The sequence below is a fragment of the Cotesia glomerata genome, linkage group LG7 (assembly GCF_020080835.1).
Source record: "Cotesia glomerata isolate CgM1 linkage group LG7, MPM_Cglom_v2.3, whole genome shotgun sequence".
Taxonomy (NCBI): domain Eukaryota; kingdom Metazoa; phylum Arthropoda; class Insecta; order Hymenoptera; family Braconidae; genus Cotesia; species Cotesia glomerata.
In genome coordinates this window covers 15,725,905-15,797,993 of record NC_058164.1, presented here as the reverse complement: position 1 = coordinate 15,797,993, position 72,089 = coordinate 15,725,905, and the positions used below count along the sequence as shown (strand labels likewise).

Genomic DNA, 72,089 nt, shown 5'->3' with positions numbered 1-72,089 from the left:
TCCACCGTTACAATTCTATTCAACAAAAATTACGATAGTAATAATTCCTACAATTTTTTTACCGTGTATCACGAGGAAAACATTCTACATTTCTCTTGGACTCCAAAAAATTTCCCGTGATTTCATCATTTATATTATAAACTTGATTGTTCTGTCGTTTTACTTGCAATGTTTTTTATTTCTATTTTAATTATTTATCACAATGAATTAGCAATTACATTCGTCTTATTTAATTAAAAAGCGTTAAGTTCATGGACGAAAAGTTTTTTAATAGTTTAGATGAGGCCCAAATTATTTTATGATTAATAATGATTAATATGATTAATAATGATTTTAAAATATACTTCAATGACCGATTTAATGAATATAATAGATTTTGCACATCGTTCGAAGTATCGTAAGAAATCATGACTCGAGATTGTGTAAAAGTAAAGTTATTATTTGAAACTGTAATAGTTCAAGTTTTTAGTAGGAAGCGCCACGTTACCTTTTGAAACTGTAATAGTTTCAGTTTTCTTTTTTCCATGCACTACTACGAAAATCGATCATTGTTGATAATTAGTAATATTATTGTATAAACTAAACTGTAACATTAACGTGAATTCAGTTTTTTTTAGCCTCTTTTAGTGACCAAAATAGTAGTAAATGAAAATTTCATAATTATTTATTCAATCGAAAATATTTTTATTTTCATAATTAATAGATCCATGCCATTCCGTGTATACCTGAAAATTAGTCGTCCCCTGGAAATTTTTAGTATCAGTCCAAGTATTTAATGTGTTTTCTGAACCCCGAAAATTCATTATGTGCAAGGAATAACTAATTACTAGAAAAAATATATGACATTGGAATATTTTTTATGCTACACGGAAAAACCTAAATTATAATATTTATTTTTAACCTTCCTCGGAATTTAATAATTATTAGCAAGTGAAACGCTAAAATTTATGTGAGCGGCCACTAAAATATATTAAGTGAGAACATATAAATATTTCATTTTAAAGGTACAGTTTTCAAAGTTTCAAACAATAAAAATTATCAAGTTTGATATATATAATTTTACATTCTTAACTTTTCTTTTTATAACAGACAATATAGTAAATATTCAACTATAAAAGAAGTAGATTATGAAAAAAAATGTAGAACTTTGATGAAGCACTGATGCTAAATCTGGGTGTTTAATACTTAATTAAGACCTAGTAGATGTTTCTTATAGAAATAAAGTGAAATTCGCAATTATCCTAAAATTCGAACCCAAGCCGTACGCCTGCCAGACCGATACCCAACGCCCTACGCCTAACAGCCGATATATCTTATAAGCTAGTCCAATATAGTGATAGACTGTTGTTTGCGGAAGAGGGGACAGAGAATCACGTTTTGGAGGTGAAAATTTATTAAGTCAAACTATAAAAATTCTCGGGTTAAGGAGGTACTGTGAAAAATCACTTTAACAACTAAAAATTGTATATCTAACATGTATTCTCTATCCTGGTCGTAGTTAGAGCGAACATTTTATTGAATAACAGCCATAATTTTCTTAGGATTTTTTTTAAAAACTGAGAACATTTAATTGAAGTTACAACAAGTATTTCTTTTTTTAAAAAACATGAACGAGCGGTATGAATTTTTTTATAAATAATGTTCAAAGTTCGTTACTTTTAATGATTTTCAAGCTTTCTCTTATAACCTGATAGTGACTTGGCAACGTTGCACTGCGCGGGAAGTTTAAAATACACTAGAAACCCAACAGATTCAAATACCCAAGTGTCACAAAAAAATGACTTTGGCAAGTTATATTCTACAAAAAATTAACTAATAATTATCAACGTTAAATTCAATAAAATGTAAACAAAACGTTTTACGTGACGCTCGGGTATTAAATTTCTATCACACATATCTCAAGGAGTAAATAATTCTGAGGTAGAATGCAACGTGGCCAAGTATAAGAAAAGACGCTATGGGATCATTTTTCGACTTCTGCGCATGTAAGAGGAGGCGCAAGAGTGTACTGCATCTCAAACTACTTCATATTGTAGTTATAATGTTTTACACTGGGGCACATGGGGGCAAATTTTTCTGAAAGTTGAGAACTGTTGTAGCGTGGTACCTCCTTAATGTATACTTTTTCAAGTTTTAAATGATAAACATTCAAGTTTTAGCTAATAATAGTTATAGTTTGACTTCGTTAACATTTAATTGCCGATTTTAAAAGTTTGTAATGTGACTTTCTCGCATATAAACATTAAAAATTAATATTAAAATAATAATTATTATGAATTAACTGTTAAAGCAGCAACGATATTATTGTTTAAAATTGTACTTATTTGTGATCATATTAATATTTTTTAGACTTCAATCGTCATTTATTATAATTTAGTTTTTCCCGTGTAGTAATCATAGATAGGGAAAAATAATAATATATATATATATATATATATTAGGGTGCTTTTTTTTTTTGCGACTATTTTTTTTTTTTCGCTTCCATCCCGAAATTTTGTTGGAAATACACCCAAAAAAATTCCCTGAAAGTTTGAGCCCTTAATATTAATATTAAGTACTCCTACACAGCGTGTGAAGATTTCCCATTTGAATTATACGAGAACTTTCATTTTTTTTTTTTAAATTTCTATAGCTCAGTGGCATTTCATAGCATCGCTTTGACCATGGACGGGTTTTTTTTAGAATTAAATGCTCTACAAAAGTGTCCATTGTCGCGAAGTCGTAACACATACTGGCGGGGTAGTACGGACCGCCAAACCGAATTTTTTATAGAATTCTTGTTTTTTCACTCATTATCTCATAAACAACAAGACATACAGAAAAAATGTAAATGATAATTTTGTAGGAAATTCAATTTTCTACAAAAAAGGTCCTCAGCACCAAATCACTAAGATCGATATTTTCTGAGATATTAATCATTGAAGTTTACCTAGCATTGAATTTCCACAAAATGTTGAATCAAATCTTAAAAAATATTGATTTTTTTCTTTTTAGGAGGTACAGGGAGTTCATCCTCAAAATCAGAATATGTTCGTTTCAACCCACTGGAATTTGATGATAGACTACAAAAACTTGCTGGTATCGAATGTTGCGATAATTTCATGCCTAAAACAATTTTTTCAGAATTAAATAAATAAACCCAATCGATTCAAATATTTTTCAAATTTTATATTCAGCTTCTGTTATCCAGAAGCAAAGATATTCTTTGAATTGAGTTTCCGTCAATTTTGCCCAATAAAAATAAGACAAAATGATATATATGTGTTTTAAATTTATTGGTTACAGAGACTTTAATTTTTTAATAGCGTGGGAATTTTCGACTGCAAAAAAATCGAAAACAAATTTTTTTTTTATTCAAGTCAAAATTTTTGTCAAAATTGAATAAATTTTGATTTATCTCACTTATTCAGATTTACTTGATAGAAATTTTACCAAAAATGATAGACTAATAATTAGAAAAAAAGTTATGAATCTAGAAACAAATTTTAAAATATTGAAAAATTATATAGAATTCAATTTTCAGAAAATGAGGTTAAGAAAATTAGAATTTTAATGCGAATTAAATTTTACAAGTAAGTAGAAAAAATATGAGTCTAAATTATAAGAAATTGTTTTCGATTATTAAAAAATGATTGATTGTTGAGCTTGATAATTTATAGTTGTATGTGAGAAGAAACTAACCAATTTCGTCTGTATTATTCTCATTATCTTCATTTTTTATCTCCTGTTCAGTGTCAGATTTATTCTGAAAAGTTTCCACCGGCAAGAAATTAGTAACGGGCGAGTGAAGATTGGTTTTCTCCTTTTGACACTCATTCAGAAATTGTTGCTGCTCTTTTGGCAAATTCTTAACCATTGTGGAATTCGAAATATCGAACAATTTATCTAGTTTTTGGTTAAACTTTTCAACATTCTGTTTTTGTGCTTTCGATTTTTTTCCCTCTTGTGATGTGTCTTCACTTTTATATATTCGGCATAAAATTTTTCCAACTTCGTAAGACTGTGCTGAGGACGTATAGTTGGAATCTTGAAACTAGCCCGAATAGTATTAGTATCGTTAATAACACTAGTAGCACTATTTCGAATAGTTAATTTTAAAGACTGATGTTTATACATAAAAAATTTAGTAAGTCACGATACGAAGGCAGCTTATTATTATTTATTTGGCTTCTTTCAAATCAATTAAATAATTCCAAGTTTTATTACCAATTTTTTCACTCATTTTAATGATGGTTAAAGTCGACCTAACCTCAAATTTAACAAAGTATACATACAACGGCGTCACACTGATCAATGCCCACTAAGCTTTGTTCTTACTCTCGCGGGATTAGTACGCGAAAACAAAGAAAGCGCTGCAATTAAAGGGAAATTTGTTGAACGCATTCAAGGTCAAGTGAAAGCTCAGTAGTACTACCAGAGCAAGAAAAATAAACCGCAATTAATCAGTATCACAATACACAGCAACAAAGAAACATCCTATATTATTCGTAATGATCATACACAATATATTTTTATCTAGAATTTCATTGAAATTGAATTATTAAATGATAAATTCAAATATTATGGGGTGATTTAAATGAGAAATTTATTTAAAAATAAAAAACTTCAGAAAAATACAATTAAAAATTTTTTACGTTAAATTTGTAACTTAATCAATAAGTAATTACTAATTATAATTATGATACGAATAAAAAAATCATTATTTTTTAAGATTTGATTCAACATTTTGTGGAAATTCAATGCTACGTAAACTTCAATGATTAATATCTCAGAAAATATCGATCTTAGTGATTTGGTGCTGAGGACTTTTTTTGTAGAGAATTGAATTTCCTACAAAATTATCATTAACATTTTTTTTGTATGTCTTGTTGTTTATGAGATAATGAGTGAAAAAACAAGAATTCTATAAAAAATTCGGTTTGGTGGTCCGTACTACCCCGCCAGTATGAGTTACGACTTCGCGACAATGGACACTTTTGTAGAGCATTCAATTCTGAAAAAAACCCGTCCATAGTTAAAGTGATGCTATGAAATGCCACTGAGCTATAGAAATTTAAAAAAAAAAAATGAAAGTTCTCGTATATTTCAAATGGGAAATCTTCACACGCTGTGTAGGAGTACTTAATATTAATATTAAGGGCTCAAACTTTCAGGGAATTTTTTTGGGTGTATTTCCAACAAAATTTCGGGATGGAAACGAAAAAAAAAAAATAGTCGCATAAAAAAAAGCACCCTAATATATATATATAATTTTATTATTATTATTAATATATCTCTATGGAAAAAGAATATTAAATTGGCGTTAACCTTCCCTTATTAGAAAAAGGTATTTGGAAATATTTACTCAATGCAAAATGTATATCTATTTAGTATTCAAATCAAATCCTTTTCAATCTTTTCAAATCGTTGTGACTCATTTCAAATCTTTTTTTTCAATCAGGGTTACAATGTAATTGGAATTAATGGCCGTGAAAATACAGTTCATTCTTGATTAAGTTATTAACTTACTAATTCTAATTTGCTTAAATACCAAAAACTTATCGAAATTAATATGGAGCATACACTGATAGAAGGATTTATTTGTATTAAAAAAATATTTGTTAATAGTTAACAAATCATTTATTAGAGACCATTTTTTAGTATCAAACAAATATTTCTTAGGATTTAAAATGATTTGTTTGTATTTAATAAATCAGATATTCATTTATTAAATATTAATAAATCTTTTTAAATACCAAGAAATATTTGTTAAGGACTAAAAAGTGGTCTCTAATAAATGATTTGTTAAATATTAACAAATATTTTTAACTATAAACAAATCCTTCTATCAGTGTATGAGGATAAAAGTCACTGTTTTATACTATTCTCCGAATAATATCCAAATTTATTGACAGTATAAATTATTAATTGTTCAAGGCTCTACCACTTTGCTGGATGTTGATGCAAAGAAAATCTGCTGTGTCGTATAAAACCGGACTGTCTTATTTTAAAGATACTGTGGCGCCGCACATAGATCCTGAAATAATCATGACTGATTTTGAAGCTGGATTGAAACGACCTATTAAAGAAGTCTTTCCACGTGCTGCTCATACTGGATGTTATTTCCATTTTACACAAGTGGGCTAACATTAAACTTTATTAAATATAAATATTTAATCGCAATAATTTTTATAACTGAATAAATATTTCATTTATTGCATGCCTTAAGCGTGAAGCGCGTAGGTATGCTCTATACTGTTGCCTGAAAATTACTCGACACTGGGCGCGTCAACACGATAACTAAAAAATTATTCAATTTTTAAACTTAATTTTTTATTAAATCTTATCACTAATCGATTGGGACCAAGTGTATCGCAACTCACAACTTGATATAGTACCGTTTAGCTGTAATATAATTCTTAACTGGCAGTTATACTCAACATTTCTTATGTTTTGATCCGCCACTTTGCTTAAATATCTAAAATAGAGGTTGACATTGAGCGTGCAGTTTTTTATCATACTAAACGTCGGTAGTGCAATCTTAAATTCATTTTCTCCGACTCAAGCGGGAAAATTCAAATGAACTTGAATTGAATTATACGTTAAATCAATTTTTTTTGTGATTAATTTATTACAAAAGAATAAATGGCTAAGAGTTTGATTACAAAATGTGAAAAAAAAAATTCTATTGCTTATCTTAAGCGCATGCGTAGGTATGTTCAACTCTTTTTACAATTCGAGCTTATTGTAAAAAACTATTAGTAGATTTCATAAAAATCTAACTATTACAATGGTCCTTATGACGGAACATGAAAAAAAACAGCCATTTCCTAACTCAGCTCGTCGAGCTGATTCAGAAAATATATATGGTTCAAAAGTTTATATAGTTATATATATAGATATACGATATAACGCAGTTTGTCACGACGATAGCGGATACAATTTGTAACCGATCCTTTAGAAAATCAACATACTTTATTTATGGCTTAATACCAAGGTTATGATCGAAAATGAGCTTAATCGGTTGAATAGTTTCAAAATTAGAAGATTTTGAAATTTTCAAGATCGTAAAAATGCACCTTTTTTCGCTTTCTTTCTTAAATAACTTCCGATTTTGAAAACTTTTTGAATTTCTAAAAACTGCACCTGAAAACCCTTTAAATTAGCTTCAATTTCTGTATTCGAACGTATGTTTTGACATAAAACTACTTACTATTCTACTGGGTCAAATTATGAAATTTGCTGTTGCAGTCGTTTCGAATATCTTTCTTAATCATTGTTTGACCAAAAATTGTGCATTCGCTTATGCTCCATCATGATTTTTCCTTACAATAGGAAATCTACTTCCATTTCGGCTGCCGAATGACCTTTTTAAAAATTGAAATTTATAAAAAAGAATTTTTAGTGAACACTTAGTATGGTATGATAAACCTTTCATTGAAAAAACATACGTATAGCATGAGCACTTGAGGCATGTTCATTTGGATTTTCTAAACTTTTATTTTATAATTTTTCATCGTTATTAATGTAATTTATATTAACATTCTTTGTTTAGTCGATTGTTAAAAGATTGAAGCTGCTTAATCTGCACGAACTACTTCACAATTGGAAGTATGGAAGAATTATCGTCAGAAAGATTATGGCATTAGCTTTGTTGCCTCCGGATGCTGCAAGGCAGGGATTCACGTGGATACAAAACAATACTCCCCTCCCAATATTGAACGTATTCCGTGAATTTACTGCATATTTTGAGGATCAGTGGATACAAAAAGTACCACCAGAAATGTGGAGTGTGTATCGTTACATTCACCGGACTGATAACTTTACAGAAAGTTATCAAAAAACCGCTAAAGGTCGTTTTGGAGAACATCCTTCTATTTGGCAATTTACTGGTAAAAATTAAAAATTTATTGTTTATATTCTGACGAAATATGTTATAAAGTTTAGTGTTGATAATCAATAAATAGAGCTGATTATATCGTGAAATCGATTGATTCAGTAGTTGAAAATTAATTGAAAAAAATTTAAAATTTTATTTAAAATATTTATCTTTTTTAACTCCGATAATTCCGAACATGTCAACTGATCTCGATTGGATTCATAATTTTTTTTTTTTTTTTTTTTTTTTTTTTATAAATGAAACATTGGGTAGACTTTTGGATCGATTGATAACGTGAGTAGAATACTTTAAAAACATCTTATGAAAATTTTGATTTTAAAATAGCCTAACATTTACTCAAAATTTTTGTTTACATTTCTTATACTGATCTCTTTACATAAAATAAAATATCAACAAAAAAAAATTTCTTATGATTTACATTTAAAATGATTAAAACCTTATTTAATCACAAGAATTACTTTTTTTTATATTTTTTACATAATTTCATTTCTATTTTCATTATTTTCAGAAAAACTAACAGAATTGCAAGCTGCCATTCAAATAGAGTATGCTTCTCTTCAGAACGGGTTGAATGTAATGAGGGCAGCGCGTCATGACACAACCGCAACGAATCTGAAAATAGTGAAAGCCTGGGACTTGTATGATGCGGGCTCTTTGGATATCCCAAATTTTCTTGCATGCGCCAGTCATTTTTTACGCGCATTCAAATGGAACGTGCAAGATAATCTTGGAGTGAATAACTAGCTTGTAAATGGAGCAGGTATAATAATTAGTTAAGAAATTTTTACAATTTTATGAGATAGCTATGCACAATTCCTTTTGGAGACTAAGAAACTTTTTATAAACGATTCCATTTACGTTTCTAAAATAGCTTATAGGCAGGTTCATTTAATCATCAACTTATGTAATGTAAAAAATTTAAAAAAAAATTATTATTACAGTTATAAGGCTACATCAAGACTTAAAAAATTGTTATTATATTTGTTAAGATAATGATTAATAAAAACTATTTTTGTTTTTTATTTTAGGTAACGCTGCTAATCGGATTCCCAATAATTATGATCAATATATTGTTTTTTCGGAACTTGATGTTTTAACGATCAACTGAAGATGTGATGAAGTTTATTGTGGACCTACCGCCAACAGTATAATTAAGCTTTGGTTAAGTAATTACGTCATTTTATAGTTTTGATTGAGAAAAAAATATGTAATTGAAATTTTCCAAAATAATTGCTTATTATCGATGTTATTTTTTAGTGGAAAAATTAATAAATTAATTTAACTAAATTATTATTTATCTTTCATTATATGTTAACGTTGTATCCACAGATTCGGTAGAATCTGGCGCCAAGTCCCGTTCAAATCCGTTATAAACGGAGCGCCAGACTACCGACTGTGTTTACTGTAAGCAGAACGGTTTTCTGAGGTTGCAAATTTTATTTTATTCTAAGGTACTTTTTGTTCCTAAATATTTTATTATAATAGTAATTTATACTTTATTTTACTGATATTAATTAATTATATTCAATTATAACAATTAATTCACTTAAAATTATTAAATTTAATCAGCACATACTATAATAAGCCCAGAAATTTCGATCCTGACTTTTTTTCGATGGGGAATGGTGACCGCCACAGACTAGATAAAATGAATATGTGTAGTAATTCTTCCTATAGACACGCAACTACAGTAAAGAAAAGTGATTCATAGCTTGCATTTACGGCCGCCAGGGCGCGCTGAAATTATATCTACATAAACTGTAGCTTCAAGGGGATAGTTTGCGGTAAAAAATGCAGCCGACGCGAGATTTAAGTTAGTACCAATTGTAAATTTTTATTATAATTACAAAAAATACTAAAATCCGAACAAAAACAGTTTCACTGTAAAAAAAATCGCGCCAAGTCCACGTTCACAAGACTATTAGAAAAAAAAAATTTTTTTTCTTTACAAAAAGATATAAAATAAAAAGTTAAAAAATCCAAGTAACCGATATGATTGTATATGATTTTTGGAAATTAAAAAAAATTTTGTTGTAAATTTAAAAATTAAAAGAAACAATTTTGGAACGTCCTTGGTGTGCGTCATTGTGTACTTCAAATTTTTTTAAGCCCTAGTAGATAGATTTTACGAATTTCATAAAAAGTGAAGTATTTTGCAACTACGCACACTAAATACGTTCCAAAATTGTTTCTTTTAATTTTTAAATTTACAACAAAATTTTTTTTAATTTCCAAAAATCATATACAATCATATCGGTTACTTGGATTTTTTAATTTTTTATTTTATATCTTTTTGTAAAGAAAAAAAATTTTTTTTTTCTTAATAGTCTTGTGAACGTGGACTTGGCGCGATTTTTTTACAGTGAAACTGTTTTTGTTCGGATTTATAAAACCTTCCGTCAAATTAGTTAAATACGTAGTCTAATAAACATATAAATTTGATTCAAAAGCTAGAATCTGAAGCCAATAATATCATTTTGAATAAAATAATTATTCGAGCCAATAACAAAAATTCTTGAGGCAAAAAAAAATTACTCTTAGTTTCAGAATGTAGGCTTTAGAATCCAGAAAATTATTCTACTCAAATAAATATTTGTAGCTCAAGATTTTTTCTCTTCAATGAAGTAAAATTTGTAATCAGTGTAAGTCTGTCGTAAATTTAGATAAAATCATACATAATCATATATAACTATGTATGATTAAGAAAAATCATTTTTTTCCGAGCAAAAAGAAGTCGAAAGACAAAATTTCAAAAATCGAATATTAACCATGCGCTTTTTTAAAGATGAACAATAACAATTACTTAATCTTATTTTTACTGGCTTTTATGACACAATTATTTGTTAGAACTCTATATCTATAGTTATATATAACCATCTGGCTGAATTTTGAGTGGACAGTAATGAATAAATTTAAAACAATTTTTAAAAATATATATTTATTTTACTTTACTTTTATGATATTGAAATAATTTTGTAAGCATTATAAAATCAAAATGATTTAAAAATTTTTAAAGCAACTCGATTGAGTTGGTAATGAAAATTACAGACAAGTTTCAACACAATAAGCTAAAATTTCTCCCAAGCGGCATAAAACATTTCTTGTTAGTATTTTATCAATTTTAAGTTGACTATTATTCATTTTTGACTTTTAGTTATAAAAAAGTCAACATTTTCGATTGGATCGCTTGAAGTGTTACATAGTGAAAGATCTATTTCTTATTTCTTAAAAAATAGTAAGGTAAAAGCCCTTATTATCGACGCCTTTTTTTATTTTCATTATTATTTAATTAAGTATGGTACTAATAGTAATTACACGAATCTGTAGACAATCTCTATCATTTATAAAATGTAACATATCTTATCAGGATACGGAAAATAATATAACAGTGGCAATTCCAGATTGTAGTAAAATTTACCGCACGTGTAAAATCTCTATAAGATACTCGAAAACTCTCATGGAGATTTTACACGTGTCGTAAATTTTACTACACGGGAAAAAATTTCTGGGAAAATTTACGATACTACTATTGTAAAGCTGGACTATACTCTTATTACTACACTGATAAAAAAATTGACTTGACTCAAGACCCAAACTCTTGAACCAAGAATACCATTTTGAAGAAAATGATTTTCTTGAGTCAAGAGAATAAATTCTTGAGCTAAGAAATTATTCTTGGTCTAAGAAAATTTTCTTGAGTCAAGAATTTATTCTCTTGACTCAAGAAAATCATTTTCTTCAAAATGGAATTCTTGGTTCAAGAGTTTGACTCTTGAGTCAAGTCAATTTTTTTATCAGTGTAGTAATTATCAAATATTTTACAAGAAAATTTACTATTTACTATTGCAATTTTATCTAAAGATTATTGTATTAAATTTGATTAAAAAATACGATATTACTATTGTAAAAAGTAAGAAATTAAAATTTACAGTGCTGCCTCTGTATGTTTCCAATAAAACTATAACAAATTTTACAATAGTTGAATTGGAGTATTTCAAAATGTATTTGTCGCGCCTACCCGAGTCGAAATTTAGAGCCTATATAGAACCCTTTAGTCCGAAATAGATCCGACTGAGAGCCCTGTAGTCCCATAGCTCTGATTTTGAACCCACAGATCCGAACATTCACCGAGAGGTCCGATTTTGAACCCTCAAGTCCGTCAATATTAGCCTCTTCATAAATTTTTATTAACTACAATTAAATTATTCATGACATAAAAAATTAAAAATTAAAAATAAAAAAGTAAAATAATATGAATTAACCCATGTACACAGAAAGAAAAATTTCTTGATTGGAGAACAAAATTCTTGGCTCAAGAAAATTTTCGGGTGCCTGAAGGAAGGCCGAAGTTGTGTTGGCCGAAGTAAAAATTTTTCTTGAAATTTTATTCTTGGTGGAAGTCATTTGTTCTTAATTCAAATTATCATAAATACTTGTTACAATAAGTTTTTGTATTTGATCAAGATTTTTAGATACTTTAGGGAAGCAGCGCCACTTACTTCAGCTGAGAAAAAAATTTTCTCACCTTCAGAAAATTTTTCTCTTGAATATTTGATACCCATTTTATATTATTTTAGCGTGCAATTATACATATTAAATGGAAAAAAATGATGAAATATTATTTGATCTTCCCATTTGACATGTTAATCAATAAAAATGTAAATGAAAAATTACTTCTATCTTTATATTTCATTTTTTGAAGTAAGAGAGAAATTTTCTCAAGACTAGAAAATTTACTTCTATCAAGAACTAAATTTTTTGGAGCAAGAGGCCGAATTTTCTTAAAATAACAAGATTTTCTTGACTTAAATAAATTTTCTTAGATCAAGATACGTATTTCTTAAAGCAAGACATTGAATTTTGTTGGAATAAGTGAAATTTCTAGTGTTAAAAAATAATTTTTTTTTCGCTTAAGAAAATAATTAGGAAGAAAAATATTTTCTTGGCTCAAGTGAACCTTTTTTTCTATGTAGGAGTCCCCAGAGTTGAACGACGGGGCCAAGACTGAACAACTCAGTCTCGGCCGTTCTTCTGGTGAACCAGACTTGAACCAAGACTGGGTCATCTAGCTCTGGCTATTTAATGGTGTGCTAGGCTTAGGTCAAGACTGAATAACTTAGCCTTGGCCATTCAATGGAAAATCTAAAGTTAATTAATAATTAAGTAAGAGAAGGGGGAGGGGGCAAAACGGACCTATTAAGACAAACATGTGAAATCCTTAATGTTTTCTCTGATTTTACGTTTTTTTTAGTCTTTTGCCAAGTATTTGACATTAATTTGTTCTGTTTATTGAAAATAAAAAATTGAAAATGTGGGGCAAAATGGGCCACCTTCAGAAAATATTATCATATGAGTTTTCAACTTGTCTTACTTTTTGGCCTTTTACTGAGTTTATGGTATTAATTTTTTGTGTCTATCGAAATCAAAAAATTGAGAAAAGTGAGAAATCTCAAAAAAATTAAAAAAAAAAATTTTTCAAATGTGGTTCTGTTGGAATAACTTTTAAACGGATTTACCGATCGATTCTAAAAACTTATCAGCTCTTAATCAAAAAACCACGTTGATCGCAGCCAGCCCGGTCAAAATCAGTTGATTCGTTAGTTAGTTATTGTTGTCGAAAGAAAACCAAAAAAAGTATTTTTTCGGAATTACTTAAAAATTCCTAGTTTGATCAATTTAAACTGAAAGATTCTTTGTGAGGCTTCAAAAACTGCGTCGAATGCCGCCAACCGTGTAGAAATCGGTTCATTCATTCAAAAGTTATTGCAGTTTAAAAATTCAAAAAATAGTGTTTTATTACACTTCTATCAGATTTTTGAGCTGGGAGAACTCAAAATGACACGAAAATTACATTTATTAAAAATTGATTTTTCTATCAATTATTTAATTAAAATTTCCATCAATAATTAAAAAATTAAATTTATTAACTAAAAAAATTTTTCTTCTTGATCTGAAGAGAAAAATTCTTCAACTAAGAAATTTATATTGGTTTAAGTGAATTTTATTTGATTCAAGAATTTTTCGTCTTGATTCAACACAATGAATTTTTTTAAAATTATTGTAAAAATTTATTGTTTAACGAATATTTGTTAGCAAATGCTAAAATTTAAAATTTATTATTCAACCAAAACAATTACATATCGTCAAAATTGATATGGTCTTTAAAAAATTTAAAATTTAATAATTTACAGTTAAATTTTTAATATTGATAATTTTAAATATTAAAATTTATAATAAAATATTTAAAATCCACAGAATGGTGTACAAATTCTAGAGTAACATAAGGACTTGACTTTTGCATTGTTTTTAATTAATAACCATGTGTAAAAAATAGTTAATTTTCATCAAAACACAATATTAAATAACATAAATTATTAAACCGTCACACTTCATCATTATATAGATTTAGCTTATAAGAATGATGAGATGCGTAGCAGCTCATCGGTCGTATAGTGTAGGGGTTAGGTATCGGTCTAGCAAGCGCGCGGCTCGGGTTCGAATCTCGGATAGGGCGGATGCGATTTTCACTTTATTTCTATGATTAGCGAAAGTTAGGTTTAAATAAGAGTCAAACAGTCTGAATTTGCGTTAGCCTCTACATTTAAAATCAAATAGAAAAAAAAATGATGCTTAAAAAATTAATTTTTTTATTATTTCTTATGAAATAGCATGAGGCAGACTTGAAAATTGACTAAGGCACAGTCCTGGTAACCAGGCATGGGTCAGTCGTGGCAACTAAGAGAAATAAAAATTAATTAATAAAAAAATAATAATAAAAGAGGACTCAGGGGTTCAAAATCGGATCTAATTTTTATTTTCATCAGGTCCGATTTTGAGCCCTAAAGCGCCGAAAACGGAAATTTGTAGCGCTTGTGGGACCAAAACCGGACCTACTTAAACATGGAAACAGGCTCTAGTTTGAGCCCCTAAGTCAGAAATAGATCCGATTTTAGAAGGTTCTAAATGGGCTCTAAATTTCGACTCGGGTAGCGCTATACTAGTGTTGAGTGACCATCATGTGAATTACAATTGGACTATACGCAGTGACTGTAGGTTTCTCAGTGAAAATTAATAACAATAGTGCAAATAAAGAAAAACATTTGTCGTTGGGAATCTTGAATCAAATTAAATGCTGATAACAAAATAATTATCAAGATAATAATTCATGTAAGTATCATTATTGAAGATTCAATTGATGCATTGTCGTTTATGGTTTGAGTATTTTTTTTAATTTTCTGTATTTTAAAATGTGAGGTTGATTGAATTGAATGAGTCCTATGATCAAGAAACAAAATTTATTAACAATAAAAAAATAATTTTGATACAATAATTAATATTCTTCTTTGTCAAAGAGAATTGTTACACGGAGATATGAATAATTTTACGAAACTTTGTGATGAGGTAAAAACTTTCTAACCTAAAATTCTGAACATGACAGATTTTTCTTATTAATTAAAAAGTAATTTCGCGATGGTTTTAATTTATTTTAGTATTCGTATTCGGAAATCAATAGCGATTCAGAAGGGGAGAATTTCAAGGTTGTTGAAAGAGAAGAGACACATGATGATGATGATGAATCGTTGAGCGAGGCATCAAATGACAATGAGTCTAAAACAGACCCACCAAATCATGTTACAGCTTCGTCTTCGGTATTTTTTATTTTTTTTCATTTACGATTTCGTTGAAAATTATTTTCTGTATTCGAGTATAAAGTAAAAGTTGAGTTTAATTTTTATATTGATGGTCTTTATAGAATCATTCTAGTCCTTCAGAAACACAGCATGATGAAAGTCAAGAAAATATTGATGCTGAAGTAGATGGTGTAGATGTAGACAGATCTAAAAGAAATTGTCAACCTGGGGTATATGTTTATTTTCAATGTATCAGTTTCATGAAACTATTTTATGAACGTGTAATGATAAAAGCGTAGTCGAATTTAAACTTATATTGTTATGACACTGAAGTTAACAGACATTAGAAATGTTTTAAAAATTTTATAGCAAGAAAATTAGTATAAAAAACAATTTAATTAAAAAATTTCACATGTTAAAATTAATAATAATTATAAGTGAAAATTTTTAGAAGAATTTTTTTATTGTAATTGATTAGTTAAAAAAATTTTTAAAATTGACAGCTGACCGCTAACTTCAGTATTATATATTGTTTTATCAAATGTATTATAACAGTTAAAGAACATAATTAATTTTACTAGTTATTTTATATTCATTGTAAAAATTTTACTGTCATAAGTATTGAAATTTCAGATATTACGAGATTTACTCGAACAAAATGCAAATACTTGAGCAATTGTTATTCATTACGACAAAAAAAATTATTTAAATAAAGCACTCCGAAACCGATTAGTTCGATTCATTATAAATACGGAAAAAGATAAGCAAATGAGAGGAGTAGGAGTTGAAGAGTTAATGCCGGCATTTAAGTAATATTTCTTATTTTCTAAACTTATACTAAAAATTTCGTGATGATAATATTTTCTTCCAAATTTTTTATTTTTAGTGTAACAAAAGAACAGTTCCTTTTTTTTGCCACTGAGATTTGTAAGACTTTTCCTCGGGAACATCCCCATGCGTATTATTCTCCTTATTGTTGCGAAAATGGTATTGTTGTTCAGACATCAGGCAAATTATGGTGGCATTATGATTATGCTAAACAAGTTCTTTTTGAAGATGGAATTCTATCTCATCGAGGAAAGAAAACGAATGCTATTGTAAATAATATAGTAGTACCAGGTGAGGGATGAGATAAAAGTTAAAATTTATGTCTAGTTTATTTTCTTGTAGACAATTATTATTGATCTTTAAACATTTTAATTGTTTATTTATAATTGACGAATTAAATTTTTAATAATTAGCTACGATTGCTGCAAAATTAGAATTATTAAAAACAACGCAGGGTCCGAGGAATACGGTATTCCAATTATGGAAAGATACGTTTGAAGCTCGTCTAGATGATTTAATGAAAAATCAATTAAGTGTTCGGATGTATCTTGATAAATTTTTGTGTTTGCGTATGAAAGATGCTTTGTTATGGGTACGAATAATTAATTAACATTAACATTTTGTTTATAGCTAATTGTTCTTACAAATTATTTATTTAAATTTTTTTGTCAGTTTCAAAAAGATTTTGCTCGTATGCATGGGCGATCTGTGGGACGGCTCGAAAAATTTTGGAGAAAAGCTGAAAATCATCTGATTGAAAAAATCAAACCTTTGAAGATCAAAGAAGATAAATTCCATCAATTGATCAACCTACTTCCTTCCAGCAATCCAGGTAAACTAACGAAACTTGATAATCTTCCTATTTTACAATAAACTGTACTAACATTAAAATACGTATTAATTGTTTTTCAGAGCAAAAAACATCTATCGTATTTAGCTTATTACCATATTTGATAACTCCTCGTCGTCCAGGAAGAAAAAGAAAAAGTGTTGAGGTTGAAACTGAAGAATCACCCGTACAGACACCAAGACTTAGTTTTGACGAAAGGTTAAAATCATTTTTTGTCTGTATTCCAGTAAGTAATGTTTATCCTACATTTTTCGATGTCTAACAATTTCATTTGTTATCAGTTCTTAATTTATTATTTAATTCTACTGTTATGATGATTTTTTCAGAACGTCGTGGACTTGGAAGTTATTTTGGAAACAGGAATCAACCACACCGCTAGATACTCATTAAAGCATCAACCTATTCCCATAATTGTTGGGCCATTCAATAATATTTCTGCTTACTATGTAATTCTCGAAGATACAATTTACGAAGCCCAGTCACTGTTACATGCATTCCAGAGTACTATCGAAATTTGTTACGCCGTTAATTGTGAATATCCACCAAACGCTCGTACTTTGTGGATTTTTTTACAGCAAGCGTTCTTGAATATTGCTCAAGCCACCGATAAGCCATCTCTAGAGGTAACCTCACTAATTGGTGAGGTTCAACAAATAATCTACCAAAGTGAACTCCAAAATAATCAACAATAATCACTGGAATAATCAAGATATTCATTTAAAACTCAGCAATACCTTAGTTTTTAATTTTTTTATCAATTAATCAAACTTTTTAAGCATTGACAAAATTTAATTTGATTTTATTGTTCGAATTTTAGAATTACTGTAAGTAAAGTGACATTATGTTTTCATGTTATTGGTGCAAAAACAATTTTATGAGCAATAAATTGCTTTTTCAACATATTAGAGATATTCATAGTGAACAAAATACATTTATGTGCGATGATAATAACTGTAAAAGAAGTTTTTCCATCTATCGTTCATTTGTTCGGCATCGATTTAAGTATCATAAAGAAAAAGATAATAATGATCCTATAAATGATACTTCCAAATTTAATCAGAGTTATTTATCTGATAATATGACTGGTAACATTGGCGATACTTCTATGTCTTTTGAATCTTCACTTGCATCAGATTCTGAATCTGAAGAAGAATCTGAAATTAATAATAATTATAATTTTCAAACTTTTTTCGACGATTATGAAAATTTAACTTCAACTGATGGCGATAATAATATTAAAAAAGAATTATTTGAACTTTACGCGAAATTATACAGTTTTGTGACTATTCCAAGGAAAAGTATTGATGAAATTATTGGCATATTCGGTACGTTATCGAAAACAATACTACAAAATTTCAAAGAAAGAGTAGTTGATAAATTCAAAGCAAATTCATATTTTACCGAAATTGATCAGTTTACAACAAAAACAGTCACAGATTTATCGTTCGACATAGATGAAATAGCAAGTGAGCACCTTCGATTTGATGCATTCAAGAAACATGGGACTTATGTGCCGCCAGAGACAGTTATAGTAGGAGAAAGAAAAGAATTTATAAATAAAAACGATAATACTATATATAAAATAGTTTCTATAACCATCGAATTTATACCGTTGCGTAAAGTTTTAAAAAAATTTTTTGAACTGGATGGAGTATTAGATGATACATTAAGTTTCATGAATAATCTTAAAAATAGTAGTTCTGGTATCATACAAAATTTCACACAAGGCGAGTTATGGAAAGAGAAAGAGGAGTCATTTGTTAGCAAAATTGTTTTTCCACTTTCTTTATATTATGATGATTATGAGCCGAACAACCCTCTGGGAAGTCATAAAGGATTAAATAAGTGTGGGGCTGAATAACTACTGAAAGAGCGGAAAAGCGGGGATCAGGTTTAGGTCTGGATATATCAATTAAAACGCGTAAATTATTATCAAAAATAACACTAGGAATTTATTTACATTAAATACACTCAATATTTAATATGTTTAATAGCGGATTGTTAAGATAAAAGCGGATTTGTAAATTACAGCGTGGTTTGCAAAAGCGAAGCCGGTTGACACGTGGTTGAACACTTTGCCGGCACTGAAAAAGCGGTGAAATAAATGCACTGTTAACACAATTTACCTATAACAAATTAAAGCGAATTATTAGCGGTTAATTTAAGCAGTTTAAATTATAAAATAAGCGAAATGCGGTTTATTAACGAAAAGCGAAAGTAAAGAAAAAGTAATGGCGACTTGATGCAGCGAAAGCGTAGAAGCGAAAAGATAATAATAATAGTCCGTCTTCTTCCTCGTTGAGTTGGGGAAGAAGGCTATTGCGCATATCTAGTGGGAGCGATCAGCCAATAAAGCGGTCGATTCATGGCGTGATCGAGAGGCTGATTTTCTATTGGCGGTTCGATTTTTGCGGGAACTAGCGGTGGACAGGTGCGTCTCTTGAATTTGGGAGTCCCCCAGGAGCGAGTTAATCGCTACTGAGCCTTGTTCACCGAACATTCTCCCCCGGGTTGGCGGCTGCGTCGACAAGATCATCTTCTTCATGCGTTAGCGGCAGGACACAGAGCTTTGTAATTGGACGTACCAGCTCTGTGTTAACTGTCTTAACAGTTACTACGCGGATTTGTCCATCTTCACCTGGATGGACAGCAATTACTTTGGCTAATGGCCACTTGGTTGGCGGGAGATCCTCAGTGGTGATCAGTACAACTGAACCCACCTTGATCTGGTTGCGTCGATGATGCCACTTTGAAATGGCCTGGTAGCGGTGGATGCAGTCCTGGTAGTAGCGTTTCCAGAAATGTTGAACCATTTGCTGGACTTGTTCCCAGTGCGAGAGCCGAGCAGGTTGTAAATCTGTCAGCGATGGCTCTGGGATAGCGGTCAGTGACTGTCCGATTAAGAAGTGACCTGGAGTCAGTACAGCCAGGTCAGCAGGATCTTCATTCAGCGGTGTGAGCGGTCTGGAATTCAATATGGCTTCAATTTGAGCCAGTAGCGTTGAATATTGCTCAAGCGTCAACAGCGAGTCTCCGATTGTTCTTCGAAGGTGAAATTTGATAGATTTCACAGCGGCTTCCCATTTTCCTCCAAAATGTGGAGCTCCAGGCGGATTGAATTTCCAGTTCGTGCCATCTTGAGCGATCAAGGTTGATAATTCTCGTAATGTGCGGGATCCTGCAGCGAATAGTCGTTTCAGCTCTTTATCTGCTCCTACAAAATTGGTTCCACAGTCTGAATATAGCGTGTGGCAGATACCTCGGTGACTAGTGAAGCGGCGATGAAAGCGGCAGCGGTGTAGTCAGTTACTAGCTCTAAATGTACAGCTGAACTGAACATGCATACAAAGACTGCAATCCAGCCTTTGTATGTTTTTGCTCCACGTCCTTGAAACGTTTTCAGCGTGATAGGTCCAGCGTAGTCGAGTCCTGTATGCAAGAAGGCTCGAGTTGGATTTACTCGTGCAGCGGGTAGTTGACCCATCAACTGTTGAGTGCGTTCTCCACGATGTCTCGTGCAGATAACGCAGCGTAAAATAAATGATCTGACTGAAACACGGCCTCCAATGATCCAGACACTCTTGCGTAAGTCAGCGAGCGTAAGCTGAGTACCTCCGTGAAGCGTTTTGCGGTGCGAATCATCAATCAAAATTGATGTAAGCGGTGATTGTCGCGGTAGAATCGCTGGATGCCTCTCTTCTGGGTCCAGCAATGCGTTTTTCGAGCGGCCACCGACTCTCAGGACCCCCTGATGGTCGATGAACGGAGTCAGCTTAGTGATGCTGTTATTTTTAGGCAGACCATCACCATCTTGTAGCGTGTGAATCTCTCTAGCGAAGTATTGTCCTTGAGTGAACTTAATCAAGGTCAATTTAGCGCGCTCCAGGTCTGATGGAGTAAGCGGGTAGGCCAGCGAAGATTGTGGAACTCTTTTAAAGCGGTCGATGGCACGATGCCAGATGCTAAGCTTCCGTAGCAGTGGAAACAGCTGCGTGTAATGCGACAGTAATTGTTGGAGCAGGCAATTTTCTGCTTTCCAAGTTACTAGTGTCAGACTTTGGCGTTCTTCTCGATGCGTTGCGTTGTCGGTTGGAGACTCCACAGTGGGCCAAGAGGATTCTGGTTCATGAAGCCAAGTTGGTCCATGCCACCAGAGAGCGTGTTGTTTCAGTTTTAGCGTAGGTATACCTCTTGAAGCGCAGTCAGCGGGGTTTTGTTTTCCTGGAATAAATTTCCAGGAGACATCTCGAAGCGTTTCTTGGATTTTTCCCACTCTATTGCGGATGAATGTCTTCCAGCGGATAGCTGGACTTTTAATCCATGCGAGAGTCACGGCGGAGTCAGTCCAGAGATTGATCCTGACATTTTCAAGCGACTGAACTTCTTTAACATGAAGTATCAGTTGTGTTAGCAACCATGCGGCAGATAATTCCAAGCGTGGGATCGTCATGGTCTTCAGCGGTGCTACTTGCGTTTTTGAACACAGAAGTGAAACCTTTGTGTTCCCATCAGCGTCAGTGACTCTCAAATAAACAGCGGCAGCCATAGCGTTTTGCGAAGCGTCTGAGAACCCGTGCAATTCCATAGTTGCTCCAGGTGCTATATTATTCCAGCGTGGAATGCGGATGGATTCGATGTTTCGAAGATCCTCGCGGTATCCAGTCCATTTGTGAATGAGTGATGGTGACAATTGTTCATCCCATGACACTCTATCTAGCCACAGATTTTGCATAAAGATCTTGGCTTTGACGACTATTGGTGCGAGAAGTCCTAGCGGGTCATACAGTTTAGCGATTTCAGACAAAATAGCTCTCTTTGTCTTGGGCGTCTCTGGCGGTAGCGTGTACTTGAACTGGAGAGCGTCAGTGCGTGAATTCCAGTACATGCCCAGGACTTTTACTGGTGCATCACTGATTTCTTTAAGCGGTGTATCCAGCTGCTTTTCTGGAGCGACTTCAGCGAGTAACCGTGGGCTATTGCTAGCCCATTTGGCAAGCGGGAAGCAGCCTGCTGCACACAGAGCTTTTGTTTGTACTGCAGCCTTGATAGCGTCTTCTTCGTTGTCTGCTCCACCGTAGATGTCATCTACGTAGCGTGTTTTCAACATTGGAGCAACAGCTAGCGGAAAGCGGTGTCCTTCATCCTTTACTAGTTGGATAAGCACACGTACTGCGTCAAAAGGTGCACTAGCGGTTCCGTATGTGACTGTCTTGAGACAGTAAGCGTCTATTAAGTCATTCTCATCTATCCAGAGAATGCACTGAAGCGGCCAATCAAGCGAGTCGACCTCAATCGGTCTGAACATCTTGGTGATGTCAGTAGCGAACAGAATCCTGCTGCAGCGGATTCTCAACATCACATCAAAAATGTCAATTTGCGTTTTGGGTCCTGCGTGGAGAATGTCGTTCAATGAAATTCCTGTAGATGTTGCACAGGAACCATTGAACACTGTGTGGAGCTTCGTAGTGGCACTATCAAGCTTCAATACCCCATGGTGAGGCAAGAAGTAAGCGTTTGCGGGCAATTCGTTGACTGGTACTCGTACCATGTGTCCTAGTTGAATGTATTCTGCCATGAATGCACGATACATGTCAGAATATTCTCTTTCTCGCGACAAGCGAGTTATTAATCTGCGGAGTGACCCTATAGCTGCGTTGATAGAGTCGCCAAGTTGACTCTCAAGGGTCTTAAGCGGTAATCTCACTACGTAGCGTCCATCAGGCTGTCGATAATGCGTTTGACGAAAGTGAATTTCACATTCTTCTTCAGCGGTGTTGAGCGGTGAATTTCCTGATGGAACTTCTTCCTGTTCCCAAAACTTAGCGATAGCGTCTTGTAATTCAGTATATACTGACGCATGTAGTGCTGCGTGTGATGTTGAAGCGTGTTTAGCGGTGACAGCTCCATAGACAATCCAACCAAGCGTGGTGGATTGTGCAATAGGAGCATTGCGAGGTCCTCGTTGAATCTCTGCGTTCATGATCTGTGCGGCTGGTGATACACCTAGAATAATATCTACAGGGCGTGGCTGTAGATACTGCGGGTCAGCGAGCTTGAGATTCTCAAGATGCGGCCATTTCGGATCAGCGATCACGAACGATGGAAGATCTACCGTCAGTGTTGGTAGAATATGCATACTGACATGCATTGATGCGGTCGTACACAGCGAACGAAGCTCAATTGTGCTCACACCTAGTGAGCTTCCTGCGGAGACATTGCCAATGCCCTTGAGCATGACCATGTCACGCTGTAGCGGTTGTCCAAGCTTCTTGAAGAGCGACTGTCTCATAAATGAGAGCTCTGAACCTTGATCAATCAACACTCTGGCGGTGATTGGATTACCATGATGCGGACTGACCTGGACTAAAGCGGTAGCTAGCAAAACTTGAGCGGAAAGCGAATCTGAAATAATCAACAGTTAATTTCAAGTTGTAAACGGTCTAAAGGGAACGATTAGTTGCCTGTGCGGAAGATGTAGACTGCGGTGAAGCTGGTTTCGTTGGCGCATCCAAAATGGATGGACATGTGGTGACGTTGACCACATTTTCGGCAATCTTGAGCGGTCTTGCAATCTGCGGCGCGGTGCGGAACACGAAAGTTGAAGCACAAATTGCATTTTTTAACTATCTTGTGTAATTCTCCATAGCGAGGTTATTTAAGGCCCGAAGTCGAGTTTTCAGTCTTAATAAACGGAAAGTTCAGCGTACCGGTGTACGAATGACTATCAGGAGCAGCACCCGATGTGCTCTGCGATGCTCCTGACACTCGACCTTTCCTAGCGGTATTACACTTCACTTAACACAGCACAATTTTTAAGCGGAATAATAAATTAATTTAATTGAGATAGAGCCAGCCTGATCCGGCTCGAGGGACCAATGAATAATTACTGAAAGAGCGGAAAAGCGGGGATCAGGTTTAGGTCTGGATATCTCAATTAAAACGCGTAAATTATTATCAAAAATAACACTAGGAATTTATTTACATTAAATACACTCAATATTTAATATGTTTAATAGCGGATTGTTAAGATGAAAGCGGATTTGTAAATTACAGCGTGGTTTGCAAAAGCGAAGCCGGTTGACACGTGGTTGAACACTTTGCCGGCACTGAAAAAGCGGTGAAATAAATGCACTGTTAACACAATTTACCTATAACAAATTAAAGCGAATTATTAGCGGTTAATTTAAGCAGTTTAAATTATAAAATAAGCGAAATGCGGTTTATTAACGAAAAGCGAAAGTAAAGAAAAAGTAATGGCGACTTGATGCAGCGAAAGCGTAGAAGCGAAAAGATAATAATAATAGTCCGTCTTCTTCCTCGTTGAGTTGGGGAAGAAGGCTATTGCGCATGTCTAGTGGGAGCGATCAGCCAATAAAGCGGTCGATTCATGGCGTGATCGAGAGGCTGATTTTCTATTGGCGGTTCGATTTTTGCGGGAACTAGCGGTGGACAGGTGCGTCTCTTGAATTTGGGAGTCCCCCAGGAGCGAGTTAATCGCTACTGGGCCTTGTTCACCGAACAGGGGCACTTTATGTCACTGTTGCATCGCTGCCTGAGAAATATATTTCTAAGTTAGATAATATATTTCTATTCCAGTTATTTAATCCTTTAGATAAAAAATACGTTTCAAAAGAAATAATTTTTAATAAGGTTATTTCAGAACTTGAATATTTAGAGCAAACTGGATTGTCAATTACCCATCCTTCGGGTAGTAAACAAATTTATTTTTCTCTAAGTTTGATTGAGGGCGACAATTTAGGAGTGAACTGGATGCTAGGCTTTCAAGAGAATTTTTGTTCAAATTACTGTTGCAGATTTTGTTTAACTCATTACAATGAATTTAACAAAGTTTTTCACGAGAGTGATTGTACCTTGAGAAATTTGAATAATCACACAAATGACGTCAATAAAAATAATATTAGTTTAACCGGGATTCATGAAGAGTGCATTTTTAATAAACTACCAACATTTCATCTCACCAAAAATTTATATGTTGATATTTGCCATGATTTATTAGAAGGTATTCACAGATATGACATGGCAAATATTATTGGATCTTTTATTAAACGTAAAATGTTTTCACTAACGCAGTTCAACATTATACTTCAAGCTTTCCAGTATGATCCAAACACAAGAAATAAACCAGTTGAAATTTCTAAGTCTCATTTGAAGAAAAAATGTATCATAATGACTGCATCGGAAATGTTAACTTTAGTAAATAATTTTTCTTTAATGGTTGGGCACCTGATTCCTCAAGACGATGAGACATGGCAACTTTTTTTGTCGTTGAAAAAAATTACGGATATTTGCACAAGTCATAAAATTACTACCGGGACACCAGCCATGCTTGAAGTTGAAATTCATGAATATTTATGCCTTCTTAGTGAACTGTTTCCTAATTGTTTCAAATTCAAACATCATCTTCTCGTACATTATCATCGAATAATGAGACTCATTGGGCCTTTAGGTAATGTTTCAACTATCCGTAAGGAAGGAAAACATCAAGAGGGCAAACAAGCTGCTCGTGGTTCTCTAAGCCGAAAAAATGTTAACCATACTGTTGCTATTCGACATCAGTTGAAGTTAAATTTTAGATTTTTTGAAGATAATAAAAATCAATCTGAATTTCACATAGGGCCGTATTCATCAAAAGCATTTGAAATCCCATTGACATTGTCTGATAATTACCAATTTGAAAATTTGAAGCTTTTAAAATGGATAAAAAGATATGACTTACTAATAAAAAATGAAACAATTATTATTCTTTATGAAATTGATGGGCCTAAGTTCTACAGAGTAACATTTTGTCTACATTGTCAGCTAAGCGGAAAAATTTTTATACTGACACATAAGTTAATTAATGTTTATTTTGATGAGCATTTTGATGCATTTAAAATATTAAGCGATGACATCTCAGATTATTCAATCTTTACACCATCAGAAATCGGTGCTGGATTAGCGACTATAACTTATAAGGTTAAATTAAATGATGGAAAATTTTATATACCTAAAAAATATTTGTAATATGTGTGAAATAAATGTTTTATTTATACTTTTTAATTTATAATGTATCTGTTTCATAATTCAATACGCGCATACAAATTAATTCTAAATTCAAGCAAAAATAGTAAAAATAATAATAATTCTAAATCTATTTATTGGCAAATTCTTAGGCAAAAAGAATAAATTCTTAGATAAAGAATAATTAGATTAAAAATTTCCGTTGAGATAGACCGGCTTGCCAATAAATAAATTCAGAATTAAAAATTAACCGTCTTCAATAAAAATTAAAAAAAAAAATTAAAAAAAAATTATTATTATTATTATTATTATTATTATTATTATTATTATTATTATGTTATTGAATGCTCAGGGGGGTTGTCCCCGGAGTCCGATTCTCCGAGGGCCCAGCCTGAGCTCCATCCATTACTGCTGTACCACTCCGCACAACAAGGCGGTTAGTGATCACAGCAGGCCAAAGTCATTTTCCTAAGTAGACGGAGGGAACCTAGTATGACAGCCTTCTGCATCCTGACCGCCAAGAATTCAGCTTTTGATGAGCAAGCTGGAACTCTGGCAAGTGAGGATACAAAAGACTGTTTCATCCCTCCGAGGACGCCAACAATCAGGACGACGAGCTTGACACGGTAACCTGAGTAAAGTTTGCCAATTTCAAACAGGAGATCCTGATATATCTGTCTTTTGTGTTCTTCTTTGGCTGAGATGTTGTATTCAGCCGGGGCCGAGAACTCAATGACATAAATGTCACGAGTAGCCTTGTCGAAGAGCACAATATCAGGTTTGTTGTGATCTATCCGCCGAGTTGTTGCAAACGGCATGTTCCAATAAATTTTGCAACTGTCATTCTCAACAACCTGGGGAATATCTCCTGGTAGATAAGGCAGCACTGGTGTCATATCAATACTGTAGTAATGACGAAGATAGTAGTACAGTACTCTCAGGGCAGCGTTGTGACGCTGGATATATGTACCTCTCGCCAACACAGGACATGCCGACAAAAGGTGCATGAGCGTCTCCGGATGTTGTTTACACATCCTACATGACGTGTCCAGAAGCTGCACCTGGAGCACCTTGCTACGGTATTCTAGAGTGTTAATGACACCATCTTGGCAGGCAAATATGAACCCTTCAGTCTCGGACATCAGGCCAGCTGACTTTAAGAAGGAAAACGTCAGCTGGGTGGACAAGCCATGATCACGCACGTGTTTGAAGAACACGCTGTGCATGGACTTGTCCATCAGTTCGCCTAGGAGTAGTTTTTCCTCGGCGTTCCTGATGACGCTCTTGAATTCCTCCTTTTGGAGTTCCATAAGAGCGTTTATCTCTCCAAGACCAAGGGTTCTTGCTGCATATATAGCTGCCTTATACAAGAACGACCCCTTATGCGCATTCTCATGTTTATGAACAATTTGCATAAGAAAGTCATCCTCATCTGCAGTGAAATTGACAACTTCGTGTGTTAAACCCAGGACTAAACGATCGTGAAGCCGCTCCAAGCTCTGCAAGCCTCTCCCACCGATCGACCGGGAGAGGTATAATCTGGCGACTGATGAATTGGGGTGCATGCTCCGGTTCATGTTGATAGTCTTACGGGTTCTGATGTCGAGATCTCGCAGATCCTTTCGGGCCCATTTTAAGACACCGAAAGAGTATAGTAAGACTGGGACAGCGAGCGTGTTAGTAGCGGAGACTTTATTTTTGCCGGAAAGTTCGGAGGACCAGATTTTCCGGAGTCTCCTAACATACTCGCTACGGAGAGTTGCTTGGACTTCGGAGACCGCATGCATGCGGTGCTCTTCCATTCCAAGATATCTATACAACTCTCCGGCATCTAATTGTCTTAAAACGCTCCCATCTACCAACTCGACATCATCACCCGTAACAGAGCACTTACCCCTCGCCAGATGTACGACCGCACACTTGTCCAACCCAAAAGACATTCCGACATCCCGCGTGTACTCTGCTACGATGTTAAGGGCCGCCTGTAGATGATCTTCATCAGCACTATACAGCTTCAGGTCATCCATATAAAGCAGATGGGTAATCGAGTATTTTCGATCACCTGGAGGCCCCACAGAGTACCCACGAGTTTTACGGAGAGCAACAGATATAGGCAGCAGTGAGATGCAAAACAGCAAAGGGCTCAAGGAATCACCTTGGAAGACCCCTCGTTTGTACTCTACAACTCCGGTTATGTGCAATGCGTTTCCACTTCCAATGTAAAAACGCGTTCGCCAGAGCTGCATTGTACGCCGAAGGCATTCCACTATTTCAGGATTGACCCCCAGGCATTTGAGGAGATATAAAATCAACTCATGAGAAGTTGAGTCAAATGCCTTGCGATAGTCGATCCAGGCCATTGACAGGTTGCGTTGATAGTAGATCGCATCTTGTGTGACACATCGATCAACTATCAAGTTCTCTTTGCAACCTGACAGGCCTCTTTTGCTGCCACGCTGTTCAAATATCTGTTGCCATACAGGTTCTATCTCCTGCAAAATACGGTTGTTTAAAATTTTTGTAAAAATTTTATAAACCGCATTCAAGCAGGTGATAGGCCTGTAATTCTTTGGGTCAGACAAGTCACCTTTTTTTGGTATCAGTACGGTTCGCCCTTCCACGAGCCAGTCTGGAATCGGTTCGTCAGCTCTAATGTACGATGTAAATATACGGGCCAGATGGAGGTGGGTAGAAGTAAACTTCTTCCACCAAAAGACATTTATGCCATCTGGTCCCGGGGCAGCCCAATTTTTGCTGCCATTTAGAGCTGAACGAACTTTATTCACACTGACTGCAGGGCTCTCTTCATCAGCATTCTGTCTACGGTGTTCCTGACAGAATGCTTTAAAGTCGTCCAGAGCTGGAGTATTGGCGTTCACGTTTGGTTGATCTCCATACAACTCAGTCCAAAAAGCTTCCACCCGCTCAGGTGTTGGATAATTCCCGGTAACATCGGTCTTTGGTGTCAGAAAGCGTGAAGGGCTGGATCGAAACAACGAGTTGTCGACCAACCGCTTTCAGCCTTTTCTCTAGTGACTTTTTGGCAGTCACTAGAGCCCGCAATTTATTGAGAGACTCTTCCTTGATGACAAGAAGAGTACTCTTATTCAGTGTGTGATGACGCCACCGAAGTTCAGCAGCAATGCGCCGAATTCGGGGCGTGTATGCTCTTTGAGTTGTTTCAAACTCAATCACACACTGAATGCGGGAGACCTGTTTCCGGGATCTGTCAATTTTGAGTCCAAGTTGTGAGATGCGCTGTCTCAACCTTGCCTCGATCGAGAGACAATGTCTCTCTCTCGGAAAAGCCGAAACTGCTGCACCATACACAACCTGGCTCACAGTGAGCAGGGTGGAATCCTCCAGGATGTTTGCACGGAGATCTTCATTTACCGCTTCTAGCTGTTGTTGGGAGTAAGTTATCTTTTTAGATATACTTACTTGCCGTCCTATAAAGGGTTTGTTGTCATCTAAGGAGGAACGGCGTCGCTCTTGATGTAATTGCGCCGGAAAGGAAAGTCTATTAGACTGCCTTCTATCCGGCACAAGCGATCTTCTATTACGCCGAAGATAAGCGGCATAATTACGCAGGTGTTTAGGCGTAAAATGCTCTAGCTCCGGATGCATATCACTCCAAAGAGTGTGCATCCGGGCCATATAACCGCTCACCCCCGGCTCGCTACGTTGGTAGCACACCAAGAGGTCGACTCGTAGTTCCTCCGTCCACTTAAAGTAAGTCCTTAAAGCGCCAGGGTCGTCATCGTTCATCGGGTCCGGCGTGCTCCTCCCACCTGATGAATGGTCCTCATCCGAAAAGGACCGGTTGTGGGGAGCACTTCTGAGATTACGTCTTGTTGTAACTCAGTATTTCAATGCAGTGGGTAGTTGGCCCACTGCATCGGCTACGTCGTTCGCCTACAGACCTGGTGTTATGGTCTGCGTTTCCCGCGATGCGCCGCTTGGAGGCCACGTAGCAAGCACCGCTTATTATTATTATTATTATTATTATTATTATTATTATTATTATTATTATTATTATTATTATTATTATTATTATTATTATTATTATTATTATTATTATTATTATTATAATAAACCTGATATTTTAAAAAGTAAATTTAAATTTAATGAATGATGTATTGTAATAGAAAAATAATGGAAATTCTACTTTATCGACACGAAATTTTACAATAGTTGTATTGTAAATTTTAATCTCAAGATTTGTATAATTTGCCTTCTCGTATTGGTTTTTATAATTTTGCTCGTAGTATTATTTACCAAATAAAATTTACGATAGTGTATTGGAAAAATTAATGTAGTGAAATTAAAGTCCACCAGTGCAATTATATTGAATAAAAATTACAATAGTTAGATCGGAAAAACTCCAAGAATTTTTTTCCCGTGTACAATTTGGAATTGCCTCTACTGCAGGATAGTTTCCGTGTAGTAAAAACAAAAAAAATGCCATTCGGCTTCACCCGAAATGGAAGGTAGATTTCATGTGATATGAGATTTTCTCTATTTCTATTATTTAATTGATTGAATAAGAAATATTTATGTAAAGAATTATTCTTTCAAAAAAAGTTAAATTATTTTCCATAAATTGATCTTGTAATATTTAATTACTTGAATCTCACGAACTAATCAACTGATTTCGACTAGGCTAGCGGCGATGGACGTGGTTTTTTAATGTTAAGAGTTGATTAGTTTTTGGACTCGATTGGTAAAGCGGTTTGAAAAGTTATTCGGGAAAAACCACATTTGAAAAAAACTTTTCATTATTTCTAAATTTTTGGATGACCTTTAAAATTAAAAAAAATCATTATAAAGTATAAGTGTTGGAGGTTAAATTAAAGGTAATATAATCAGCTTTCTCATAAAGTTTCGATAAATAACCTTTTTTTAGGTCAGTCAAAAGTTATTTACGTTTAAAGTTATCAAACTTGCAATTTACAAAATTTTGAAAATTTAAAATGGCTGCCATTTCTAAACTAATTGACCGATTTTGCTCATCTTCGAACTCGACCTAGGTAATTCCCAAAGAATATATGTACCAAGTTTCATCAAGATCGGTTGAAAAGTTTTTGAGATATCCTGATGACAAAGCTGGGTATATTATATATATATATATATATATATATATATATATATATATATATATATATATATATATATATATATATATATATATATATATATATAACACATACATGTATAAATTTTTTAACCAATGGTATTTTTGGAATCTACTTGACTAATTATAACATATGAAAGCAAAATAAGGTGAAAATTCCACCATGAGGACAAATGCAATAGTTAGATTTCTAAAGAAATCTACCTAAAAGTTTGGAAAATCCAAATGAGCATGTCTTAAGCGTTCGTCTTATACGTTTGTTTTCTTTTTTTTTTTTTTTCATAATTTATATTCATACTCATAGCCATCTACTCTTTTGTAATGAATTAATCACAGAAAATATTAATCAACGTATAATTTAATTTAAGTTGATTTGAATTTTCAGGCTTGAGTCGGAGAAAATAAATTTGAGACTGCATTACCGATGTTTACTATGATAAACAACTTCATGCTCAAACTCAACCTCTATTTTAGATATTTCGGCAAAATAGGAGCTTTTACCTTATCGGTTACCCCTTTTTTCAATTGTTAGTATGTGTGTTTCTTTTACCCTCTCTCTCCGTAGAATCTTTTCAAGTGTTTCGGATACGCAAGATGCTAGAGAGGGGAAAGACAAAGCGGACGATCTAGCCCGCACTAATCTGAAGTATCGTGAGCCACTCAGTCTAAGTTTTAACAGCCGAGACCAGTGATTGCAGTTTCAATCGGCTTAGCGAAACGAATGGAAATTTTGAAAAAATCTTTTTAGAGATAATAGATAATTTAATAAACTATTTCACCACAAAGCATTTTTTTCAAAAATTTCATTCGTTTCGTGAAACCAATCGAAACTGCAATTGCTCTGCTGTTGGAAGTGCGACAGAGATAGTTCCGTTGAGCTCCGTGAGAGCAAAGCGAGAAAAATATGGTCTCGCCTGTTAAAATTGCGTAGTCCAAATAGTGTTTTGTTCCATGCTGACAGATTTTATATGTAGTCATTATTATTTTGTGTGAGACGTATAACTTTTGAACTTTAATTGAATCAATAAGCAAATTTTCTTTTCGGTATGTAGTTCATGTACTAATTAATTTACTTTGTAAAAATTACAATTAAGATAGAAAAAATAGCAAGTTATTAGTCATTTTTTTTATAGTAAACAAAGAACACAAAAATTCATAAATAATGTGAATGTAAGAAATTTAAAAAAATTGTTGACTTTATATACATTTTTTTAATATTATTTTTTTTATTACAGTTTATTCTATGTAAATTTTACTGCCTTTATCTGCCGAACTAAATTCTCATGATTTTTTGACAGTTCGTACTATAGTTTGTACATTAATGGTCTTTAACTAAATGTTCGCGTTCTCAAAAAATTAAAAATAAAAAAAAAATTTTATTAATAATTTTAAAAAGTCTGCAACAGTTAAAAATGTAACGTCTTTCCAGTTATTAGAATTTATTAATATATCGCGGGTTACAGATAAAAATATTTTTTTTTATATTCATTGATAATTTTATATTCATAAGTTTATTTTTAAAATTTTTACAATATATTTACTACTTATAAATACGAAGAAATAGTATTAAATTAAATTTATTAAGAATTTTATTTTTTATTAAGGCTATAATTTTGCAGTGTATGATTATCAATTATTAAATTAAATTTTTCATTCTAATTATTTAAATGACTTGTAGGTCTTCAACTAGAAGTTGTAAATTCTTTAAGAACTTATAAATCTAAATTTATATTTAGGAAAGTACAATTTATAATTGTTAACATAAAAAATAAATTGAATTATATCGGTTATTTAAACTTGTTACCAATAAATTTGTTTTTATCTTTTATTTGTCTTAAATCTGGATGTTGAAATTAGGTAATATGTGAAAAGTTTTATTAATATTATTTGTATTTGAGATAAATTATGGAAAACAAATTTTTTTCCCGAAATCACTTGTACAAATTTTTCGATTCTTACAAATACTTCTTTTTTTTTATATTTTATTGTTTCGGATTATTCTTTCATTTGAAACAGTTGAAAATTTGTAGCTGTTCAATTACACATTTATTTTTATAGAATTCTTTCTATAAAACTATCAAAATGCTACACTGCGAGGGCACCTTCAACTTATAAAATCTTATAATGTCACCGTGTGGGTTTGTTTGCTGCCATCGTCTCACCGTTTTTCCTCCGCTTCACTTGTTTCGATGTTACCACAAGCGAAGTTCGTCGGAAATAAGCATTTGCTGACACGCTTGTTTTCATTTAAAATGAAGATAGTTTATTATTATTATTTTTATTGTTATTATTATTTTTATTATTATTATTATTATTATTATTATTATTATTATTATTATTATTATTGTTATTATTATTATCATTATTGTTATCGTGAAGAATTTTAAATTTTATATTTAAAAAAAAATTTTTTTTTTTAAGTATTTAGAATATTTATTTTTTTTTTAAGATTAATTAATTACATGAGTTATGATAAGAGTATTAATAAGCCACTTTCATTTTTAAGCGAAAACAAACATGATTATTAATATCTGTTTACTATGGGGGAACCTTCCAACCCTGCCGTCCATCTTACGGTTTCAACAGCCGAGTTCCTTTTTTTTCTCGTGTCATACTTACGGCAAAGAACAATAACATCCTTGTCGCACTCATGATGATAAAGCTACTGCAGTTCTATATTTTTCTCTTAGAGAACTGAAAATTTCGAAAAAAAACACTTAGCTACAAAATAGATAATTAAAAAATCTATTACGTAGCAGAATTTTTTTTTTTTTCAAAATTCATCTTTGCCTAGGAGAGAAATATAAATCTACAATCGTGGGACTCGGCTGATAAATAAATTACGTATTTTTATAATTTATTTTTTAGGGATTTTAAATCTATTTTTTTTTAACCGTATGTGAAACCGATGTTACCATACAAGCTACCATGAATACCGTATCTCAGTTGCGATAACAAAATAAAATAATTTTAGAGTAGGGATTTACTCCGCCTACAATACTGAGATTGGCGTATACAAAAGCCAATGAAAATGTAAATATATACATAAGTATGGTTGTATAAAATTCCAAGTAAGCATGCTTGTTAAAAGGATGAAAAAAATATGCTAAAAAAAGAGGATATTGTCAAAAATTGTGCAATTTATTCATGATATAATTATTAAATAACCCCTTAAATTAAAACCAAAAAAATTTTGTAATTTGATCAATTTTACGTAGTTGTTACACGAAGAAATAAATATTTTTAAAACAAGAATACGTATCGTTATTCTAACTATACAACGTATACTAATTTTTCTTAACAATTCTTAACGTATCGTTATTTTAGACATACAATTTAGTTGAATTAGTTATCCATATCTTTACGTTAACAAAATAGTTTGTCAGTTGTAACGAAACTATATATGATCACGAGATATATTTACTATATGTTTAAGTTAAACAAATAAGCCTTAAATCAGTTAATGGTATAGTTATTGTAAAAGAACGTCATTGAAGAATACATTGGATAGCCATTTTAACAATGTTTTTCTCTTTGTGTAAGTATTTGAAAAACAAATCAACAATTGATCCATCTATTGAATAGCAAAGTGTTTTTTTTTTTTTTTCAAAAAATGTAATAGATGTATGAACCAAGCACTTTCAAAATTAATCATACATCCACATTGGTTGCTATATTATTATTCAATTGATATATAAAATACTTAAAAATAGTATATTTCACCCCTAGGGAGGAAAAGTAAGAAATGGCGCAGATCACATGTTATAGTCAGCCGAGGCGAAGCCGAGGTTGACTAACATGTGATCTGAACCATTTTTAACTTTCCTATCCTAGGGCTGAATACTATTTTTTTGCCCTTCGGGAGAAAAGCGGCAACTTCGTTTAGCGCAGCGGGAGAAAAGTTGCCACTTTTCTCCTGCAGGGCAAAAAATAAAATTCGCTATCAATTGCTAATAGATACATTTTGTAACGAATTTACTCAAGTTTGAATAACTGAGTCTTTATTTGACTTATAGTTGGTGGTTACTGAGATATTGGTGATTGAAATGAAAAGATCCGTATTTTTCCGTTTTTCCGTCGAAGTTTGATATCTTAGACTGAGAATCGATGTAGAGATGAAAAAAAACCGAAGTATTGTATTAGCTTTAACGACAAAAATTTTCCCAAGTCCGTGAACTCAAAAAAGTTGGGAAATTTTTTTCTCGTGCTTTTTTGTACAACATAACACTAGCTATACTATAGTTATTGTCAGCTTTATCGTTGCATATCTTAAAATAGATTTATACATCATTTTTTCAACATATTCATTCACAGAAAGCATTATTTAAAAAGACAATTTCATAACATACTTTAATTTTTTTTTTTTAATTGTAGGAAGTGTCATATTGTGAGTATGGCTCAAGACAATCGTTCATCGAGAAAACGGAGTAGTGCGGTTCTATCCTTACCAGACAGAATCTTCAATGGATATCAGTATCATTTCGGCAGAAAGTTGAAGGGTGGTGCTAGGTATATTCGATAGTATATTATTTATAACTATGTGGCGGTCATGTGACCGCTGACATTAAAATTATTTAAAAATTAGTAAAAATTTAGTTAAAATTAAAATTATTTTGTTAGACATTTAGGCTACAGTTAAGATTTGAAATTGTAAAATGTAGTAAATTCAATAGAATAATTTAGTTGTAAACTTTCAGTTGTAATAGGATTAAGTTGTAAATATTTGTACATTTTAAGATCCGGAGCCTTTTCTCTCCGGCTTGTGGGTTTTTCCCATGAGTTTTTTCCCAACAACTTTCCTCAAACCTTTCCTGTTTATTACTCTTTTTTCTATGTGCAATAAACCCAAGCGATAGAGGACCCGAGGTCAGCATGGCCAGCTGTACTCTCGGGCCCGCTGACGTCACGAAGGCTTATTGCCCCTTTGCACTTTTCTCACACTTTTCTATTTCCCGAAGATTTTCTTCGTGTCCCTTCGCAAATCTTCGGGGCCTTCTACCCCACTACTACCCTTTAAACTTCGACTCTGATACCCAAAGTGCAGTAGTGGACACCATTATTTCCGACCTAACTCCCCGTCCTGAGTGCACGTGGCTCCGGGTGATATATTTCTGTCGTGAATCGTTACAATATACATAGTAAATTAACCTCACGTTTACTTATTAACAGAACCTACCACCGTACCCATTAAAAATCCTAAAGTGGTGACCCCGTGAAAAAATACAGTGATTCTAGTGCGGTAATTCTGTTTAGTTAAATTCAATGTAGTTAATTAATTTATTTATTTACAAAAAATATAAAATTTTTTCCTTCTTTTCCTCTCCCGCGTATCGCTATAATTTTTTGTTAATCGTTCTTTTAGTGCAGTTTGAGTGAAAATTATAAAAATGACTAACGAAGAAAGAGAAGTAACCCCGCAGGCAACAAACCCCGAGGTCCACGCCACTACTTCATACGCGCCGCAGCTACCCGAGTGCAAGAATGACGACGTGGAAATGTGGTTCGCACTCGTCGAGGCAGTTTTTACAGCATCGCGAATAACTTCGGAGAAAACAAAATACGCGATGATTTTACCGAAGCTACCGACCAGCGTGGCAATGGAAGCTCGCGATCTCATATTAGGCGAACCAGGAGATGCACCATACACGACTTTCAAAACCGAAATTTTGAAAAGACTTGGGACCACCGAGGACCAAAGAACGCGCCGGCTCCTGGAAAGTGAAGAGATGGGTGACCAAAAGCCGTCCCAGTTCCTGCGCCGCCTGCAACATTTAGCGGGCAAAAATATGTCAGAATCAACAGTGCGCGCCTTGTGGAAAGGACGTCTGCCGCGAGAGCTACAGGCTATCCTGGAGATCGTCAAAGATCAGCCACTTGAGAAAGCAGCGGAGATAGCGGACGCCTCCATCGTGCATATGCCGATCCGCCCCAGCCTAGCGGAGGTAAACCGAACAGCGCCGAAGCAAGAGGACTCCTTGGTGGAAGAGATGAGGAAGCTTAGTGCGGCATTTCACCAGGAAGTCGCTACGATGAAGAGGGAGATGGCAGCAGTGAGAGCAGGACGCGATCCGGTGCAGAACAATTCTAGTTCCCAGAAGCACAAGCAACGACGCTCCAGATCCCGCTCGCGTTCAAATTCAAGAAGTCAACGTCCCGCGGACTTGTGCTGGTATCACTGGAAATTCGATACCAAAGCCACTCGGTGTACAACCCCTTGTGTTAAGTCCCCGGGAAACCAGCTGGGAGGTCGTTAATGACGGCAAACGACCAATGCCCGAAGAAATCACGCCGTCTATTCGTCTGGGACCGCTCGTCGAAAGTGCAATTCCTTGTGGATACCGGGGCAGACCTCTGCGTCTTCCCCCGACAACGACTCCGTGGCTCGCATGCAAAGTCCTCTTACGAACTTTCAGCAGCCAACGGCACCCCGATAGCAACATACGGGTTTGTCACGCTTTCACTCAACTTGGGACTAAGACGCGACTTCACTTGGAGGTTCGTCATCGCAGACGTCTCCAAGCCAATCCTCGGCGCAGATTTTTGGCTCACTACGGACTCTTGCCAGACCTGCAGAATAGCCAGCTGATCGACTCGACCACTCTGCTTACCTTCAAAGGAAAGGTGACCGAGTGCGAAGAACCAAGCATAAAAACGATCAGCGGGTCATCAATGTTTCACGATTTACTGCGAGAGTTCCCGGAGATCACACGCCCAGATGGTGCACCCCGGCAGGTAAAACATAATACTAAACATTACATTTTAACCACACCAGGGCCACCAGTCGCGCAAAAACCGCGACGGTTAGCTCCAGACAAACTTAGAGCAGCCCAAAAGGAGTTCAACAAGATGGTTCAGATGGGTATCGCCCGTCCAGGAAAAGGATCGTGGGCATCGCCTCTTCACATGGTTCCCAAGAAAGGGGACGACGAATGGCGAGCCTGCGGCGATTATCGCGCATTGAACGTGCGGACGTACGCAGACAAGTACGGAGTACGACATATCCAGGATTTCTCTCAACATCTGGCGGGTAAGAAATTTTTTTCAAAAATAGATAGCTCCAAGGCATACACCCAGATACCCATGGCAGAAGAAGACATTCCGAAGACAGCCATCATCACACCATTTGGACTTTTTGAGTTCTTATACATGACCTTCGGATTACGCAATGCAGCTCAGACCTTCCAGCGCTTCATCGACGAGGTACTACAGGGTCTGGATTTTGTCTTCGCATACATCGATGACATCCTCATCGCATCAGAAACACTCGAGGAGCACATGAAGCATCTCCGCATCGTTTTTGAGCGATTTAAAAAATACGGACTGGTGGTAAATACAAGTAAGTGTGTATTTGGACAATCACAAATTGAATTTCTCGGTTATTTAGTATCCAGCGCAGGTACACAGCCACTCCCTGAGAAGGTCGAGGCAATAAAGGCTTTCAAACTGCCCGATACAGCAAAAGAAACTCCGAGGATTTTGGGTATGATTAATTTTTATCGCAGATTTATACCCAAAGCTGCTGCAGTCCAGGCACCTTTAAACAATCTACTCCAGGGTAACATTAAAGGAAACGCACCGGTACCCTGGAACCCTGAAGCAATAAAGGCTTTTGAAGCATGCAAGGACAGCCTCGCTGAAGCTACCTTGCTAGCTCATCCAGAATCAGATGCTCCACTGGCGATTTTCACCGACGCATCTGACTTTGCCATCGGAGCAGTTCTCCAGCAACAAGTCAAAGGACAATGGCAACCTCTGGATTTTTTCTCAAAGAAATTAAGCCCAACCGAGCAGAAATATGGAGCATACGATCGGGAACTTTTGGCTATCTACCAAGCAGTCAAACACTTCAGACACATGGTCGAGGCAAGGCAATTCACGATCTACACAGATCACAAGCCGATTACCTTTGCCCTTCACAAAAAGTCAAGCCAATGTTCACCGCGCCAATTTCGCTATTTAGACTTCATCAGTCAGTTCTCGAAGGACATCCGCCACATTCCAGGTCCAGACAATGTCGTAGCCGACGCCTTATCCCGGATCGAAGAGCTAGAAGCCACGATTGATTACCCGGCTCTTGCGGAGTCTCAAAAAGACGATGAAGAACTACGAGAGTTTATACAAGGTAACAATAACTCAGTATTACAAATAAAAAAGATGTTAATTCCAGGTACAGACGTTTTCATTTTCTGCGACGTTTCAACACCGGTAGCACGCCCATTCATCACGACTCCATTTAGAAAAGTCGCCTTCAATGCAGTGCACCGTTTATCGCATCCTGGTGCGAACGCGACAGTCAAACTCATAACACAGCGTTATGTCTGGCCGTCGATTAAAGCAGACTGCAAGCAATGGGCTCGGCAGTGTATCCAGTGCCAACGTTCAAAGGTATCAAGGCACGTCTCAGCACCCATTGGATCTTTTGCGCCGCCATCTACGAGGTTCGAGCATGTCCACTTGGACATTGTCATCATGTCAACATCGGAAGGATGCAGGTATTGTCTCACTATGGTAGACCGTTTTACGCGGTGGCCAGAAGTTGTACCATTACAGGATCAAGAAGCTGCAACAGTAGCACGTGCGTTCTACGAAACCTGGATCGTCAGATTTGGGACTCCGCTAAGAGTTACCACGGACCAGGGCAGACAATTCGAAGCAAATTTGTTCAGACAACTTAACCGGTTGGCTGGCACGAACCACTTCAGAACGACAGCGTATCATCCAGCTGCGAATGGCATGGTCGAGCGTTTCCATCGACAGTTAAAAGCTGCAATCAAGTGTCATGAGAACGAGCGTTGGACAGAAGTTTTACCAACAGTTCTACTAGGAATCAGAGCAGCTTGGAAAGAAGACCTTCAAGCAACAGCGGCAGAGATGGTCTACGGACAGCCACTGCGAATTCCAGGAGAGTTCCTAGTGTCGCAAGCGAGGCACGAGGAAGATGACAACGCAGCTGAGTGGGTCAAGAGTCTCCGAAAACAGTTCACCAGTCTGCGTCCAGTTCCAGGCTCACGCCATGGTGGTAAGAAAACATTTATTTTTAAAGATCTTGCTACTTCTGCGCAGGTTTTCGTCCGTCACGATGGTCCCAAGGCGCCATTACAAAGCCCATATGAAGGACCGTTCAAGGTAATCAAGCGCAAGGAGCGAACATTCGTGATACACGTAAGAGGCCACGACGTAACCGTTTCAATCGACCGACTCAAACCAGCATACGTGATGGCGGATTCTTCCGACGAGCCAGAACCAGGTCCATTATCTGCAGACCAACCACCAGTGGACTACCCAGCTCCGTCCACACCAGAGCTGGTAGACCCAGCACCAGACGAGCCAACGATGTTTAGCCCGTCGACACCATCAGCAACGCCAAGCACGCACAGTAGCGGCCATCAGCCGCCAACCCAAGGACTTCCAGAAGAAGACGCGTGGCATACGCGAACAGGAAGACGTGTCCGCTTCCCGGACCGCCTTCAGGGTGGTTTTTCGTGAACTCATTCACTGGTAGGGGGGTGATGTGGCGGTCATGTGACCGCTGACATTAAAATTATTTAAAAATTAGTAAAAATTTAGTTAAAATTAAAATTATTTTGTTAGACATTTAGGCTACAGTTAAGATTTGAAATTGTAAAATGTAGTAAATTCAATAGAATAATTTAGTTGTAAACTTTCAGTTGTAATAGGATTAAGTTGTAAATATTTGTACATTTTAAGATCCGGAGCCTTTTCTCTCCGGCTTGTGGGTTTTTCCCATGAGTTTTTTCCCAACAACTTTCCTCAAACCTTTCCTGTTTATTACTCTTTTTTCTATGTGCAATAAACCCAAGCGATAGAGGACCCGAGGTCAGCATGGCCAGCTGTACTCTCGGGCCCGCTGACGTCACGAAGGCTTATTGCCCCTTTGCACTTTTCTCACACTTTTCTATTTCCCGAAGATTTTCTTCGTGTCCCTTCGCAAATCTTCGGGGCCTTCTACCCCACTACTACCCTTTAAACTTCGACTCTGATACCCAAAGTGCAGTAGTGGACACCATTATTTCCGACCTAACTCCCCGTCCTGAGTGCACGTGGCTCCGGGTGATATATTTCTGTCGTGAATCGTTACAATATACATAGTAAATTAACCTCACGTTTACTTATTAACAGAACCTACCACCGTACCCATTAAAAATCCTAAAACTATATATGTTAAATTCTTATCTATTATTTACTTTTCGTTTTTTTACTTATGAAAATTTTCTATAGTGATAATAAATTACCGATTGACAACGAAATGAAAAGATTCATCTCAGTAATAAAATAGACTAAAAACCAACATTTTTCAGTTACTTTGAAATGAAATTTTATACTAAGAAAATACTTCCGTAAAAATCAAAACGGTTTCTCTGTTATGAAGATATAGAAGAGAAAATTTAAACACCGCAATTGGTCTTCACTTTCAGAAATAGAAATTTTTTTTAAACAAATTGTAAAAAAGATATAAAATAAATTTGTAACAACTGAACTGCAAGAACTTCCCTATCAATTTTACTATGGGTGGACACAATCATGTAATTTGCGCAAACGCATTATCTGTGTTTCTATAAATTTCCTTGATTTATGTAAGTAATCATTTTTTGATTAAAGTGAATCGTCAATATATACATTTTTACCCAAAATTATTTTTAATATTTGTTTCATTCATTACTTTTCAATGAAAGTACAGAAGTACAGAGGCGAGGTCACCGGATTAGTAGAAATGGAAATTCAATAAAATAAGCTTCCTCCAGACGCCATTATTTTCTACTACGCATTTTGAATCTTCTTTCGTTGTGATATTGGGTGTACAAGTAGTCCTGAAGTTTAAAAAAATAAAATTTTTACAACATGGTTAATGTTGTCCAGTATGTTAAAGTTCACCGAGTTCAATCTAAAGTCTATATTATTCATAGGTCAAGAATATTTAAAAAATTAAGAAAAAATTAGTTTCAGAAAAATAAGTTAATATCAGATACTAATAGCTAGTATCAAAACTTTTGGGAAAAAAAAGAATTATTGAAACATTAAAGTTAGAAAATCATTTGTTATTCGCGTTTAAGGCTTTTTTGTATTAAAAAAAAAAAGGAATTATTCAGAAGGAAATAGATGGCTACAAATTTCACTTATTTTAATGAAATATATTTTTGAACAGATTAAAATTGAAAAATCTTTGGGCCCATTGAAATGAGTTTTGTAATATTTAACACAGTTTTTAAAGGTTAAAAATAATGTTCATTGCGTAGTATTGTATCAAAATGTTCGCAAGTATCACAATTATTATGAAAAAACGGTCTTTTTTTTAAGTCTTAAAATAGAATATCTATTGAAAAAAATATGATAATTGAAACATGCTTATAATTTTTTATATTAGCATAAACAATAAAATTCTGCCAAGAAAAGCTATAAGTCCAAAAATATAAAAGTTATTGAAAAAAATATTTTAACAAAAATTTTTCGACAATGAAATCTTTCGAACGGATAAATCTATGTCAAAATTGTTCAATTATATTTACTTTCGATATCTTTAATTTCCAAAAGACCCAAAATCTCAAAAGAATGAAAATTTTTAATTTCTTGTTAAATTAAAAGTATATATACAATTTAAGTTGCTGATACTTGAGTAAGAATTTTTTGATTATTGTGTAGGTACTAGCTTGGATAAAGATATCAATTTTATCAAATTAAGTTGATATTGGACCATAAAAACAAGAAATGATTAATTGAACTAAAACGTAAAATTCACTGTATACTAATATTGAAAAAATTTTTCGGTAACAACAATCTAATTTTTCTATTGTTCAATTAGAAAAAAAAGTCAGTTCAATTGATATCTAATTTGTTATATTGTTTCGTCCATGATGTTTTTTTGTCGCAGGGTAGTATTAATTATACAGTGAAATGTATGTAATATAAGAATCATTAATTATAAGAAAATAAAATGAAATAAAAATAACATAAATGGAGAAAGTAATCGGTAAGAAAATTTTTGAAATGGTTCGATGATCTCTAAATCGTTGTATCTTTGGCAGAAACTATTACTTTTTCTTCTATTGTAAAAACTTTCAATTAATAAAATATGCAAAAAATACTTTTTATGTATATTTCTTTAAAAAAATTACTTTGTTTCAGGCGTCTCATTTGTTGCAAAAGAAATTCACACGCATGCAATGCATCTGGTACTTTATCGGCAAATGATGAATTCAAGTATTTACCCAATCGTAACCAACATAAGCATGAGCCGGATGAAAACATCGAATGTAGATCTCGCTTTGAGCGAGATCTATATATACACCGCTTATCGTTACCAGTTCCGAGATCTCAAAGTTATTTATACAGAGACAGCAATGATGTAAGTACAGTTTTTTTAATCGATTATAGATAAAAATACTAAAAGAAAATATTTCAGAAAGTATTTTATATTTAGACTTTATTTATTTCAATATAATAATGTTTTTTGTAGTCATCAAGAAGCTTCAGATTTGTTAAGTTTTGAACTTATCAAGTTTAAAATGCAATCGTGGCAGAGAAATCAAAACTTTCCCCGAGTCACGTCGTCTACGTCATTTAAATCTTATTTGCAAGAAGAAATCTGTGCAAAGATTAATGAACATAATCTAGGAAGAAGTGAAGTAATGTTCTTAGAGAATTGTGAACACGAACATACAGCAATCCCGAGTCGAAATTTAATTTTGCTTAAATTCCGTTTCAACCTAACTCGACTAGAGTCAGGGTGAGCTAGGTTGAAATAGGTTCTAAGATATAGCGAGCTACGAACAAATAAGTTTCTGTTTCAGCCTAGTAGCACCTACTTAACTGCATTTTCAGGCTATCTGAGGCCGAGGAAGGTTTTAAAAATTTTAAAAATAAAACCCTGCTACACCCTAATTGGTCTGAGCTACATTTATGAAATATCTTGACCTACCTTAATTTCTACGAATTTTAACCGTAATCTGTTATATTAATAATAATAATAATAATAATAATAATAATAATAATAATAATAATAATGATTGCTAATATTATTATACCTTTGAATAAAACTAAAATTATTTACAAACATTATAATTTTAAGCGTATCTTGTTAGTTGAAAAAACCAACTATTAATATAACAATAGTGATGATTGTTATTATTTTTATTGAAAGGTGCAATTATATTTACAATTAATGTTTATTATCTATAATTTAATCAATAGATCTATTGATTAAATTATCAATAATCTACATTAATTGTAAATATAATTGCACCTTTCAATAAAAATAATAACAATCATCACTATTGTTATATTAATAGTTGGTTTTTTCAACTAACAAGATACTCTTAATATTATAATGTTTGTAAATAATTTTAGTTTTATTCAACGGTATAGTAATATTTGCAATTATTATTATTATTACTATTATTCTTATTATTGTAGATTACTGTTAAAATTAATGTATACTCACATATCTATAATGTATGTAGTTATAAATACAAACGTAAATTTTTACAGTCTACTGTATATATACGTAAATGTGAGTGCATTGTTTTGTTTCTGTGTTTGAAATATTTATTTCTCTTAAAATTAAAATACAGAAGTAATGATGAATACATCGGTGTAATTACATTAAGAATAAATTTAACACAAAACTACGGAAACAAACTTTTATCTTAAGAACTACCATTAATATTTTATAATTTTGCTTCTTATAAGAAATATGTTCGGAAACATAAAAGTAATAAAATTATTTTATATTATCAAGAGATGAACAAAATTATATTTGTTAAAAATTTAAAGATTTTTAATCTATCAACATGAAATAAACTGAAGTGTCCGAAATAAATAACATGTTGGTAAATAATAATAATCACTATTGTCAATATAATTAAAACAACTATCAATAATCTAAATCTGAATATAAAAAGTTACATTTTGGATGAAGAATCTACATGTTTAAATATGTAGAGCCATCATCATATTCATATTGAAGTACGTTCAATGATTGTTGTATTATATTTTCGCTTTCTGAACTGACTAGATACTGACCGCTAGGGGAAACAGTTTCTAAATGGACCAATGCTTGCTGTGATGTTGAACCTTGACAATTCTCCAACTCAATGTTAATATTATTATTTGGTGTCAATTCTTTTAGTGGCAGATCATTTTTAATATACAATCTTTTATTTGAAATAATTTTATTAACATAATTAACGAATTCCGTATCTGTGATTGTTTCTTTAGTCCTGGATCTTGCCCAAGCTATGAATAGTATTATAACTTATTTAATAATGTCAAAATATATTCAATCTTCATTTTCAATTATTGAAGGTTTTATTTAGAACTGAGTTTAATATTATAAAGTTACTTACCTAATATTGCTTTATATACTTGTTGATCAATACCGACACTTTTGTTTGATCGAGTACCCTTTGCAGAATAATTAATGAGATCTGATTTATAGATTTCTAAAAGAGCATCTTTAACAAGAACTTTCCAGTCAGATATGTTGTTCGCTATAGTAGATTTTCTTTGAATGTATGAAATTGCATCTTTCGGAAAGTAGATATGATAACTTTCACTGATTTTAGCCTGTACGAAAAATAATTATATTTAGATTTAAACTCAATTAAAAATTAAGAAATTGAATTAATATAAAATCATTTGCTTAGAACTATTTGTAATAGAGTGCCAATGCAGCTTACTTTATCCGAGCCGGGTTCAAGAAGATCTTTTACTTGCTGAAATAAAAAACAATTATAAAAATCGTCGAATTAAAAGTTGAGTTGTGTAGCATTACCATATCTCGATCTTTTGCTTCTTCTTGCCATGCAACATTTTTCTTAAGAGCACTCACGATTTTTCCAAAGAACTGAAGATTATTTTCTGAAACTACAGAAAATTATAAATTATAAGTTGTTATTTTACTTTAAATCATGAGCAATCTACAGTTACTATATAACTGCCGAAAATTACGAATTGTAAATAAATAAAATTTTGTTTCATGATTTCAAGTTAGTACTCTTGAAATAAACATAAAAAATTATTTTGCTGTTTTATGATCAAATATTAATATTTTAATATACAAACGTGTGAAAATAGATTTATATAAGTAACAAAACGATTAAACTTAATAAAAACTTTTACTATTGACAAAAAATCTATAAAACTGCCGAAAAGCACTAGTTGAATTACCTAAAAGTTATTTTGATATCAAATGTCAGTATCAAAATTCCTTGCAAAAAAACGTATGCCCGTAACAAAACTTTACTTATTTTGTTCATAATATGGAGTTATGTTTGACAAAATTCTTTATATATGCATAGAATACAAAATAAGTTAAGAAATAAATACATCTAGCATAAAATTCAAGTACATTGAGGCTAATTAAAAAATTCATCAAAATAAATATACTGTTGCTGGGAATCATATCAAACGTTCAAAGGGTACAAATTTAAATTCTTTTTAATGATGATAAATTTAAGAAAAAAAAATTCATATTAAATAAATATTCTAGAGACCAAATTTTATCATTTTTTTTTAATAATATCAGATTTCCTAAAAATCTTTAATAATAATAAAATACGTACTTTGGTCAAAAGCAACCGAAGTAATTTTAGTCCGTTTCTTCCAAGCTATTCCATTAATAACGGAACTGTAGCTTTGCTTAGTTATTTTTTCAGTTGTAAATTTGGATTTAACCCAACCTATAAAATTTGATAAAAGTGGTTAATAATTATTTTAGTTGAATTTTAAATTGTTTGATAAATAATTCAATATTTCCCTAAAACTTACTGAATAAAGCTTCAAAAAAATTCGAATCAATGCTCGGATACTCGCATCCTCTCTTACCGTTGGCCGAAAAATTTCCAATGTTATCGCCATATACTTCAAGAATTACCAAGGTTACAAATTTTTTCCAGCTCGGATTTCCTTTCTTGTCAACAGAATTTTTTTTTAAAGAAGTAACTACTGCTTGAGATAAATATAAACCAGAACCAATCCATATCTCGATCTATAAAAAATTCAAATTTTTTGATAATTAATCAAATTTTTTCTGAAATATCGAAACACAAATATGTATAGGTAGTTCAAATTTTGGTTCCCATACATTAAAGTATAATTTTATATTTTGTAATTAAACTACCTTATTCTCTCCGGCTGTATAAAAATCTTCTGATATCTGTAAAAAAATGAACTTTTTATTAAGTATGATATTTATGAAAAACTGTACGGCAGAAAAAAATAAATGTTGACTGTAATGAATAGAACTAATACAAAACAGAAAGTATATTGATAAATTGTAACACTTGAAAACGATTTTAAATTTAAATTTAAATTTAAATTGAAATTCAAATATTTGAGATAATATTACTTGAAAATTTAATATAATTTATCTGTAATTATTTTCATGTAGTATAATTAGTAAACTATATAATAACCTCAACGGCTGCACACAAGTTAGCGTTACTTTTAATTTGCTGTTCATGTGCTTTTTTTATTCCAGCATAAACTCTTTCAAATTGTTGAATGTCATCAATGGTGACTAAAACAAAAGCATGAGTTAATACACAATGACTTTTCAAGATAATTACTGTTAATAAAAAATTAATTACCATTATTTGGCATAAACGTATGCAGTGCACCAATACTAATTTCGGCAGTCTCAGTTTTTTCTGTGCAGTTTATTTCTTCAACTTCATTGTTTATATAGCTTTGTTCTACACCATTTGGTACATTAGACTCTTCAGTTAACATAAATGGTTCTTGGTTTTTAGTACGTTTTCTGTTAGCGGGATAAATTTGATCAAAATCTTCATGTGCTGTAACATCAGCTGTTATGAAAAATGTATCATTGTTAGTTTGTAAAGTACCAGATGAATTGTTGCTTTTTGTTGAAAAATTTAATGGTTCAGAAGGCTGATAATTAGTTTTAATAATAACGTCTTTATTACAATGAAGATTTCGGGAGTTTTCCAAAGATAAATCTAAAATATGACATTTTGATGAAGCTGATGGTATTGTCATCGTATGATTTGAAGTTGTATGAGCTGCAGTTTTTTTTTCAACAGTTTCAATAGTCTTCATGAACGTGTCATAATTTTCTCCGGAATGGTTCGAGTCTGAAGAATGACATCCAAATGTAGATGGTGGTATTTCCATTGTATTGCTTGAAAATGCATAAACTGGTGTATTATGCGTATCATCTTGACTAACATTTTCATTAACCTTAGCAGACGCATCATTATTTCTTTTAGAGAGGTTAATCAATTTAAATTGCTGGTCATTTGAAGCAGAGGTAACTGGACTTGAAACGCAAGCTAACATCTGAGAATAACCTGATTCGTTCGTTTTATAAGAGAGATTTCTTGAAGTATCAGTAACCTCAACACTACGTATAACTGGACTAATATTTGTTGATAACACTGGTGGTTTATCCAGTTTCATACTAGACTTACGATGTGAGAATAGAGATGAAGTACCAGATAGTTCGTCTTCAAAGCTAGATCTCTTCGCAACTTTTGAATTTTTAATATCTTTAGCGTCGTCGGCAGCTTTACGTTTTCGTTCCAATACGTCTTTTACAAATAATTTATCCGCAAAATCATGGACATTACCTTTATCGTCAAGTAGGATGGTATTTAATTCTTCATAATTAGCTGAAAAAATTAAAAAATGTATATTCGTAGTAAAAAATAATTATTAAAGTAAAAAATAAAAAAAATAAATTTATTGATTTATGAAGTTCATACACATCGTTTTTGTAATCAACAAATATAGAATGTTGGATGTTACTTCGATTCATTTCATTATTCAATGTATTTAAGGTTAAATATATCTATGATTTTATTTTCCCCAAAATGAAATTTAAAGAAAACAATACTTACTATCTATTGCTATTATTTTGGCTTCATGTAACCCAACTATTTTTGTTTTAAAATTTTCCCACTTTAATTTTATTATAGAACCTGGTGTACGACTTTTGTTGGGTATTTTACATGCTGGTATGATGTCCTTCGTTCCCTCTTGAACCCACCATATTAAGGCAAATGCTTTTTTCGAAATTTTCTTGCCAGTAGTATTTTTTTTCGGAGGCATTTTTATTATTTCTTCTCATTTATATGTTTACATATATATAAATAATCTATCAGCAATTTTTATCGTAAGTTTATAAAGTTATGAAACTAAACACAAAGCCGAAACATAAGGTGACGCCATGAAAGATGCTTTCTAAACCTACGAGCAAAAGCGTCGCTTGCCTAAACTTACATTACCTGCATATAGAGTGCGTGACAGACGTTTATCAACTATCGATATATCGTTCGATAATGTCGCATGCGACTGCGCAGTAGTCATAGTTTTATACAGTAATGGCTGACCACAACTGTTTACGTTACACAGAATAGTGGCAAATAAATAATTTACAACAAATATAAGAAAATAAACAATATTAAGACCGGAATAACTTTTTAAATATGAATAATCGAGTGCCCATTCCTCGGAAGTCATTTTATGAACTTTCTGCAAGACAACAAAGGAATAATATGCAGTTGAGGTTTGATAACCAACAACACAATAACTTAAGGCTAAATGAAAATGCTCCAATATTAGAAATTCCAATACAGGTAAGAATATTAATTGTTATGTATTAGGAAATATATTGTTTAAAAAAATATTAGTTCAGAATGAATAATGATTCTGTGAATAACAATTAAATTATCAAAAAAATTTATTTATAAAATTTCACTTTTAGAAATTAAAAATATTTAACAAGTGCCAATGAAAAAAAAACTTTTGTTATTCTTATTTATTAATTATAAAAATTCCAAAAACTCAAATTTCAACTAAATTCAGTATCATAATGAATAAATAATTTCATTATTTATTATATTTTATATTATTTGCTCATTAATAATGAATGAAAAGAATGTTTAGACATTAATGTTATCTGTTAATAGTTAACTTTTAAAAACACAATAATATTCATATAAATTATTGTGAAAAATTTCTTGATATTGACTTAGGAATAAAAGTAAGGTTATAAATAATTTCTAAATTTATTGGAGCAATGACAATTTTTCTGGTTATTATGTCTGACAGGTAGTTGAACTTGTAATTTTTACAAATATTTTGCTTTATAAATTTATTTCGGGCACTAAATAATTTGGAATACTATATATATATTTTCGAATAACCTTTTTTTCTTCAGGTTGAAAATAATTTACCGCCTAATAATGATTTGAGACAAGAGATGGAAGACCAGGAACTAGAGAACATGCCAGATGTAGCAAGAGATGAAGAAATGGAGTTACATAGCGTTCATGAAGCAGATGATGATAGAGTGGAAAATATGGAGGAACCAGAAGCTGAGGAAAGTGGAGAAGAACAAGCGGAAGCACAGGACGAAGGACCAGTGCTATATGACGACGACGATGATGATGATGATGATGATGACGATGATGATGATGATGGTGATAATGATATTAATAATCATCATCCTAATATAGAGAATGATTATGATCCGCCATTGTACGAAAACTCTCCACTTACATTAAGTCAAAGCATGCTCTTGATTTTGACTATATTTCTCTCTCACAATATTTCCCAATCATGCTTATCTGATATTATTACAGTGATAAATATGCATTGTCTCGGAAATAACTTACGGCGCAACAGCTTATATAAATTTAAAAAATTTTTTAAGATTACTAATTATCGATCTGAAATTGTGACAAAACATTATTATTGTTCTCTGTGCTTGAACAGTTTATTGTCTGCTCAAGATGTATGTGCTGATTGCCAAGGGAAAAAAGGTTACAAATCCTTATATTTTATTGAGCTTTCTTTCATTCAGCAATTGGCTGAATTATTAAAGCGGCCATACTTTTACGATAAATTACAATCACGGTTTCAAAGAAATGAGTTGCAACCCAATACTATAAGTGATATCTACGATGGCAAGTTATACGAAGAATGGAATACAGGTGAATTTCTGGCAAATCCTAATAATTTGTCATTTACATGGTATACAGATGGTGTGCCAGTGTTCAAGTCTTCAGGTGTGAGTATATGTCCATTTTACTTGACAATAAATGAGCTGCCTTTTAAGGACCGGATGAAGAAAGAAAATATGATATTGGCTGGACTATCATTTGGAAAAATAAAACCAAATATTAACAGCTTTGTTTTCAAACTACGAACTCAATTTGAACAACTTGCAAACGGTCATCAATTTATGCTACCCGATAATCAAATTATTAATGTCAAAGCCATTTTATTAATAGGAACTTGTGACATGGTTGCCAAATGTCAAATGTTGAACATGGTTCAATTTAACGGAGAGTTCGGTTGTCACGTTTGCAAAATACCTGGTGAATCTTTCGAATTACCGTCTGGTGGGACAACTCATGTGTATCCATATACCATAGACTTACCGCTACGAACATCTGATGAAACTGAAGAATATGGAAGGATAGCATTGAATTCGGGTATACCAGTAATGGGTGTAAAAGGGCCGTGCTCATTATCCAAGTTTATGCCGGATTTTATTGTTGGTACAGGAATCGATCGAATGCACTGTATAGATGGAGGAGTTGTTAAAAAACTATTAACACTTTGGTTTGATAATGCGTACAGTGTATTCCCTTTTTCTTTACATCATGTTAAAAATGTAGTAGATGAGCGTCTTATAGCTATAAAGCCACCCAAATTCATCCATCGTATGCCTCGTTCAACAGAAGACCTTACTCACTGGAAAGCTTCAGAGCTAAAAGCATGGTTTTTTTACTATTCTATTCCCGTATTATTTGAAATAATGAGGAATGATTTTTTTAATCATTTACTATTATTAATTTGTGGAATATCATTCTTGAGTGCCGATGTGATAACTGATAATATGCTAGAGCTTGCTCAAATTTTTTTGGATAAATTTGTCCGAAAATTCCAAGAACTTTACGGCTTACAATTCTGTTCTATCAATTTGCATTTGATTCAGCATCTAAGCGAATGTGTTAAAAACTTGGGTCCTTTATGGGGATACCAATGTTATCAATATGAAGACTTGAATGGTAAAATTTTAGCTCTTATCAATGGAACAACACATATTGACTCACAAATCGTTAGTGCTCACTGTCAATTACTCAAAATGGAAAAATATAAAAATCGACTCCCAGATGGTAATATTAGGGACTTCTGTTTTGGTAAAAAAAAAATGGTCAAAATAAACGAACGATTGTTTAATAACTGCTATTCTGTTGGAGCTTACAAAACAATAATTCCTACAGATTTATCAGTTTCTGTGCAACAAGCAATACAATTCTTACTACCAGTTCAGCGTATTAAAAAATATTTAAGATTACTGAAGGATAGCAAAGTCTACGTTTCAAAAGAATATTCCAGAAGTTTACAAACCGAATCTTCTTACATTGCTTATCAAAACGATAACGGAAACTTAAGTTTTGGGACCATTTATTGTTTTATTTATGTATCAAATTGTGAGTGTGAACCGAATAATAATTGCAATTGTAATAATGAGCACTACGCTATTATCAAAGAAGTTATATCTGTTGAACAGTTTCAGGTAAATAGTGACCATGAAATAAGTTGTTCTTTTCCTTACCTTCATAGATGTGAACATACAGATAATTATACAGTTATCACTGTATCTTCTTTGAGACATGTCTGCTTTTTTATTTCAATTAATAATTACATCTACTTATCTCAACCAATAAACGATAAAGAATTTGAATGAGTATTGAATTATATTTTACTTTTTACTTATTATAATAAAATTATTAGAGGTTATTTCAGAATAATATATTTCATTACGCTATTAATCTACATAATGTTTATTGTAATAAATAAATTCTTTAATTATTTGAGTTCGTAAATATTTTGTACAGATTAATTTGTACTTGGCGTTGATGGATGCTCCTTATAAATGTTACCATTTTTTGTTTTCTACTTACAAATAAATTAAAAAATAATAATATAATCTTTCTTACAATACTTAATAAAAATATCAATGACACTTAAGTTAACCGACATATAAAAATGTTTTAGTTTTTTATAACAATTAAATTATAGTTAAAAAAATTTATTTAAGAAATTTCACTTATAGAAATTAAAAAAAAAAAGTGCTAATTTTTTTCCTAGTCATTTGTTATTTGTGAGATTAAAAAAACTATTTAATGTCAGCTAAATTCAGTATCATAAATATCAATGTAGACTGTAACAATAAACAATATCTTTAACTTACATATATTTTAAATAAGATATCATCGTTTTCTTTGATAGTAGTTTAAGATAAAAGTTTTTTTCTATTTTTATTATTGACAACTATACTTCATTTAAGTTTTGTTATTAGAGTAAGTTTGCTCCTCGAATCACGTTGTATTTGTCACTAGTTTCTTATTTATTGTAAATTATAGTAAAATTTATGATTAACAATGCTTATAACCAGTCACAATGGAATGCTCCTTAGACAAATTTCATTACACACATATATATATATATATATATATATATATATATATATATATATATATATATATATACTTTTTCTACAATATTTTTATAACTGTAAGTGTGAGTGTTCATATTTATAGAATCGTTTATTTATGATGAATTTTTAATCCTTTTTATAACAGCCAATATTCAGAAAGAAAAAAATATCTAAGTTTTAATCCCGTTTTCAACCTAGGAGAACCTTGTGACATAGCATCCTGACTAGGTTGAAACAGAAACTAAAAATTCTAGTTAAACCCCAATTCACTCCGTGTCGACCTATTATAGGGTGTACTAGGTTGAAAAAGAAACTTTAAATTCAAACTAAATTCAAGTTCACTCTTCTTCATCCTAAATTTAGGCCGAGTAAGGTTGAAAAAGGTTCTTAAATCTAAGCGGCAAATGTCTACATCAAAGGAATCAGGGTCTACAAGGTTCAACTAGAATCTAAAAATTTCGACTCGGGATTATTTTTACTGATAAAGAATTGCTCTCCAAAGTGAATACTTCGATATTATTCATCCATTCGACGGTAAATAAAGTTTCTGAAGGTGTTAATGCTATTCAAGTGACGTCTATTTCAGCGCACCATGCAAATTATGTAAGGAAAAACACCACCAACATTATTTTCTCTATTTATTTATCTTATAATCCTTTTCTCTCAAAACACACATATATCCATGTATATATACTAATATAATATGGTTTTATTAGATTATTCCAGTGGCATGGATCATCGAGATTGAAAAATCTGTTGACAGTACAACAAAAATGTGTGGCTTTTTAGTATCGTTAAAAAATACTCTTGTCCCTATCGAAATTTATGGCGACTTCGATGCAGATTACTATACTGCGCTAACTTCAATTTTTCCGGAAGCTACGATAAAGGGAACTTTTGCTGCACACTGTCAACTCATGATTGATGCCGCTCATCGTGCGAATGTCACATTAGAAGATAGTTCATCGATCTTGATATTTGCGAAAATAATTTCGGTTAGTTTATTACCTTCAGCCGAAATAGTGAGAGCATTTGAGTGGATCATTTCATGTATGACTGAGGACCAACGACAAAATTTTCAAGAATTGTTGGAGTATTACAACTGTAACTGGTTAAGCAAAATTGGTGCAGATAATTACAGTTTTTTTAATAATCCGACGTGCCTATGGAACAACTCCAACTTAATCCATGACTGTATGGCCAATCAAATGCAAGAAAGTAAAACAGTATGGAAATTTATAGGTAAAGAAACTGTCAAAATTTTCACTCCAAAAAATTTTTTTTCTCATTGTAAGTAACAAAACCGTAGACACAAAAAAAATAGTCGAGAAAAATATTATTACGTAGAATTGAAAGTAGGAAATGTATCCCATCGAAAGATAAATATCAAAAAATTTAACTCAATGAACGTTGTTAAATCTTAGTAGAATTTCTCATCCGCGCAGGTTTTTATAAAATCTCAAAAATTATTTTTTTGTTATTAAATTAGTTACAAAATGCATTAATTTAGAAAATTGTTATGATATTTTAATGAAAAAGCTTCTACGACAATATTTATATAATAACTAAAAATTGACAAAACTATTGTCCTTGTAGATAATCCCTTAAAATGACTGGAAATTTATCAGTATACAAAATACTTAAAAATATGTTTGCTGCATCTCGTAGATGGAGTTTATAAACATATAAATTTTGAGCATTTTCAATACAAAAATTTGGCTACTAGTGAATTTTTGTCAATTTTCAACTGAAGAAAAAGTGAAATTTGTTTACTCGAACTTTATTTTAATGTTATTGAGCAGATCTTCGATTTAAAAAATGTTTAAAAAATCAATTTTAATTTCTTTCAATAAAGATATTTCCCCAATCAATTGATTACTTAAAAACAATAAAAAAATCATATTAGCGATAAAATAAAAAATAATAAAATAATATATTATATTATGTTTCATTAGAGAATGTGTTATCCGGCCAATCACAAACTCATTTTCACTTGGGAAATTTGGCATCAAAAGGACAAATGAATTGGCACCAAAATAAAGTCAAGAACATTTTTACCGGGACAAAAAATTTCAAGGATATTTTAAAATGCTGGAGAGACATGGAATGTGAGGCTCCGAATTTTGAATGCTTCCTAAGAAGAACATCAAGTTTTGTTAAGCCAGTTTTACGGAATTTGATGTTCGTAGGTATTGTCATTCCTGAGCCATTTAAACTTATCAAGTTTTTTGATACTGAAAATGGTAAGTTATTTGAAAAAAAAAAAAAAAAAAAAAAAAAAAAAAAAAAATAAGAAATTGACGTAATAATAATTGAGTATAAAATTATTTAATTTTTATTGACAGTTCTACAACTACGAGATATACAAATGGCTCCAAACAACCGTTTGTTAGATGTGGCCGCAGACATGGATCTTGGTGCTTTTCATCAGGAAACTGGCAATAATGATGTTGAGCTCCCAGTAAATGCAGTAGATCCAGTGATAGTAATTGGTGAAGTTATTGATACGAATAACGAAATCATCCCCGAACCTGTTAATGCCGAGCTTTATCATGATCATGAACATTCAGTAGTTATAACAGCAGATATTACTGCTGTGGGAGCTAATGAAGTAATAGATGATATTGGTGAAGAACTCATCCTCAACGACAGCACAGAAGAAGCTGACGAAAATAACGAAGAAATATTTATGATAGAGGACGAGTGTTTAATGTGTCGATATCAGCCACCAACTCAACTCTACAGACCTTGTTTACACGTAGTAGCGTGTATACCATGCAATCAGCAGTGGTATCAGGAGCGACTGGCTGCAGCGCAAGAATTTATTTGTGTCAAGTGTCGAGGTTTGGTTCAAGAAGTTCAACAATATTTTAACATCGCCAGGGAAAATTAATCTCAAGTTTTTGTTATTAGTATTAGTTTTTGTCTCTTTTTCGTTTTTGAGCATGGTACAATTCACCGTTAAATTTTTAATTTTCTATGTTTCCGTGGATTTAGTGTTATTTTATAAGTAAAGTACAATTATAATATTGTTATTTCTAATTTTATTTAATTCTTTTTAATTTTAATGTGCTCGATAAATTTTTTTAATAAATTAATTAATAACAAACTGACCACCACACATGTAATTTTTTATATAGATTGAATTTTTTTAATTAATACTATATCTAATTTATATATATATATATATATATATATATATATATATATATATATATATATATATATATCTACTAATTTAGTCTAAAATATTTAAAAACTTTAGGAGTAAAATAAAATTTTCAAGAAGTTCAAATATGGTTTGTAAAATGATAAATGTTTCGTAATAATGTAATTGAAATATTAGAGTTACATTTACCCAATGTTAAATAATTTTCGTAACTTAAAATAACTAAAATTTTATAGAAATTATATTTTATTTAAACTTCTAATTTCGGCCCAAAATGATCGTATAAAAATTTTTTCTCAATAAGAACTTTGTTGGATTGTGGAAATTGTGTTTTTAATTTTGATTTTTTTTGGTGCAGACGTGAATTTAGCTCCACTTCAATTTTTTTTTTTTTTTTTTATAAAAATTTTAGTTAAATTGTAATAGTTTGTACGTCGTTAATTCGTAATTGCTCGAACATTACAATTGTTTGTTTATTTTTTATTTGTTTATCAATAATAAAATAAATTTTTATCCTTTAATTGCCCCCCTGCCTTATCATAAATAAATGTTTTTATTTTTTAATGCAATCAATTTTAATTCATTATTGTCTGTTCGGAGACTAGTAGTGATAGTTCGATCATATAAATAGTGTGATAATTAATTATTTGATATTTTAATTTAAATTTCTCATATTCCTATAGATTTGCTTAACTATCACAATTTTTTTTTATCAGCTACACAGCTATTCCATCATCACCAGGACAACCTAGGAGACAGATTGAATTATTGAAAATATTTCAGACTCATTTTATAATAATTAATATTAATATATTTATTTTGACTATATAAAAATCAGATGTTTTCCTTCAATCATTTTATAATTTCTCTTAATTGAAAATTTTTTTTTTTACACTAAAGAAGTAAAACTTTTAAAGCAGGTACATAAGTACACAAATTTTTTAAAGGGAAGCCTGTTAAAAATTATTTAAAGTAAATGTAATTTTGAGTGGTGTAGTGGTTTATTAACTGAATGTATTATCGTTCAAAGTAATGAGTTGAAATTAATGGATTTTAAAAAAAACTAATGAAGAATCCTACAATAAATTAATTCAACAGAAATAAGTAGTAAATGTATAAATCTTGTGAAGCTGTTAAATTTGATAAATTAAGATAAAAATTAACAAAATCAAAGGAATAATTATATGAAATATTAAATTATATATGACGTCAAATTATTATCTAAAAATATATTAAAATCTCTACTAATCACTGCAAGTGATTAACGTTCGAGAAATTTCACCCACTTATGCGTTACACTTGACAGTTACCATTTCACAGTTACCATCAATAATCTACCATACCAACAGAAATGGTAATCTTACAACAGTCGGTACTGGTTCTGTACGTTGCCGGAAAGTTTACCTGAAAAATTATTATAGAATTGCAAACTATCACGGTCACAAACATACATAGTCTACAACAACTGCAGCAGCGAAATTCATTAGTAGCATTCAATCATGGGATGTACTGTACTGTACAGTAAAATCAAACTGCATACTAATAATATAGACATTATGTATAATAAATATAAAGTCATGTTAACAAATAATAAAAAAGTGAAATGAATATACTAATTCAAAATATTTATGTAATAAAAATGTATTGGTTATTTTTTATAAAAGAGAAAAAATTATATTGGCACAAACATTAACAAATGATGTACGATAGAGTTGCAAAGTACAACAAATTATAAATAGAATTATATTAAAACATATAAGGTATTACATACATTAGATTGAAAGTAAATTAGATTTTAAAATTATAAGTACATTAGTTAGCTTGTGCCTAAATTATTAAAGATTAAAAGAAATCTGTCATAATTAGCTGTCGAAAATAAATACATTAGGCATGAATATCAACTACGTTTTAATCCTAATAGAAATAAATAACTGCTGAAGCTGACCAATATAAAAAGTAACTAGCTTTGTAGATACTGTGGTAGACTGATAGCTACAGAAGCTGCTAACTATAACGGTCACAAACATACACGGTCTACAACAACTACGGCAACAGAATTCTTTAGTAGCATTAAATCATAGTCTGTACTGTACTAAGCAGTAGAATTAAACTGGATGCTAGTAATATAAACATTATTTATAATAAATGCAAAACTATATTGATAAATAATAAATAAGTTAATTAACTATGCTTATTCAGAATATGTATATAATAAAAAGTAATTGGTTATTTCTTGAGAAAGTTAAAAATAATATTATCATAAACAATAATACATTATAAAAATCATAGTTAAAAAGCATAAGAAATAATAAAGATTATTGGCTTTAAAATAAGAGGGCATTAAATACATTGGTTGCTAAGTTATATGGATTCAAAAGTAAATTGTATTTAAATGTGACTGTAACATTACTGAAAGGACTAAATATAAGTATATCATAATCAGTTACCGGAAAAAAATACCCTAGAAACAAATACCAACTGTGGCGTAGCTTAAGAGGGAGCAAACAGTTACTGATATTTATCAACACTGCCAACAACTAGCTGTTAGGGCAAGTGTATGGCACCCATTTTTCAGTCGCCAGGTTCAGGGAAGTGCTCCCGTCGGCTCATTTTGTTATTCCCAAAGTTACTAGAATAGGGGTATTCTAGTAACTTTGGTTATTCCGACACATCGACAAGTCTGCTCCCCTTGCGATCTAGCTGCACTGATCTAGCTAGCCTTCGTGGCGAGAGTTCTTCTATCTAGCTTGCGTTGCACCTCGTGTTTAATGCTATCGGTTGAATTATCCTTAACATTTTATTTTAATTATATTTTTCAATTAAAAAACATGTAAAAAATGAATACTATCTTTCAATCTATTAAATATTGATTAGTCCAACATAATTAATACTTACTTTATTGTTTCATAAGGGAGGATATGTTTCCAGTTGAAATATGGATGCATATATTTGAGTGGATAGATCTATCAAAATTGATGGAGCTAAGGTTAGTGAGCCGATTTTTCTTCAACTTAATAGAATATTTCCTCAACAAATCACCAAAATGGAAAGAATTGGCGGAATCAACCATTATGTTCGAGTTTGTGAATTCGACAAAGCAGCGAGCTTATCCCTATTATTTGGGGTCTAATGACTCTAATATTAACGATCCAATACTGTGGCAAGGAACCTACTTATCATACAAAAAGTGGCAAAAGATTCTGGGAAAAGAGCACGAGAAGGATTTTATCGTTCCAATGTCAAGTTGTAGTAGGATTACATGCATCAGTACTTTTGGTAAGAATTAAAAAAAAAAACTAAAAAAGTCAATTTTTAGTTTTAATACATGATGAAAGTGTCTCAAAGCAGCTATAATATCAGGCTAATATAGCTAAGTCAGCAGAATCTGTTACAAAAGAGCCATTTGGCCATAATCAATATGGAAAGGTAGATTTCTTTATTATTTTTCATAAGAAATTAAATTATACATTCGTACATTTAACAAGTTATTGATATTATCATAGGACAAATAATTATTATTTGTAACGGCTTGGTTATGTTAGCCAGATAGAGTTTCTTAAAATTAACCTTTTGTGTTATATATTAATTAAATTTATAGATAAATACATTTCGATTGGTTTGGATGACGGTTTCATAGAAAATTACTCTACTGATGACTTGAAGACGCCATTTTATATAGCGAATTGCAATATTTTTATAAAACAAACAGCGTTTTGGTATACTAGTTACGTAATTACATATCACACTATTTTACCGATCACTGCGATTGAATCAAGGCTAAGTTCGCTTGCTGGTATACCTTCTACTTCAAAATCCTCTCCAAATGCTTCTTCTTCTCTGCTTCTTGTCTCAGGTATTCCAAACCAAGTTATGTCTAACACAACTCCGCAAGATATTGTTCATCAGGTTTTCAGCAAGTTAAACATCTCTAATCTTGAGAGTGATGTCTTGAGTGTGCGTGAATTAAAGGGCAGAAACATTTCAACACCAAATAAATCACAAACCATACGGCATTCCCTTGTCCTAAATCTGAAGTCGTCTCAAGTGCGTGACCATATTCTAAGTGTCAAACGTCAGTATCGAAAATTGCTAGCAAAGGATGTCTTTGCAACTAATGAAATCACGACAGGAGAACTAATCTATCTTAATGAATTTTTGAGTTCTGAAACCTACAAATTGTTAAAATCTACCAAGACTAAAGCTAAAGAGCTCAACTATAAGTATGCCTGGGCTTCCCAAGGTGCCGTGTATCTCAAGTCGAATGATGAATCGCCTAAAATTCAAATTCATTCGGTTGATGATTTAAATCAACTAGAATAGCAATTACTAAACAAACACACTATTAACTTAAATTCCTTAAAAATCCTGTGTATTAATATAAATAGTTATTTAGCTCATTTAGCTCAATTTGAATTGCTTGTCATAGAGAATAAACCGCACATTATTACTGTTGTCGAGACATGGCTAAATCCTGATATCAACATTATGCTTCTAGATTACACTATTATTAGAAGGGATAGAGGACTTATCGATACATCTGGACGCTACATAAGAGGTGGTGGGATAGCTTGTTTTATCCACAAATCTTTAAAGACCAAGGTGCTTCATATCTCTGATACTCAAGACTTAAATCAACCTGAATTCATGATCATCGAAGTTGTACTTGAATCAGGTGCTTCAATCCTTGTATCATCGATTTATAGGAGACCCCAAGGTGACTTGCTGGATAGTTTCTTCTTCGAATTTGGTAAACTCTATCCTCATTATAATAACATAATTATTATGGGTGATCTAAATTGTAATCTTATGAAAACTGATCGATTAGCTCAACATCTTCAGTCATTTATAACTGAGTCCTCTTTGTACTGTGTGCCCTATGGCTCTACCTATCACGTCAATGCTGTTGACTCGTGGCTAGATGTCGTTATTGTTGATGATCAGGACAAGGTTGGCCAATATACTAAATCTACTTCTCCATTTGTTGGTGGTCATGATTACCTGCTATGTGATTATAAGCTGCCCTTGCTGAAAACTCAAGAAAAGTTGGTGAAGTTTAGAGATTTCAGACGATGTGACCATTTAGCGCTGTCCATATCTCTCTATGATAAATTAAACTTACGTAATGTTGACATGAATACAATGGATCCAAGTGAAATGGCCAGATTTTTGATTACTGTAGTCCGAAAGGCTTTAAATGACGTTGCGCCATTTGTGGTAAGGAAGGTATCTCGTCGCCAAAGTCCATGGCTGACTCATGATTTAAAATTGGAATTGCGTCATCGTGATGTCATTTACAAGCGTGCTCGCAGAACGAATGACCAAAGTCTACTCGAACGGTATAAAACTTTGAGAAAGGATTTAAAAATCAAGTTAAATAATGCTCGTGATTCCTACTTCAAGAATGTTTTGAACGATGAATCGCTAGATCAGCCTATTTGGATGAAACTGAAGCGTTTGGGTATTGTAAAGTGCAAACAATCATCACCGCTTGATCATTTCAGTGCGGATTACTTAAATATTGCTTACTCTAAAACACTAACTAAACACACTTCTTGTAGTCGAGACTTTGTAGAAAATCTACCTCTTCATTATATAAAGAGAGTAAATTGTGTTTTCAACTGGTCAAAAATTGATATTGTTGATGTCACTAAAAGTCTTCATTTAACTCTCTCAAAATCAACCGGTAAGAGTCCAGATGGTTTAGATCTAAAATGGCTCCGTGATCATCTTCCGCAAGTGTCACTTTTTCTTACTGCCATCTTCAACCTCTCACTTGACACAGGCATTTTCCCGGACGTTTGGAAGGCTGTTTTTATTGTACCACTAAATAAAGTCACCCCCACCGAAGTCTGCGTCTGATACTCGTCCTATCGCCAACCTATCACATCTAGCGAAAGTCTTCGAACGCATTGTAGCAAATCAACTTGTCACCTATCTCGAAGATAATAACTTGTTAGATGACTATCAATCTGGTTTTCGTAAACATCACAGCACCCAAGCAGCCTTGTTAAGATTATCTGATGAGATTCGTCGAGCTATTGATTGTGATGACCTCACGTTTCTCATCTTGTTCGATTTCACCAAGGCCTTTGACTCATTGGATCTAAAGTCCTCCCTTGCTGCTTTATATGAAATGGGTTTCTCACTAGAAACAATCATGTGGTTCCATTCTTACCTCACAGGCAGATCACAGTCTGTCATTGACTCTTCAAATGTAGCATCCAGCTCTATCAGCACCACCTCTGGTGTTCCGCAAGGTTCCATTCTAGGTCCAATCCTATTTTTAATTGCTATTAATGGTGTAGTCAAGCGACTGAGATATTGTAAACATGGTCTCTTTGCAGACGACAAATGGATCTATCTTCACTTCAAACTCTTCAATTTAGATGATGCTGCTGCTAGACTTACGGTTGATGCTCAAGCTGTGGCAGACTGGGCCAAAGAGAACAACCTAGAGATAAATTATCAGAAAACCAAAGTAATGATACTGGGCAGCAACCGTAAGCTCAAGTACCTTGAAGGCTGTGAATTACCAGAAATCTATATTGATGGAAATAATATTCCATATGTAAATTCAACGAAACACTTGGGATTACAGTTAGCGAATAATCTTTCATGGGATTCCCATGTTGCTCAGGTGTCTCGAAAAGTTTATGCAACAGCTTAATAGTCTGAAGTACAGAAGAAACATTCTCTCCACGCAATGTCGCAAACTGCTGGTTATGGCTACCATCCTACCTATCATTGATTATTGCTCTGTAGTTTGTCTGGATATGCCTATTAAACTAGATGTTAAACTGCAGCGTTTAGTAAACAGTTCTATTCGATTTATTTTTAATTTAAAGAGGGATCAGCACATAACGCCTTATCGTCGCAAGCTAAACTGGCTGCCTGTTAAATCACGTAGATTTTATTCCTTGGCTTGCTTGCTCTTCAAATTATTTGAGACTGGTCAACCAAAATTTTTGCATGATCTCTTCCATGAAGTTGATGCTGATGTGAGACAATCTAGTAGACTGTTAGCGAAGAATAATAATGTCGCTTTTAAAATGCCAAACTTCTCTACCACTGTCTTTGAGCATTCATTCGTCGTAACTGCTATTCGAACTTGGCAAGATTTACCAGCTGACATCATAAACTCGCAATCCATTGAAATCTTCAAAAATAAAGCTTTTACCTACTTTGTTAATCTTGAAACTTAAAGTTAAAAAATTTGTTTCTTTGCTTAGTAATATATAGATCTATTAATGTAGTCTAAAAATTTGAAACTATAACTTATTATCTAGTTGTTTATTAAAATCGTAAATTAATACTTTTATTTCTAATTTCAAAATTATTGTCTAACCAATATTACTTATGTTGATCTTGTTAATATAAATTTTTTGCCATTTGGCTGTTAGCCCTGGCATATATATTTAATAAATAAATAAATAAATAAAACTATTTAATCATCAACAGCCGAATAAAATTAATAAGCTTTTCCTTTTATTTAGATGACCAAGTACTTGTTGTGATTATTGGGAAGGACAACACCTTAAAGTTTTTAGACCTTCAAAATAAAGTAGAAATTAGTACTCCCGGTTTCTTCGCTAATTGCATTAAGTAATTTTCATTATTAAATAGTCAGTTTTTAGATATTAAATATTCATCCGGTCAATGTATTTCACCGTTGTATTTTTTTATTTAATTTACTAATTATAAGTATAGTAAAAGCATTTTTTACTAAGCCCATTTTTAGTAAATTTGAATAAAAACTTATAAGAAGTTACTTCAGCGAAGTACGCCGAATATCATGAATCTTGAGGGATTACAATATAATTAACTAGTTGATTATGATAAATAGCTATGGAGAATGTCGACATTTTTGTATCGGCGATATGGATGGGATTCTAACATGTTATGAGAAATTCGAAAACAATATAATTGCTGGTCAAACACTTAATTTAAATTTAAGGGAATTTGAAATTCTGCTTATCCATTTTTCGGATGGACAAACGGTAATTTTATATGTATTTATTTGATGGCTTTTAATTAAATTAAATTATTTGTGTTTTATTAACTTAGAATCATTGCTTAATTAGTATACACACCATGGGAAGTAAAAAAGAAAGCCTAAGATCACATGTTTGTCAACCTCGGTGGACAATTTCATGTGATCTGAGACATTTCTTATTTTACTTCCCTAGGTGTGTAATATACTATTTTTTTGCTCGACAGACAGAAAGCGTCATTTTTCGACTCGCTGCGCTATAAACGAAGTTGCCGCTTCCTTCCTTCGCCGAGCAAAAAAAACATACATTTGTGTGAAAAGAAAAAGAAAACTTTTAGAAACATTTTCAGTGTTTCCGACCTCCAATGGTTAATACCTTTTTTTTTTTTTTTTGATTGAAAGATCTCAGCATTGACATATTATAATGGTACAACAAAATTTCGTTATTGCCAAATAACATTAGAAAGCGAACGTGTGTCTAGTATTTTGCACTTCACTGGAACACTACCAGTTACTGTGCCAAGGGTATTACGTTCTACTTTGAAAAATATAGTTGCTTTATCAAATGACTTTTACTTAGGAATCGGGAGTGAGTTTTGAGTTTTAATTAATATAAACATTAATTATCTAATAACATAAATTAATACTTAATATTAAAGAGAACAAAATCGGATCAACTCATTATTGTTATGACAAATGGTATAGAATTGTCTTAATCAAATACTTCGGATGCTGTATCACGTCGATCATGATCCATGCACAAATTCTAATATTTGGTCTGGAAGATGGTAAGCCAATATACTTTTTTGTAAATTAATTATTTATCTATTATATTTTTAAAGGTTCTATTCACATGCTTCATTTTGACCATTACAATGACATATTATCGTTGAAAAAGAAAAAATTCAGAGACGCCATAAAGATCGAGGTGGACACCGTACCTATTATTAAATTGAATATCTTAGAAACTGATAAAAAACCTTGTATTGTTGCAAGTACAGAATCCAGAGTTCACTTAATCAATTTTTTCTAGACAATTAAACATTCGGAACTTTTAACTTTTGTTGTGAAAATCACGAATTGCTGTATAATCTGTGTTTAATAAGGGATTATAGAGAAAAATATTCTTCACCAAAAAGTACTGAGATAATTTGTCGTTTAATAAGCCTGAAAAAAGTTACAAGGTCTTCTCGGATGAAATGTACAATTTAAACAATAAATTGAGTTTCAATTCCTTACATTTCAGCGTTTTCTATCAAATGACTAGTTTTAAACTAGGAATTATAGAGAAAAATATTCGTTACCAAAAAGTACTGATATGATTGCGTCCTGTCTTTAGCCTAAAAACGGTTAAAAGCCCTTCCCGGTTAATAAGTACAACTTAGATAAAAAAAACTGAGTATCAATTCATGACATTCAGCCTTTTATATCAAATGACTAGTTATTAACTAGGAATTATAGAAAAAAATTTTCTTTACAAAAATGAACTGAGATAATTTTGTCGTTCAATCAGCCGGAGAAAAGGTACAAGCTCTACTCGGTTGAAATGTACTTTTTAGATAAAAAATTGAGTTTCAATTCCTGACATTTCAGCCTTCTCTATCAGATGATTAGTTTTTAATTAGGAATTATAGAGAAAAATATTCTTCACCAAAAAGTACTGAGATAATTTTGTCGTTTAATAAGCCTGAAAAAAGTTACAAGCTCTTCTCGGATGAAATGTACAAGTTAAACAATCAATTGAGTTTCAATTCCTTACATTTCAGCGTTTTCTATCAAATGACTAGTTTTAAACTAGGAATTATAGAGAACAATATTCGTTACCAAAAAATACTGAGATGATTGCGTCCTGTTTTTAGCCAAAAAGGATTTCAGCCTTTTCTATCAAATGACTAGTTTTTAATAAGGGATTATAGAGAAAAATATTCGCTACCAAAAAGTACTGAAATAATTTTGACGTTTAATAAGCCTGTAATAAGTTATAAGCCCTACTCGGTTGAAGAGTACAATTTAAATAAAAATTGAGTTTCAATTCCTTACATTTCAGCGTTTTCTATCAAATGACTAGTTTTAAACTAGGAATTACAGAGAAAAATATTCGTTACCAAAAAATACTGAGATGATTGCGTCCTGTTTTTAGCCTAAAAACGGTTAAAAGCCCTTCCCGGTTAATAAGTACAATTTAGATAAAAAATTGAGTTTCAATTCCTGACATTTCAGCCTTTTCTATCAAATGACTTGTTTTTAATTAGGAATTATAGAAAAAAATATTCGTTACCAAAAAGTACTGAGATGATTGCGTCCTGTCTTTAGCCTAAAAGGAGTCAAAAGCCCGTCTCGGTTAATACGTACAACTCAGATAAAAAACTGAGTTTCAATTCCTGACATTTCAGCCTTTTCTATCAAATGACTAGTTTTTAATTAGGAATTATAGAGAAAAATATTCTTCACCAAAAAGTACTGAGATAATTTTGTCGTTTAATAAGCCTGAAAAAAGTTACAAGCTCTTCTCGGATGAAATGTACAATTTAAACAATAAATTGAGTTTCAATTCCTTACATTTCAGCGTTTTCTATCAAATGACTAGTTTTAAACTAGGAATTATAGAGAAAAATATTCGTTACCAAAAAAACTGAGATGATTGCGTCCTGTCTTTAGCCTACTTAGCCTACTTAAGTAAAATAAATTATGAACTACTGTTATAATAAACAAATTTCTGGGCTTACTATAGTTTGTGCTGATAAAATTTAATAATTTCAAGTGAATTAAGTGTTATAATTGATTATAATCAATTAATATCAGTAAAATAAAGTATAAATTACTTTTATAATATTTTGGAAAAAGGAAAACCATATAATTAAATAAAATTTTGCAACCTCGAAATACCGTTCTGCTTACAGTAAACAGTCGGTAGTCTGGCGCTCCGTTTACAACGGGATTTTTGAACGGACCTTGGCGCCAGATTCTACCGAATCTGTGGATCTTAATTTTCAGCGGGAAAGTATAGTATAAAAATCATTAAACTTGATTTTGGAATTACAGCGATTTTTATTTATTTTTTGCGACATTGTTCAGCAATTAACTGATAAAAGTACCAGTCATATGTGAAACTTATCGAAATATTTATAAATGACGGAAAAATTTGATTTTTGTTAACTATTGAAGGGTTGAAAGATCTTTCTGATAGTAAGCGTGGCGATCGATAAGACAAAAATTTTTGTTAACTATTGAAGGGTTGAAAGATCTGTCTGATAGTAGGCGTGGCGATCGATAAGACAAAAAGAAATATAGTGTAAAAAAGTGCATTCTTAACGAGTTATAACATCCGGATATTTAGCTGTCATTGTCGTTACGTAAGTAAAAACATTAGAATTTTTTTTAACTATAATAAATTAAAAATTAATGTTATTAAAAAATATTGATATCTATCAATTTTTTTTAATCTATATTTAGAAAAAATATATATAATTAATAGTAATAAGTTAGTATATAGCATTTATATTTTTGTGTTTTATTTCAGATCCAAAGAAAAATAATCATGGCTGCTAACCAGCAAAATTTACAAGGTAAAATATTTAGAAAAATTAAAAACTTATTTTAATTATCTTTGTAGATAATTTTTTGATGATAATTTTAATGTAATTTCTTTTTATTTATTCATTTAAAATATATTTTTTAATTAACTTAAAATTCAGTTGGATTATTGTATTGACTTGCACAGATTCCAAATTTTATTAAGTAGGCATTTACTTTTTATTCATGTGATTATTCTATTTAATATTCAGTTCACCTTTCAGTGAGCCAATGACTATAATAATATTTACGTAGCTTTTTTACAAAAATAAATAATAATTGACATGGAAAAAAAATTTGAAAGGAGGATTGGAAGTTTCAGTTAAATGATTGACTGATTTGTCAAGTAAAGATGAAGTGTGCTTAGATTCAAGTGCGGTCAATTTTTCTGTTAATTATTAAAATTGTCTTAGTGTCATCAATTTTTTACAGAAAATGAATTATATGTATGTTCTTCTATTGAATTCTATTGAAATAAGTAGCCAAAGTTTTTTTCTTTTATCATGTGTTTGGAAAATGCAATCATGTTAATTTGTTACGTTCCCACGATTCCGTAATGAAAAAAATTAATCGGTTATGTGATCAGTAAAAATAACATATATGTAAAATTATTAGTTCGTTGACTGAATAATCACATGTAATATTATGTTTTGAAAATCCTACGATGACTTTTTGCTTGCTGCTAAAGACACAATTGCTGTAAGGAAATTTTTAATACATGTTATTGAAGTTTAATAACCATGTCCTAAATTTCTTATCTTAAAAATCCTTCTTTATAAACAACATTTTTTCCGATTCTATCCATCACTCTGACACAACCTGCATATCGAGTCAATAATCGTGAAATTCGTTTTTAGCTAACATTTAATTATTGAGAAAAAAGTATTGAAATCGGTTGACCCTGAGTTCATCCCTGAAATTGCCTATTTCTCTTGAATTTCTTGTCAAATTTTGGAATTTTGTTAACAAGCTAGTTGGTGTAATCTTCTGTTCTCCTTTTCTTTTTCAGGCATATCGCATGTCAAGACGGAGAGCTGGCTCATCGTAGATCTTCGTTCGTGCTGAAATCATCAGATTCCTTGATTTCTTCAAGCGCATGTTTCGTATAAGTTAAATCAATTATATATATGAAAAATTTTCAATTATATATAAAAAAAAAATGTTTTCTTTTCCCTTTTCTTTCTTCTTTTTTTTTTTTGAATAAAATTTTGTGGATGAAGGAAGGAAAATTTGTTCTTTATTATTTTAAAAAAATTTTGTAATAATCATGCTAGTATTAGGAGTTACAACGAAAGCAAAAAGGTAAGTAGGATTTGAATTAATAAGAATAAAATAAATAGATAAAAAGAAATAAGAGAATATTTGAAACATAAAAAAAAGGAAAATAAGGAGAAGAAAAAAATTTGAAATAGATAGAAAATATTTAAGTTTAGATAGAAAAAAAATTCTTGGAGTTAAATCTTGAAAGGGGGTAAGAGAGAGAGAGTGTGACTATCGGTATGTGTATATACATGTATACAGCATGCATTGGAGGCGGCACGTTTTGTAGGTGTGGCTTATCGAGAGGCGGTCGCGATCGAGCGGACGTTGGTAAGCTATTATACCTGACTTAGCGGCCCCGTTACAATTACCGCTAGATGACTCCTCCTGTCCTCTTTCTTACTTACATTTATATTTTTTAGATATTAAGCGTTTAAAATCGTTTTGAATAAAAAAAAAGGATTTTAGGATTCTAAAAGAATTTTGAGTGAGTGACGTTAGCTCGATTTTCTTAAAGTTATTGTAAAATATAATTAATATTAAAGTATTATGTGTATATAATTATGTTGAATACTTGGTTATAAACTATAAAATGTTTGATATATGACAATAAAATTTTATAAATGGTTGTATGAAAAATAGGGATTATGATATTTGATATAATAATAGGATATAAATATATAATAAAGTATAATAGTACAATAATATGTAATATAAGAATATAGTGATAGTAAAATGAAAATTTTAGTACGAGAATAATAAAATTTCTGTTTTTAAAGGAATAAAGAGAAAAAAAAATATTTATCAGCGTTTTGCGTTACTCCCGCTCGTCCCCCCAAGGCCGGAGATAATTTTATTTTCGGTCTTGTGAGTCATAAAGCAGCAAAACTTTTCATAATTCGGGTAAATTTACTGATTTTCACTATACTATCTACTATGTATGAAAGAAAAAAATTTTATTTAAGTATTTTAGATTAGATTATTTGTTCAAACTTTGGACTCGTTTTTGGCATAAAGAATTTTTCTATTATTTTTGTAAAACGAAATTATATAGAAAAGAAAGGATTCTATTATAATTTTAAAGTTATTTCTTACTTTTTCCGCAAAGGAGCCATCAGTTTGTTTATGTAATAATTCTTAATTGATGGGCTTGAGTTCTATGATATGTTGATGCTGGGTTTTTCGTCTAGATCGGTGATTTGTAGTCTCTCAATCGGAATGTTTTCGGCTTCCTTGATGCTTCGACGATCTTTGGGGCTTCTTCTGTTGTTATTTTTGTTTCCACGGAGACGTTCTTCTCGTTGTCAATACCGGTTTTTGTTGGAAGTGTTTTGTTGATTTCTGGCAGGCCTGATGATTTTTCTTCGATTGTTTTCAGCTCGATTACGACAGGTTTTTCGTCTTTTCTGCTAGCCTGACGAGGTTTGACTAGGAATCGGCGAGTAGTTTTTTGTATAGCCATCCCCCCTATTATAACTGATATTATTCCAATCGTTGACATCGATCCGATGGTTATTTTACGGTTGATTTCCTCTTTTTGATGGTCTAGAGCTATTAATGACATTTTTTCTTCATTTTCTTCTAGCCCTTGGCCCCAAGGTTCAAATTTGTCGATGATTGTAGCTGGGTCTTGACTTTGTGTGAACAAATTTGGAACTGCGTCGTTGATTTTTAGGCTCGAGTTTAATGTTTCCAAGGAATGATTGAAACTCGGGGCAATGAGGTCTATTTTTGTTGACTCTCTTGCAATTCCTCGGATTGTATATTCATTGCAGTTTACTTGGCATCCTCGTTGGATGTGAATCAGGCCAGTTCCATTAATTACTTGGTTTTCAGCAGTTTGTCCTGGACATCTCCATTGAATGTTTTCTTCTCTGCACGTCGAATATGCCCAGGTGTTTTTCTCATTCATTTTAATCCAAGTTAACTTGCATTTTGGAATTATTCTTACATTGCACTCTCGTAGATTTTTGGTTTTTGGATCCATTAATAGTTTCATTTCACAATCTACCTCATTGTCTAATTTGGTTGTTTTAGACGGAAGGTCCGGTGGGCATGCCATGTCTGGTCCAATGGGCTTGCAACTGTTGATGTAGTCTTGTTCAGCAAGAAAATATTCATCAAATGATGGTTCTGATACAAGATATTTTGAGGTAGGTTGGATTGTTAATGTTGAAATTTGGTCTCCAATCTTCTCGGGCTTGGGAAGTGATTTTAGTTCGTATGCTAGCCATGGCATCTGGTCGAATAATGGGACTGTAA

General features: G+C 32.4%; 5 protein-coding genes across 5 annotated transcripts; 3 read left to right on the top strand and 2 right to left on the bottom strand.

Moving 5' to 3' along the window:
* Positions 1-19,677: 19,677 nt before the first annotated feature.
* LOC123269679 lies at positions 19,678-29,977 on the bottom strand. The gene is made up of 3 exons (XM_044735515.1): positions 29,647-29,977; positions 20,522-23,590; positions 19,678-20,402 (listed from the first exon to the last, which is right to left on the bottom strand). The coding sequence occupies exons 1-3, from the start codon at positions 29,975-29,977 to the stop codon at positions 19,678-19,680; spliced, it is 4,125 nt and encodes a 1,374-aa protein (XP_044591450.1).
* A 6,753-nt stretch (positions 29,978-36,730) lies between these two features.
* LOC123269678 lies at positions 36,731-37,597 on the top strand. Its single transcript, XM_044735514.1, has one exon. It carries the CDS (start codon positions 36,731-36,733, stop codon positions 37,595-37,597), a length of 867 nt encoding a protein of 288 aa, XP_044591449.1.
* A 7,610-nt stretch (positions 37,598-45,207) lies between these two features.
* Positions 45,208-49,562, bottom strand: LOC123269476. Its single transcript, XM_044735192.1, has 10 exons — positions 49,220-49,562; positions 47,948-48,991; positions 47,774-47,877; positions 47,479-47,514; positions 47,127-47,346; positions 46,922-47,038; positions 46,132-46,223; positions 46,037-46,072; positions 45,704-45,923; positions 45,208-45,593 (listed from the first exon to the last, which is right to left on the bottom strand). The coding sequence occupies exons 1-10, from the start codon at positions 49,428-49,430 to the stop codon at positions 45,280-45,282; spliced, it is 2,394 nt and encodes a 797-aa protein (XP_044591127.1). The 5' UTR covers positions 49,431-49,562; the 3' UTR covers positions 45,208-45,279.
* A 23-nt stretch (positions 49,563-49,585) lies between these two features.
* On the top strand, positions 49,586-53,082 carry LOC123269676. Its single transcript, XM_044735513.1, has 2 exons — positions 49,586-49,957; positions 50,542-53,082. Exons 1-2 carry the CDS (start codon positions 49,808-49,810, stop codon positions 53,080-53,082), a joined length of 2,691 nt encoding a protein of 896 aa, XP_044591448.1. The 5' UTR covers positions 49,586-49,807.
* Positions 53,083-59,596: 6,514 nt separating this feature from the next.
* Positions 59,597-66,232, top strand: LOC123268885. Its single transcript, XM_044734317.1, has 9 exons — positions 59,597-59,617; positions 59,654-59,834; positions 59,916-60,280; positions 60,603-60,728; positions 64,498-64,606; positions 64,848-65,001; positions 65,397-65,583; positions 65,654-65,782; positions 65,837-66,232. Exons 2-9 carry the CDS (start codon positions 59,773-59,775, stop codon positions 66,025-66,027), a joined length of 1,323 nt encoding a protein of 440 aa, XP_044590252.1. The 5' UTR covers positions 59,597-59,617; positions 59,654-59,772; the 3' UTR covers positions 66,028-66,232.
* The last annotated feature ends 5,857 nt before the right edge of the window (positions 66,233-72,089 follow it).

Bases quoted from the DNA above. Each gene is read 5' to 3' on its own strand.
- LOC123269678 (XM_044735514.1), top strand. From the start codon at position 36,731: ATGACTAACGAAGAAAGAGAAGTAACCCCGCAGGCAACAAACCCCGAG.
- LOC123269679 (XM_044735515.1), bottom strand. From the start codon at position 29,977: ATGAACGATGACGACCCTGGCGCTTTAAGGACTTACTTTAAGTGGACG. The intron at 23,591-29,646 runs GTATATCTAAAA...TGATTATTTCAG, and splicing joins CTTTATAGGACGGCAAGTAA to ATTCGCTTTCCGCTCAAGTT. The intron at 20,403-20,521 runs GTTCAGCTGTAC...CCAATTTTGTAG, and splicing joins AGTCTTTGTATGCATGTTCA to GAGCAGATAAAGAGCTGAAA.
- LOC123269476 (XM_044735192.1), bottom strand. From the start codon at position 49,430: ATGCCTCCGAAAAAAAATACTACTGGCAAGAAAATTTCGAAAAAAGCA. The intron at 47,878-47,947 runs GTAATTAATTTT...CTTTTGTTTTAG, and splicing joins TACGTTTATGCCAAATAATG to TCACCATTGATGACATTCAA. The intron at 45,924-46,036 runs GTAAGCTGCATT...TTTTTCGTACAG, and splicing joins TTGAACCCGGCTCGGATAAA to GCTAAAATCAGTGAAAGTTA.
- LOC123269676 (XM_044735513.1), top strand. From the start codon at position 49,808: ATGAATAATCGAGTGCCCATTCCTCGGAAGTCATTTTATGAACTTTCT. The intron at 49,958-50,541 runs GTAAGAATATTA...TTTTTTCTTCAG, and splicing joins TATTAGAAATTCCAATACAG to GTTGAAAATAATTTACCGCC.
- LOC123268885 (XM_044734317.1), top strand. From the start codon at position 59,773: ATGCTATCGGTTGAATTATCCTTAACATTTTATTTTAATTATATTTTT. The intron at 59,835-59,915 runs GTAAAAAATGAA...TTGTTTCATAAG, and splicing joins ATTTTTCAATTAAAAAACAT to GGAGGATATGTTTCCAGTTG. The intron at 65,783-65,836 runs GTAAGCCAATAT...ATATTTTTAAAG, and splicing joins AATATTTGGTCTGGAAGATG to GTTCTATTCACATGCTTCAT.